Raw genomic sequence first — 72,089 nt, 5'->3', positions numbered from 1 at the left:
TGAGTGAACCTGACCCAAATTTACACTGTATCAATGCAAAATTATGTGATGCAAGTGCTTTAAAAATATCATATAGTTCCAATACATGGATAGGACCCAGAGAGAATGTTATTTTGGGATAGAATTTCTAAACCAAATGTCAAATGTGCACATTTCCTCTGCATCCTCCACATCCAGAAATAAGGAAACTGTTGCCACTTGCTAGTCTTGCTATCTAATGGTACATCCTTGGCCATAGCTTTTGCCTCAACTTAGGAGATACTATTAGTACTTTTGTTTGAAAAGAATGGAGAAATAAGGTAATTACTGCAGCCAGAACTAGCCAGGGATCCCTTAAAATCTAATTGAAAATATATTATCAAGGCTACCCACGTAAGAGAATAGTGTCTAAAAGCTCATTTTCTTGGTTGGCTACACATTTAAATACACAGACAATGCCCCAGATCTGCTGGACCTAGAGCCTATGTGTTCATTCATGCCTAGCAAGGACAAAACACACTTTCTACAGTTACTGAGGAGAGAACAGGGCATGCCAACTTCTGCTCCTGTATCTCGCAGCTGTTCTTCTCACCTGAGCTTATGCTCAGGGAAAACCCCAAGAATATAACCTTCTTCTGTTGTAAAAAACAACCTTATGTACCGTATATTGCGCAAAAAATGTTCAAATATCCATGACATTGACATGTATTATTTAGTGCATTTTTTCCCCTGATTAAATTTTCATCTCTAAGACCTTGATTTAATTTTGTTGGATTCATGTTTTTCAAAACCTGCCGTTGTTTTACACAAAGATACAGAAAGTTGTCTTTTTAAAAATCCAGTACATACATAATCTGAAGCAGCCCACTTTTATGTAAGTCAGGAGAAGAGGTGAAGTAGTTGTAAAAAAACCTTTATCATGAAAATGTTTATATGGCACCATCTAGTTTCATAGCAATTTATTTTTTCTTCTATATACAAGTGAAGTACCAATCTTTTTATTTTCTTTTTTCTTTCTATTTTTTTCTTTAAATTGAATAAAAAAATCTGTGGTTTTGCAGTATGAAGGGAATATCTGGCTGACTGAAAAGGCTTAAAATGATTCCTTAGGAAATTCTGTATGCCTCTTTTTTTTTTTGAGAAATGTCCCTTTTCTACAAAATGGTTCCCCCAGATTAAAGTAGTCTTGCTGAAGTGGTTTTGGACATTGATTTACAATAGAGCTGTATACTGCTTGAAAGAAGGAGGTTTAGAGAGCAGTACTCAGAGCAAAACTGCTACGGCTTTTATAAAGTCAATAACACGTTGCAAAAAGCCCTGTGCCACAGAACAGCTCAGGTTCCCTAATGGGAAACCCAGTGGCCTTCAATCCTGTGCCTTAATGTACCCGATATTTGAACTTCTGTCTCCAGATCGTAATCATGAAGGTGGTTTAAGCCAACACTTCTCACCTTGCAGCTGATTAGTGATGAGCACGTGGGGACAGCAGCGGCCTCAGCCAAGCCACAGGAAACCAATCACTCCGAATCATCAGTCCCCAGCCCGGGCAGTTGAGCCTGTGGAGGGAGGATGCCAGGGAGGTGACATTCTGCAGAGGATTTGCCACCCACAATCAACAATCCTTTCAACAAAGCCTCCCATTACCCTTGTAATCCCCACACCACCCTGTGGCTGCAAATAGTAAATCTAAACCTACAAGTAGACCTTAAACCAGTTCATTCCTCCTGCTCACAGAAACCTGAACAGAATGCACTAAGGAGGGAAGATGGTGGATCTGCAGCATGAACAACCTTTCCCTATCCATCTCTGCCTTCCTCTAGGTTTTTGCACATGGCAGCGTTGACTGCCACTTCAGCACACTTCAGTGTCCTCATCACATTAACAGAATATAAATGACTATGGAGAAGAATTTAGGTGGAAGAAAGGATTTCCACCAACATAATGAAGGGAATGGAGAGGGTAGAAGTTTTGCTTACTCTGTGTTTTCCTTCACACAAAACCTGGAGGCAGTCAGCAGCCAGAGAGAAGCAAGCCCAGGGTCTTTGTCCAGCAGCTACCTCTGTCTTTAACTTCCCATCTCTTTCTCTATGCTTCTGTTTATGAAATTGTAATGATAGTAGTAAAACAAATGCAAATAAATAATGGATGGATGAATACATCTTGGGATGAATAAATTATGGGAGTCATGCTGACTTTCAAGAGTAAGAGTTATTGCAGTTCATGCTTGAGAGGGGCTGTCAGGGTGGGTTGCTCCCGGATCCTCCAGCACTTGCACTGCGGTGCTGCAGGGAGCGGCCTGTGTGCATGGCCAGGGGCAGGGGCAGGGGGGTGCTGCTGGAGCACACTGCAGGCAGGGTGGTGTGAGAGACAGCCTCCTGCAGCCAGAGCCTCCATGGGAGCTAGAACTACAGACTAGAAGAAAATACATTTCAAAGGAAAAAAAAATCCCCAGTCGTCTAAATTAGTCCAAAGTATCCCCACACTTGCTGCTGGCATATGGAGAGAGTTGAGCAAGGCTTCTGAAATCAGTGACTACCCAGCCTCTCCATTAGCCCTTCTCCCAACCATATGACCAGCATCACAAATGGATGGCTTCACTTTCCCTTTTTTCCTATGGGGTTTTCTACCTCTTTCCTTTTAGCTGAAGGAGAAAAATGAAGATTCTCTGCTAATGTAAAATGTCATTGCTCCCTGGGTTTCAGTTTTTCCCAGCAGAGGATCAGATGTTGATAAAGCAATACCAAGTAATAGAATCAGATTTATTTCCCATTCACAGATGGCAGAAACTTTTAGAGAGTCTCTGATAAGGGAGTTGAATGAAGCCCAAGACTCAAAATGCTCTGGACCATCTCTTATTTTTGCTTGAAACTAGCAATGAATCTCAAACAGTTCCTCTTTGTTGGCCCTGACCCCTTTAAGCCAGAGACCCTTGCTGCATCCAGAGTTTTGGGAAATGAAATTTAAGCACCTGATACAAAGAAAAGAACTATTATAACTGTTATACTTTAGCTGTGTCCCTAATTTAGGTGCACTTGAGCGACTGGGATTTCTCAACGTGCATAATTTCTTGCAGTATGGATAAAGCTGAGGTTTGTATCAGAAGGTCCCACCACTTGTACCAGGTTTTGGCTGTATTCTGTGCAGACACACCACAGTGCATGAAATACAGACACTACTCTTTCTTGCTTCCTGTACCCAATCCACAGCCTGGAATTTGTCTTTTATTTATATATGGTTTATGTGGAAACTGGCCCTCAAGCTCGAGCTGCGTCTATGTACTTCCATGCTTATTTCCATTCCATTTCTTCAATACTGTTTTCATATTCTGGCCACTTTTAATCTAACATGAATAAGGAATCCCCAAAATTATTTGATTTCTGCCAAATTTTGTCAATATAGACAGTCAAGTAGAAAGGAAACCCTACCCAGAGCCTGAACTAAGTGAAATGCAACGTGTTCATACATTATTAGACACTGCAGAATCTATGTAGAGGATGGGGAACAGAGAGATAGAGACACTTTTGAAGAACATGACAATTAGGAAAATATCCCACCAAATTTACACCTTCTAAAATCTATGCTAAAATCAACCAATTATGATTGAAAACCAGTGTTAGTTTCTGTGCTTAGAGAAGACATTGTCTCACCTTGGATCCTACTTCATCTGCTCCCTCCATGCCTTTAAAACTAAATGACAAAGTATTATGGAAGAACTAATGGAATAGACACTGATCAGAGCTACAGTGGTCTCACTACCTTTTCCATTCCCCCTGTGATGTCCATGTGTGTCCACAACATTTAGTTTAAAGCCACTTCTACTATGTCATCATATTCAAAACACAAAAGGCAATCTTATTTTTTTCACTCCTTAACAAAAGTCTGTCTGTTCTCTGTAGTATCTTATGAGCTTTGACATTCAACTCCTACCTTCTTGTAAACTCTCCAGTGAAGTAAGGAAGTAATTTTGGCTTGAGAAAACCTGATGGATTTTAAACTACTCAGTGCATCTCAAGACACTTGCTTAGTTTTCCCTGGTAGCTTCATTGACAAAAAAATGCTGAATTTCAAGAAGGCAAAAAGTGATTCAAATTTGCTGGTCTTTTTGGTGACAATTAAGGATGCATCACCACGTTGTTATTTTATCTTTAAGTCTTCAAAACTCATGTCTCTAGTGTCATAGAATCCTCAAGTAAATTATTTTTTAAAAGTTATGTCTTTAGGATTTAAAATTCCCCCAATACAGAGTCACAGTGGATATGACTTCCTTGAGTCCTGTGTGTGCTAATAACAAAATAACAGGTATTTGTAAATATAATATAATAAAAAAATAATTAAAAAAAACCTTTTAGCAGATACCCTTTAGTAACTTCAATAGTTTAAAAATAACCAGAAAGGTTACATTTTTCTGCAGAAATATGTGACAGTGAAACTACCTCCAAGTTAATCTTCGATGCTTCCATTGAATGACATCATGGATAGCTGGGTTCACCATTTTCTGTAGTTTCTAGGTTCTTAAATCCAGAAGCACTGCATGAGGCTAAATACACAAAAACAAACAAGCCTGAGGAGTAGAATTTAGTTTCAAGAAGGGAACAATGTAAAATTATTTATGTTACTGCATATGTAACTTACTGGTCTGAGAAAGATGCTCCTTAAATTTCTTATTAAAAAACTGATATAATCTCATCTCTCCTAAAAAAAAGAATACAAAATATATTTCCAGTTAGGATGGCAGTTATCTTTGTGACCCAGCAGTGCCCAACCGGAACATTCCATTTTCTTGTGCTGTGCATCATTCATTACGTGCTGCCTTTAAGAGCAAACCTAGAATTTAGGACACAAATATGGGGGTTCACCCATCTTCATTGCAGTTTCTGGGGTATGAAAATGCTGAAGAGAAGCCCACCAGACTGTTTTCTTCAAACAAAAGCTGATTTGTGCTGGTAGGTCACACATGAGGATCGCTTAATGATGCATCAAAATCTTTTTAAGAGAGCAGCCAAGTGTGTGAGTGCTTTGGGGTTGGGGTACAGGCAGGTGACCAAAACTATTGACTGTCTGACACTTACCTTCTTCCTCATTTATATATTGATCTCTGCCTGAGCTATTTCTAGATGAAAGCAGCTGCAATGTGTGCATTTGCACCCCATGTCATGGAGGCTGACTTCCCTCATTGTCAGATTTTCTAGAGACCACTCAGCCTGAGTGTTCATTTTAGTTAAACCAGCCATTAATGCAGATGGAGAACGAACTTACAACTGTATCTGGCACAGCAGAAAGCAGACTCTGTGATAAATGCATCTAGCACTTTAGACACTTTAGATTCCTCGGGGACAGCTGCAACATCTTTGAGTGATCACTTCATCGTGGAGCTGTGGATCGTAGGTTAATTGGAAAGTTTGCTAAGGCAATAGTTGTACGGGGGCTATGAGGAACAGCACTGCTTCCTTGCACCATTTTATTTCAGATGCTCTAACCCTTACTTTTACAAAGTAAGAAAACCCACTGGTGTCCAAAATCTGAAACAAAGTATCATAGTTGTCTGTCTATTCTGAGATCTACATAGAATTGGTTTCCAAAAGTGGTTACAGATTTTAGGAGTCCTTTATTCTTTATTCAGATTGATTAAACAGATCAAAAGCCTGTCAAACTAAGTGAGAATTAAACATGAGTTTCTCCTCAACAAAGAAGGAAAAGACAATAGGCCTGAGCTCAATGGTAATTCAAATCACAGGTAAAAACTAAGATGTTTTCCTTAGGGGATTTTCTTTATGTATTAAGCAGCCAAATGGTTTAACAAGTTGTGACATGTATGTTAGTGCCAGATACCTGCACAGCTGGCACGCCTGCCAAACAAGCAGGTGCTTTTCTCATACTGAGCACAGTTTGTAAGAAATGAAAAAACATATACTTCCAAGGCTTGAGCTTTTGAGGTGCAAAGGGCCAACAGATGATGACGACCACCTTGCAGGGGGGTTCTGCACTTCCCTACAGCGAGTGGCTTTCCCCTCACTGGAGTTCAGTGACTGTAAGAGAGCACAGGTTCCTCCAGTCAGCACAGCACAGCAGTGCTGAATGCTGTTTTCTAGCAAGTCAGGAGCCACAGGGTTTGTTTTGCCTGTTCTGACAATGTCATCAGCAACTAAGTGTAAATGCAATCAAATTTGACCAGTGTGCAAGAAAAAGAGAGTGTAATTGTGTTTGATTCAGATATAAGCCTTTATTTAGATCCATCTCTACCATAAAAGTGATTACCTGAGCATGAAACAGCTAATTTTCTGGGCTCTGAATATTACAGAGACTGGAAAATGCACAGCATATTGAAAAAAATTAAATTATGAGATCACAAAATAGTAATCCTGTTTTCATTTTAATGTTAAAAAAGTGGTTTAAGGCAAGGGGCACACACCTTAATATCTACTAGACCCTTACTGTAGACCTGCAGGCTGTTACTTGAAGCTGTGAATTCTTTAATGTCTTCTGTGAAGGACAAAATACCCGAATGTCTGAAGGTACCAAACCCCTTCCTTTGTAGGAAAGATAGATTTATCTGAAGAAGAGTGTCATGTCAAATGGGACTGATCACATGTCAAATATGCACGGCACATTGGCCAAAAGAAGTGAAAATCAAAACCCCCTCCCTGACAGTGGTTTGCAACAGACTCCTCTCTGCTCTCATTCCTACAGAGTAAACCAGGATTCTGCTTAGTGAGAAGTTTTTGGATTCTGTAACAAATTTTTTGCACGATGTAATGGAATACCCCTCTTATAGTAATGCTTCTTACTTGCAGACCTTGTTCTACAACCTGAAAGTGCTTGCATCAAGGGTAGCTCAAAGGCTGATGGCCACAGAGATTGCAAGGGAAGGGGGGAAACAGATTACAGAGGCTCCATCTCCACAGCTGTGTCCACTAAAATGACAGCACTGGACATACCTGGACAGCCTACATATCCCACCCTTGATCTTTTTTCCCTTAGGTTTGGTGCATAAAACAATTGATCAGGAGAAAACCTTAGGTGGGAGGTCAGTATGGGGCTTTGTTTCTAACAGTGGTTGCAAAACCAGGCGGTTCCTCACGACTGTGTCGTCAGGGCAGGAGGTCAAAACCCGCCGCAAGCAGCAGAGAAGCCCTGGGAAGGTGCCTGCCTAACTGTGCACAAGGTTTCACTCATGGGGAAAGCTCATTCCTTGTCTCTGACTCCTGAAGTTGTGCATATGTAAAAGAACCAGGCTTTAATTGCAATCTATCACATCTGTCAAAACATCTGGCCAGTTAAATCTGGGATCCCTGCTGTGCACCATAGCTGGAACTTTATGTATCTCTTTCTTACTGAAGTGTCTAAAAATACACTGCAGACTCTGGCCTGCTCCATCCCCTTTGGGCTCCTGCACTGAAAAATGCAGGACTTCTCTTGAGAAGGGTCCCACCGCAGGCAGCCCTCAGCAGGCATAAAGGTGCCTTAGCTCACCTACAGCACAATATCTGTACCATAGGCAGGGAAAACGGGATGGGGTTGTGCTGCTCACCAGGAAAACCTCACTGGCATTGAATATGAGCAGAGCTATTTCTGTTTTATACCTGAAACCAGTCCTGAATCCTGTGGACAGAAAGCAGGATGGTCAGTCAGAAAAAATATTGCTGCCTAGTCTTCTAGATTAATTTTGTTATGTCACTGGTTTTGGTAATTATATCATCACATAATTAGTACAGTAATTATGGTAGTTATTGCTTTAAAATAATTATATTTTATTATAATTGTATTGGGGGGGTTGTTTTCATTGGAGAAAGAGTGTGTTTCTGTAAAAGTCCTTGATTGGTCACTTTGTGTTCAGTGTTTTTTAAAAAGTGATAAAGCCATTCAAATAGGGTTTCTATTTATAGTTTCAGCTGCCTTCTATCTAAGGTAATAAATTAATAATGATTTTGAGTGGGAAGATATATTATATATATTTATATATATACATATTCATATATAAATCATTTCCGCCACCATATAACTCTATTCTTGTTTTTCACTACTCTACTGGTAAAAATAAAGATGAATATTTATTACAAGAACCATATGAAGGCAATAAAATAAAGTAAAATGATCATAAAACCAATCACATATTTTATGGAAAATAGGAATATAAAATCATTTTGTGTGAGGCTTCTCTACTGCCAAACAATTTGTCATTTAAGAAAAGACAACTTTCTGCTGTGTTTAAGCATCTAATGTGTTCAACTTCTTGCAACCCATGCGGGAGTAGCAATAGGTTTTATTATTTTCAATTTAAAAAGCTTTACTCATCACTGGCCATGCTAGCACAATCTTTCAGTGCCAGTGGTAGAGTAATTTGTCTGTTCTGGTAAGTTTGCAAGAGTTATCTCTTTCCTTTTACATTCTGCAGTTTCAGGCTTTTTGCATACACCTTCCTTTAGCTGAAAAAATATCTCAGTTTCCTAATACCCTAGGACTACTTCGTTGGCCAAACTTTTGGGATGTTCTCAGACTTAACACATAAATCCCACAATTTAGGAAAGGAAAAACAAATTTAATGCTGCACTGCTTTGGAGAGACTTTCAATTAATTTGACTGAAATAATATTTCAAATGTTTCCCTTTAAGAAGAGACTTGGAGTTCACAGTCTTCAAAAACACTATGTGTGGCCTAGGCTCCTTTTTTTCACATTTTACAGTCCTCGATTTATAGCATTATTTGACTTACAATACAGGGAAGATCTATGAGCATCTCTGGGCAGTAAATTCAAATTAGATCTGCCATGTTATTCCTGTTTATTTCTCCTGTTTTATTACAGGACACTAAACAATGCAAACATTCTTACCTAGCACCCCTATGCCTTATTCAGTAATTCTAGTCCTAAAAATATATCTGTTAACCAAAGTGGAATTCTGTAGCCATGTGCATAAGCTCCATGAAATACAGTGTTGCATCTTCAGAGGACACTACACCCTTCTGAGTCATTTTTATGCAATATAGTTGAAGGGTATTTTTTCTGTCCAAGCTCTACTCTTGTAATGGCATGTGTTGTTATTTTAAAAATGCATATAACCATTCATCTTGGCAGGCTAATAAAGTGCAGACCTAAAACCCTCTGGAATTTTTTAATTTTACAGCATTTAGTAGACTAAATTCTGTTTATTACTAAGCTAATTGTACATTATTCTCTACAGTTAGAGAATAGCTTAGTGATAAACAGTACTGCAGACCACCCATTGTACATTTCCTTTTTAAGGTTGCAGCCTGTAACAAAATAGAAGGAAGAGCTCACCATTTTAACTTGAATTTAGTAGTCTTGGACTGTTGTAAAACAGTTACTGGGATGGAGAGAGGAGAAATGAGCACAGGAGGAAATAAAGCAAAAGGAACTAGAGGTGCAAAACCTTTTGCTTCTCATCAAAAAGAAGTAACTGTGTTCACATAAGAGCATACTGCTTTAAGGATATGAATATCAGTCCCAGGAAAATTGTAAAAATATCAGGCTAGAGCATACCTTCTCTGAAGCTCAACATTTACAGAATGTGTTTTCTCCCTTTGCTAATTTTCTTAGCTCTTGGCTGTCTTCCCAGGCAGTAGTTTCTCAAGGTAGTGTGTTGTGATCTAAATGCTGTGCTGGGTTGTAAGCTAACTTTAAATGCGAAGTAAAACCCAGTGCTTTAAAGTCAGTGTTCCCTACCTATTAAATCTATCGTTTCTCCTAAACAATTTGTGAATTTTTTCCCAGCAGTCACCCTGTTTCCCTGTGCAATTACTCTGTTAGTGCTCTAACAGACCTATGTACAGTACCGAGACCCTTCACTTGTCACCAAACTCCCTGTTGGCATCTCAGGAAGTTTTGCTCCGTTAATGGCTGTTGCTTCGAAACCTTCACAGTCAGTTTCTCTTCCTCCTAAACCATCATGTCTGATAACCTGAACAGAATTTCTTCCAGACTCACTCAGGAGAGTTTGAGCAAGTGCCTCCTCGTCTTTTTTATTTTATTATTTTTTTCATAGAAGTAGTCATAATAACGTTAGTGACCTGGTTACACCACAGTAAATCTGGACTTATTCCACTGCCTTTGAAGGAGCTAATCTGCATTTACCCCTGTATTACTGAGCTGAAATCCAGCTCAGTGGGACTACTCGTGTGGAAGATTTGGTCCTTGTAAAATCTCATAACATTGTTTAATAGCTACCGCATAAATAGGAATGTAAACATAATCCTGAGCTGAAATCTGAGCAATTGATGATATTTTTTAGCATCATGCCATAGAGAAGGAAAAGGATTTCATGATAGTAGCTGCATCAGCTGTCAAAATTATAGTTTAAGCTTTGGTTTCACACACTAATCAAATTGTATTAGTATTAATGAGTTCTAGTTTTTCCCCTTTCCTCTTTCCCCGAGGTCTAGTATATTGATGGAGCAAAAAGAGATAATGAATTGGACTGTCTGGTATAAACAAACCAAACAACAGATGCCTCTGCAAAGATTTGAAAGGGACATTGCTTCATCTTCCTCAGCAGAGAGAGCACAGCTCCAAAAACAGATCAAAGGATTTGGCGGAAGGTTCAAAGGGAAAAGACGATGATTTTGTCTATTTAGTTATTTACCTTTTAATCCTTTCTTCTTTCTTTATACTGCAGTCTCATTTTTCTCCCTATCCGTGAATTCATTCTGGAAAAATGCCCTTCTACTGAGGTCTTAACTGAAGGACAAAACCTGAGAAATCAGAGGTCAAAACTCAATCAGCTCTCATCTTATCAAGTCTTTTGTCTGGAACCAATAATATTATTTTCCTAGTATGTGAGAGTCTGACTGTTGTCTCTCCAAGCAGTTTTTGGGGCACTTGTATTTAAGGTGCTTGTCAAAACCTGCTTCTCTCTCCTCCAACTGAGAGCATGGCAGTTCCCAAGCCTCGCAGACAGGGACATAGCTTCAATTTTATCCACAAAACTTTAAGTAGGTAGGAGAGCTCCTAAATCACTGCTGTGGTGAGTTCACAGCAGCACCTTTTACAGGCACAGAGAACTAATGACAGCACAAACTGGGAATGGCAATTAGATACCTAAAAAAAGAAATATGAGGCGGGAGTAAATATAGGTAAAAAATGGATATAGGAGCCGAACCCCTTAGCCAGACAGACAGTTACACCTCTGCCTGTAAAAAACAAATCAGTTATTCAGAGCAGCCCTTGAGAGAACAGCTAAAAACTTAGAATGTACTGAGAAGGGCAGGGGATGATAAACTATTTCGGTTTTGGAAAGCAGACTCCTCTTTATTTCAATGCCCGTCAAATTTCTTTGCTCACAGAATACTGAAAACAAAACACAAGATTTCAACTCCTTGATCAGGAACTACTGGTGTTAGAATATGTAGGAGGAGATTAAATTGCCACAAAACAGTGAGAGAAAGCTTTTTTAATCTTTTTTCTCTTTTTTTTCTTGGTTTTTTTCCTTTTTCTTTTATTCTTTTTTAATCCATGTAATACTACAATGTAAATAAAAAAAAAAAAAAGGAAAAGGTTTATCTGGCTGAACACAGGAAGGTTAAGGACATCTAGGTGGGGAGCAAACTGCCTTACATCCCTCTTCCAGTAGGTGGTAAGCCTTATCATCAAGGCAAGTCTTGCAGGGATGCTGGAGGGACTTCAGGGAGAGCATGTGAGTGGGATGCCTGCCTGGTGATCAGAGCAAGAAACATGAAGGAAAAACTATGAGCAGCATAGGGACAATCTGAGATTTTAGGTCCTTTGTGGTGTTTGGGGTGGGATGAGGGACCATTTCCTTGATCCCTAAAAGAGCTCTCCATAAGAGAATAAGGAGGATTTGGTATAAGTATTCCCATGCATGTTTAGGCCAGTCTCAGACCAACTGCTCCTACTTCCAGCTGATGGGAGGCAGCCCAGTTCCATCCTGGAAGACACAGATCCACATGAACGTGGCAGGCCCAGGCTAGGTGGCTGGTCTGTGGGTCACCATCTTCCCACAACTGCTGCCTCAGTGCTCCCTGGTTTGCTGGTTTTCCTGAAGCAGTTGATTTCCCTCAAGTGAAAGGTGACTTCTATCTCATATGCACTGTGGCAACGTTTCCTTTTGGTTAGGCTGGCTTAGGGTTCAACACTGAATCAAATCTGTATTGAACTGTGGCTGTGAAAATTAAAGGAAAGCAATACCAAAGAGGAAGCAGACAAAATACCACAGTCTGTACTGCTTTCAGTAAAGAAGAAGTACATCAATTTGCACTAATGCTAAACAGGTGCAGAGCTAAATCTAAATGGTATCTTTTAAGATACCCTCTATGCACTATCAATAAAAAGAGTTGAGCAATGGCAACCTGGGTCTTTCTTCTCCACACACACTACAGTGAATGAAACTGTCTCCATTTACCTAAGCTCCCTCATAAGACTTTAGCTAATAAAAGTCCTCAACAGTCTGTGTTTATATTTACTTTTTCATGTTCCCTAAAATCCTAAAATTTGTGGAAGAGGAGCCTGCTGTTCGACAAACATGTCCCCCTACAATGTGCTCCGAACAAGGTTGTTTCAGTAATTAATATAAAGGAGAGAAGATCTTTCCTGCTTAATATCTGTTTGGCCCCAGATTAACTGCATAAAACATAAGCCCATCACAGAAAGTGAAATCTAGCCACAAACAGGCTGGGCCTCCCTGAATTCTGAGCAATTTTTCTCTACAGTCATTTTCTTAAGAGCAATAAGCTGTTCAAGTGAAAGTGTTGTTACTCAACAGGGGAAGAAAAGCATCTATCTACCTCTGCCAATTAATGAAGGTTTGAGAACAAAACTGAAGTATACAAAGATGATAAATATACAGATAATCTTGACACTACACTTTTATTCTCCTTCCTAAAATTAATTGCTAAGAATGTGATTATGTTCTAGGTACACGACCAGTTGCAGGAGGAGAAATATTGCCTGTGAGCTATATAAAAAGAGGATTTTTATGCTTCACAGAGGAAGCAAATACTTTTGACTTATGTACCAACTAAGAAGAGGGGAGTGAGTCAGCACATTGGAAAAATGGACCTCCACTCTCTGTCACTCTGTGCTTGAGGATGATGGGTGCAAAATTGGAGGTAAGCAAAAGCTCCTCATTTCTTGCCTCTGTGCAAAAAAGGCAGTCCCATGGCCCACTTAGGGGTTATTACTCATAAAAACACCACTGTAAAAGAAGCAGAATATTCAGTCATGACACTCTATACTTCAGCATAATATGGAAATTACCGTAGTAGAGAAAATTTCAAGTAAAATGAAAAACCTGATTATAAATCATAGTTAGAAATTTTGGAGGGCGAAAAGAAAAGGGTGCTCAAAAAACAGTCCTTACTGTTTACATCCCAAGAAGCCAGAATTAGTTTCCTTCCCTGTAGGCAATTTAAGTAGAAAGGGCAAGGATTCCATAAACATTGTGACTGAATTCCCTTTAACGTCTCAGAGATGGTGACTGAGCATAAAGGCACTTTGAAAGAAGTGTCTAGGGGAAGTGAACGTTGTCACTGCCTCTGCAGAATATCTTCCCTGAATAAAGGAATTCAGTCCCAAAGCCTGCCACCAGCATCTTTTATTAACTTTGGTAAATGATTGAATACAAAGTTTATCAATCTGAAATAGAAAAAAGCATGGAAATACATATATGCTGGTACTTTCACCTGCTGACACATTTGGGCACTACAGCCCCAATTTTCATCCAGTGCCTGAATGTAGTTTCCCACTGTTTTATTGTTTCTTCTCAGGCCAGCCATGTCACACATTCATGAGTCATCTTTTAGAGCAGTTTTCAGACTGTCCCAGCACCAAGCTGAAACCAAAATATCACCAGAAACAAGGGCAGGCATGCCCTGAAAACTCTTAGCTGTGCCATGCTGCACTCAGCTACACTCCTGGAGTCCTAGAAGTGGCAGGGAAGCTATGTTCCCTGACCTAAACCATGGAGAAGTCACTCCTATATAGTCAATAAGCTCTTGGAACTACTCGTGCCCATGATGTGGGATCTAGAATAATTTTACTGCTTAATTTCAATAAGTGACCCTAAACTGATTGCCTTTTCACTCCTGTCATCTCATTTAAACATTAGGCAGCACCACCCTCACAGTATTGACAGGATCAGCTGGGAAGGATGAGCTGTGAAGTAAAGGACATGGGCACAAGAGCTTGTGTGGCAATGCACCCATGGCAGGCTTGTGGTGGCAGGGGAACCCCTGTGCTGCACCCCGGTCCTGGCACCCAAGGGTGGGGGCACATACCAGTGGAGGAAAGAGGGACAAAGTGAACCTGGCAGCTGGGAAAGCTCAGTTGCTTTGGCACTCCCATAAGACATTACTAACACTTGAAATATTTTAGTTTGCTTTTGAGGGAAGGAGGGCACATCCCAGCAGCCAGAGTGCAGAGTACCAATTGCATTGGGAAATCAGTGTCTGACATAAGCCTGTGTTTTTCCAGCAAGACCTAAAAGCATGTTTGATTTTAGGAGCTCATTATCTGCTTATTCAAAAATATTATGATACCATTGTATGTTTTTCAAAGTTGTCAGATTATAAATGAATAAACTGCTACAAGGTGGGCAGTACAAGCCTGACCCAAGCTGACCTGAGCTGTATCACAGCCTGCTTGTAAACACCCTTTCTGAACTGCATTATCCAGTACCATATGTCAGAGGCCTCTTCTGCTGCAAGTGCCACGTCAAATTCTTACATGTTCTTCATCCACCTTGTTCATGGAAGGCCTTTACACCAGCTGGAGAGGCAGATCATGCCTACTTCTGCATTTAAAAAAGAAGTAAATGTGAGTAACCATTCAGCCAGTGCTCTCAGCCAGGCTGCTGCCCCCCAAAAGGGCATCCTGAGTTGTCATTTTAACCTGCACCTTTGCACAGTGAGAAAGAGCAGCAACAAGCAACAGTCATGGTGATGCTCTTTCTGGTATAATTAGAACAGGAAAGAGACCCTTAAGCTAGTAATCGGATTTAGGCTGATGACCAAGGCCAACTTTCCACCAGATTCTCTATCAATCAGATGAAAACAGCGGTGGCTCAAATCCTTACGCATTTAGCTCTCCAGACCAGAAGCTTTTTGATCCACCTACCAGATAAGAAACCAATAGATCCAAAATCAGAGCTTCCTTTGCCTTCTTATTTAGTGTTCAAACTCTAAAACCTTGACTACCAAAGAAGAAAATCAATATCATTCTGCATCAGACAAAGGGAGGGGGGGGAAGGAGAAGCACATTTTACAGATTCCTGTCTGTGTTTAAAGGGCTCTTTTTAAATTTACACTTCGCGATTACTGTGACCTCTATAACAACTTACATCCCAGTTCTTCAAATTTCGGCATGAATGAGACACCTCAAAGAAAACAGAGGTTTCAGGAAGTGATTCAGAAATTGGTATTATGACTTGTGTCTGTTGAGGCTTGTTCTTTCAGCTAATGTTTGTTTTTGCAATCTAGCACAAAAGCGTCTGCTAAGTACCATCTCACTTTACCAACATGGTCGGAAAACACAAGGGAGGGGAGAGGGGAAGGTTCGTAGTGCTGCATCTCTAAACAGTAACAGTAAAGTTCATTTTACACCTGACGCTTTCTGCAGTGTGTGTACTGCCCAGTTCAGAAGACATGGCCCATGTGCTTACATTCAAATAGCAAACTTACAGATTTCTAAAAAATGTTTTCAGAATATTACTTAGAATATTTAGAATATTTCCTTTCCCCCTTTGCTGTTTTAAATCCTTTGTTAAATCTCCTGGTTCTCTGGTTATGTTAGATGTCAGCCAGCCTCACTAGAATTCTTGACATGTTTCTCTGAAATGACCTTTATCTTACACTGAACAAAAAGCTTCAGAGAGTAAATATAAGGTCTTCCTTACCATTTCCATGTTTATCTTGCTGCAGGCTGCATCTGATCAAAAAACTGACACCATCCCCATTTCTCAGGACTTTTTCTTATTTAGAAAAAACGCAAATAAAACAGCACAGCAGAATCAAGTCACAACAGATACTGATTGCACAGTGTCTCCCTCAGTCAGTAATGAATCACTTCCTCGGTGCTGAGAGAAAGGGGCATCGAGTTGCTGAAGGTGCAAAAGAAACCAGCTAAGGGACATATTGAAATTGCTGTACTTTCTAGAGAGGACACAAAAAAACCCCAAAAGATACCGGAATTTTTATGGCTAATAGTTGCTTTTACTTTTTGCCCTACAGAATCTGGGCCATTTTGGACATTAAAAATTAAAGCTAGAATAACTGAGAGCAAATTATCAGCTACTACAACTTTCAGAAGATCATCTCATACAACCTGCAGACTGGTGACCTCGGAAACCCTGCAGAGCCGTGCACAAGGGCTTTCCTTTTACCCTAATTCACTTCCCAGTGACTCTCTCAGCGTGCAGGTGCTGATGGGAAAGCTCTTCCAGGTCACAAAGCTTGGGCTCACATCCCACAAATTGCTTTTGCAGCTGGCTTCTCTGGCCCTGTAGGGTCAGACAGTAATCAAAGGAAAACATCTGTCCCAATGTCTTGAACCAACTGCTATTCTTTATTTTGGAGCTATGCTATGCAGTATAAGGAGCCCAGCACAGGTGCCCTGCTGGGGCAGTAGCTGGAGGGCCTGTTCCCTCTGCCGGCTGAGGCGGCTGTGATGCTCCTCACCTCTGCCTTGCACAGTTACACAGTGAGGCTGTGAAGAGCTGGATCCTACAGTGTTTCAGACAGGGAGTGGCTACAGCAGAGTGGAAGATTAACTGTGCCACACGTGTCGCCTGCACACTAGTTCTGCGAGCGGCCTGCTCTTGCCTTCGCTGAAGTGGTGACTCCTCCAGCACAGAGAGCAGCAGGATGGAGATTAGGCCCTGCGTTTGCAACTTTTGGATTCCTCGTGCTCAAATAGGCCACATACAGACAGTGTTGTCATTTTTTATTAATCACAGGTAACATAATTCTGGTCACTGCTATGGGCTGTTTTGTCGCTATATATAATCTTGCAACTTTCACACAATTTTTGCAAAGCAAAATAAGAATGAGGAACTAATCCCCTTCAAAATGTCTTACGGCTTTGAGGAAGAGAGCTTTATCTGTGTGTCTAGAGGCTAATTGTTCAAGTCCCAGCTGTTCTGCCAACTGTGGTTAATATTTCTCTGCCCTTCACAACCCAAGACATTACATCCAATTGCACAGTAACTATTATTCCCCAGTTCTGCAGAAAAAGGAAGTCTAAAGTGATTAGGACAGCATTGAAACCACGACTCACAGGCCAGTATGGGCTCTCTCATAAATTGAGAAGTCAAATCAGATGCTTCTGGAATAATTTGCTTCCTGTATATCAAAAATATATGACTTCAAAATTTGTGTTGATACATCTTTTATTGCTGTACATCTTTTACTTTGACTAAAGGCATCCAGGCATCCAGCTCTTTAAGGATGAGCTGTGGCAGCCTCCATGCTTCACGGGACTGTGCCTCTCAGGCTGCAGTAGTGCACCACCTCTAACCAGTACACAAACTGGGGTGCTCACTGGTGCTGCTGACAAGGGTGACACCTGGCAATAATGAAGGAATGACATTAAGCACCCTTTGTCCTAGGCAGCTTCACTTGTATTCCCAGAAACAAGGTGATTGGGTCTGTGCAAAACCCAAAAAGATAAGGACTTAACGTAATAAGCCTCTTCCCAGAACACAAAGTGTGGCAAATGAATGATACAGCCTGTCACCTCTTGATACCAAATGAAATCCTGCCCAGCTCAAGCAGGGATTAAAATTTATTCCCAGCTAATTGATGTTTGGAGTCCCCGCACTAGATTAATTAGTCTCAGCTTCAGCTTCTGCTTCATGTATTTGCCTGCACAGCTTTGAGGTAGTTTTTTAGGTCAGACACAAACTCTCACTGTGGGTTTGTGCAGTGCCAAGCATGAGAGAATGCAGAGCCCCCCAGAAAACTCATGGTAGTAAACCCACCGTGGAGGCTGCAACCTCTAGAAAACCTTTAGAAAGACTGGCAAATTTATTATCATTTTATCCCACAGGGCCAGGCCTATGGGAGTGCACAGAGCAGCAGACAAAAAAATACAGGGATTATTATCATTTAATGCTGTGGGCTTTGGTCTAATTTTGTGACAGTCAATGTTTTGCTGCTGCTGCTGCTGGTGTAAAATAATGAGCTGCCATGATCAAGTATATTCTTTGTCCCAAAGCACAACAAAACCAAATGTAATCACAACTGATGGAAACTATAGAAAAGAAAAATAAATTTAAATTTAAATTTAAAGAGCCATCCCAGAGAATTTCAGTAACTGTTATGCCCACCCTTTTCCATATTTCTTTTTTCTAAAGTAGTGGTGACTGGAAAATCAAATGGTTCAATTCCAAGCAGGGAGAAAAAGGCAAATTATTGTAATTTTTCAATTAATCAAAACTTTTCTAACACAAGTTCAGAGTCAAAACATGTCAATAAATTATAAATGTTTCCATTCCATTAATTTATGCAGAGACATTTTAAATAAGAGCAAAACCCAAGGCATTGCATTCTGCAGCTGTTCAACAAGACATTTAGATGTTTTCCAAAATAATTCTCCTCACTTTAAAATAAAGTTTCTTCAAAGTAGAAGATATAATGGGGACAGAAGAAGAACTACCAGACAGAAATCTTTTCTTCACTAAAACTGTTTCAATAAAACACTTTTTATTAGCTTTGAGTACATGTGCTTCTTTAAAATTACCCGGAGAAAAAAGATGGAAGTCAGAAGGAGTGCATGATATTAGAATAGAAGTTAAAGAAGTTAAAGAAGTACAACAGGCAATTCTTTCTGATTTAGTTAGTACCATTTTTCCCTTTGGGGGACTGTTTATCCCCAACCAAAACAACCCTGTCTCAGTTTACAAGAAATTCAAGACAAGCTGCTGTAACAAACTGCCAATTGCAATTCAGTCGGGATTTCATTCTTCTCCAAAAACCAGCCATCATAAAATTTTTACATTAGAAAATACATCCTGTTACTGTACTTTAGGGTTTCATATTATTCCAGCTATTTCTTCCATTACCAGCCCTCAGTGCACCCATTCTGTCTCAGCAGCCTGCAGGTGAAGCCCCTCTTGGAACATCTCCACGTTGTACTTAAAGTGTTTCCAGAACAAAAATTATGTCGTTCTGGGTCCTGTATGGAATCTGTAAAGTGTTTCTCCCTGCACAATTCCACCTTATGGCCATTATGCATACCTGTTCCTGCCCTTCCTTTAACACAGTAGAAGGAGCCAGTTACACTGAAACTGGTACCACCTGAAGACACCTTTCCACATCCTTAGAAGGTCACTGTATTCAAGAAACACATCTGAGTTGTGTCTTCAGAGGCATTCTTGGTACTCAGAAGGATTATGTGCACTCAGTAACATTTCCTAAGTGAAGGCTGCCAACTTTATCTCATTGTACAACTCAAAAAGGTGGGGCTGTAGGCACACATCTGTACCATCTGTGTGGGAATCCTACAAGCATCACACAAAGGTGGTCATGGCAGCAGCATCTGGCTTTGTAAAGGAGGGTTGCCAGGGAAGTGCTCAGTAGGGTTTTAGTTTTCTGAATTAGAAGCAGGAAAATGTGGCTGTAGGCAGCTGCAGATAAGCTGAACTCTATGGGTCATGTACTAAGAATTACTGGGAGAGTCCAAAAATAAATTTGATCCAGTAACACTCAAAAGTTTACAAACTACCTCATAAATCTTTAATTTTTAGAGTCACTGTCTTCACTACACTCAAAAAGATAAGAAGGATAAGAAGAAAGAGTGAGGTTTTGCTGCAGTCTCTGGTCTCTTGAAATCTGTGGAGCAAAGTGCAAGTATTTCTTTCTCCCCTCTTCTGAGAAGGTCAGGCAAGGGAGGAAGGGCTATTTGTAGGGAGACTGCATTCTCACTCCAGCACCAGCTTTTCTAACAGCTAATGCATAATACAAAGTTTATCCTGACAAGTCATTTGAATATCGCTCTCTGAGAGCATGAAGTACTGCAGTTAAACCTACAGCACCGATAACACTGCTGTGTGCACTGGAGCCAATTCCCAACCGCCAGAAGCTCTTCCAGGAGGTGCTTCTTCAGAGTATTTGTAAACACCTACACACACTACTGAAGAGGATTACAGAGATTTATGAAAGGGGGGAAAATGCCTACAAAACCCAGCATTTTCTTATTAGATATGGTGGGGTTTTTTTCCTTCTGGGGTTTTCATTTCTGGATGGCAGAAATAGAAATATGGTAAACATATTTTCTTGATTAATTGACTCACACCTGCTGGCAGATAAACTCGGCTTATTTCATCCATCCACTCTATCACCTATGCTGATTAGTACAGCTATGTTCCATAGAATTTAAGGAAATTTCAATACATTTTGCTATTCTGAATTTTCATACTTCATGTTTTGCTGATAAAACAGCAACATGGGACGCCGATTAATAAGGATTGTGTAATTCTCAGACGTATTTATTAAATCACTCTTCTACTATAGTCTTTCAGCAGACGCACAAATAGAAAGAACAAGGGAAACTGCACGTAACATTTGTAATAAAATAATCCAAATTATTATTAATTAAAATGTTTGAGCATGAAAGACAAGAAAAAATAAGTTGGAACAAAATTTTTAAAACCCAAAAAGATCATAAAAATGAGCCTTCATATGCAAAAACATAACCACATCACGCAAAAATTTTTGTGGTGGTAAAAAAATTTGCATCACAGTCTATTTATTCCATCTGTATGTTATTTGCCACTAAGCACTCTATCAACATCAGGTGGTAATATCAAACTGCTGCAGGATTGTGACTTAGCTGCTTATATGTTTACATCTACATTTACAGAACAAAAAGTAGTCCCTGTCTCAGCCCACAGCCTTTCTGCTGGGCCAGTCTTGGAGGTTCCTGATGTAGGGTCAGGATTTTCCTGTTGGAGGAGAGGTTACTATGACCAAGGTATTTTCCACTTGTAATTAGGTTCACTGTATCTGGATTTGGTAAATAACAGGGCTTTGCTTACTATTCTTTACAGAGAAAAACTCCAAAAAATCTATATTAAAAAAAAATTCTGTGCAACTTTCCACTCCTACCTTGTGTTCTTCTACCTGGGAAATTCACTGTCTTAAAGCATCACCTCAGGGCCCAAGTTAGTAGGAAACATTTCAAATGATACACGGAAAGTTAAACACGTAAGCACTCAGCTACTCTGTTGCATAAAGGAGCCCCCAGGATATTTTTCCTTCTCTCCTGCCACCTGAATTACAGACCCTTTGGACGGGATTATGAAACTTTAGCTAGGTTATCTTCTTTTTATGGACCTTGACCAGTCCGTGGGTTTTGAAGGCCAAACTACCTTGCATGGAAAGTTGACAGAACTGGGAGAAAAGAGAAACTCTTCTCTACCAAGATTCAAATAATGTGTTGTTTGAAGTCTCAGAAACAAATGATGACACAAGCAGCAGTTGATTTGATTTAAATGGAAGATACGATACTATCCATGTATTTATAAAAATGCACACACTCCCTTTGATTTTATTCAGCACTCACTTGCAGAGATACACTAAAGGAAATTCGTTTTTTTATGTCAGATATACAAAAACAGCATTTTTGGTTTGTTATCACCAAGAACCATAGAAACATGACTATCCCACCATAAAAATGTCTACTTTGCCAATGTTAAATAATTTCTGGCTTGGTTCTCTGAGAATGTGATTACAAAACCAGCTCCTACTTCAGCAATAAATCCATCCTTGAAGTGTGATCAGTCACATCTGCTGAACTGTAGTGATAAAAGCAAGTTTTCTTCATGTCAGACTCCAGATCTGTAACAGGTAAGAGCACATGCTCTGGAATTCAAGGGCAGAAGTCTGATATATTGTTAAATGAAATACTTAAGAGCAGCACCTGTAGGGAGCCAAGATCCCTGTGTTCCTGGTCTGCATCAGTGGCACTGCAGGGGCTCAGCAGTGGAGGGTGTCACCCTCAGAAACTTTACATCTCTGGCTGTCCTTTGTTATCATGCAGAGGTATATGCACTTGAGACTTTGTTAATGAGGTATAAAGGCTACTTCTCCACACAGTCTCAGGACCAAAGTATGCTTATTTACCTCTGATTTTATGTGTTACTTTTCTGTGTGCCAGTCACAGCTGTTAATCAAACACAGCTGCTCCAGCACATGCAAAGAGGGGAACTAGGGCTCCAAGGTTATATATGCAAGCATTTTAGTAGCTTCTAAGAAAAGGATATAAGAACTTCACTTAACAAGCTAACAATTACAGTAGAGAACTGTAGGCCATCCTAAAATGATCCACAGAAGCGAGGGAGGAGGGAACCCTCTTTAACAAGAGGGAACTCTGAAGGGAGAGTAGCCATAGCAGCTCTTCCTTTAACAGCTTCTTAGCCTCTGAAATTCCCTTAATTAACAAACTGAAGAAGAATGAAAGAAGTTACAGAGCTACAGGCAATCCTCCCACCCCTAAACACTAATCCCTTTATTCTCTTGACAGTTAGATGGTCAGGTAAGACAAAATGTTTGCCAATACGTGTAAAGTCCACCTATACTCAGCAGAACTCTCACTGTCTTTGATGGGTTCTGGGTTAAGTTTTGACCACAAATCTCAGTATCTTGAATTAGGATGATCAGAAGCCAACCATACAACTTGGAAAACACAATAATCAGGACAGCTCTTGACTTGCTCTTGAGTTACCACAAGTTGGCCACCAATACCCTTACTCAAACAAAAAAGGAGCTTCAGTTCCTGTGCAAAATCATGGAAATAAATGTTTCTGCATGACACTCGAGGCCTTTCCTTCCACGCATATCCAGGCCAAACCAGCCCTGCTGTAAGTACTGGCAGGAGGGGATTGCCCTGGAGAATCCTTTATATCCTACAGGAAGGACAACAGCACAATGATATGGATGATCTTCCTTTCTGAAACCCTTCTTCTGGTAATGGAAATAGGGCATCACCCTGAGAAGGGAAAAAGACACCTCAGTTTCACTGCCTCTACAGAGATGGTGCTATTTGCTGGTTTAATCACTAAACCATAAACACAGACACAGAACCATAAACATAAATATCTCCTCGAAATACTACTCAGGAGTTTCATTTTAGTAACTGTTGTTTGGCTGTGTTCAATTAAGTAGATTAAAATTACTTCTCAGTAGTCATTTCCCATTGCTTTCAAGGCCATCATCCCTCATTCAGGATCAGGGAAGTAGTAACTGCATTGATGGCAATGCTTTCACAGTTTGTGTGGCATAGAGAGTTTTCATATAGGGAAGAAAGGAATTATACATTAATAAGATAGTGAAGGCACAAGGGAAAGGAAAGAGGAAAGTGATTTAGCAGAGCATTTCAAACGTTTTAATAAATCATAAATTTACACTGAAATGTCACTTCAGCGAGTTTCCCTTACGGTGATCACTGAATGACAATCTTTGTGTGATGTGTATGTGAAAAGCTGGAATGTGCTGCTATGTTTGCACAGGATTTCTAAGGAAAAAATACTGATTGGAGCACAAATAATTTTTACTGTTACAGCTCTTTTCACATTGTCTCTCTTACATCAGCATATTGTAGAAAGAAAAAATGAAATGGTACAAATGTGCAATATAAACCAGAGATCTCATTTAGAGTCCCTAAAAACAAGAAATCTAGAAAAATCTGGTTTGTTATTATTTTGAAAATGGAACAACTTTATGCTCTACTGATTTTTTAATGCAGCAGATCTTGGAGAGAAGATGTAAGTTGATGCCATGCAGAGATGCAAGAAAATATTTTTTGAAGTGGAAGAATCAGATAAATCATGAATCACCAGTGTCACTGCTAAGTCTGCGCATGTTCTCATTGCTATTTTTAGATCACTGACCACCATTCTACAATCCTTGCCCAAGGATTTTAAGCACTGTTTTCAAAGACTCATAAACAAATGAGACAATCAAACACGAGAAATCAGCATAATCACCACAGTACTTTCTGACTTTCTTTTCTGCTCTGAGCTGCAATTTTCCATTTAAAGCACTATTTCATCCCAAAATTTAGAGTTTTAAGCCAGAAACTATTTGTAGATTCAGTTACAAAACAAGAGATTGATGGATGGATGTAAAAATCAATAGGAATGGATATAAGTCATCAGGGATAAGCCAGCTATCAAAGGTACTGAGAACTCCATCTAGTTTTGCTCCCACAGAAAAGATCCAACCATGCCAAAGTCAGATATTGTAGTTAGTACATTTGATGTTGTTTGACAGATAATTATCTTTGGAAGGTAGATTCTAAACAGTCTATCTTTATACATATTCCAGCTACATTTCAAGATTGTATTCCTATAGATTTAGATCTTAACGGTGTTAAATTCAACAAGATTCAAGAAAATGCATGCTAAGAAGAGCAAATACTTCAAAAAACTCCTTCCTTTTTAAAATGTGCTGCCATCGTACTACTGTAAGCATTGTGGGTCTGAGTCATCTGGACATAGCATCACTTTCTTAAACTTTCTGTAATAACCCAAGACAGAATAAAAACCTAAGAAAACTGTTTGCAGTAGACAGCAAAACTAGCATTGTCTTTTCCCCTTCCTCCTCCCAATTTCTACTTTCTCACCCCAACTCATCAGATGTTTTATAACCACAGAATCATAATGATGCAGGTTAGAAGGGACCTCTGGAGGTCATTTGGTCCATTGCACTATCACCAACTTCTGAGTCAGATCCAGCTTCAAAACTAGACCAAATTACTGAGGGTCATGGCCACCCTGGTGCTGAATATCTTTAAGACATTCCACATAGACATAGACATTCCACAACCTTCCTGAGCAGCCTGATTCAATGATTGTTCAACCTCAGTTTTTTCCTAGAGTCTGTCTGGAATTTTTCTTGCTGTAAGTTATGCCTTCCTTGAGTCCAAACACTCTTTTAGTTCCCTTTAAGAGTGATTGAGGCAACATCTGGGTACAACACAACCACTTCTGTTGCTTGAGACAAACGTGGCATTGCAATAGTCCTTGCTCATTGCATTCACAATTTCTTCCAAAATATATTTTTCAAGTTTGTACTCTTTGGGGATTTAAGTCACCTGAGACTTTGCTGTCACATAGACTTCATGATTGCATTCTGGCATCTTCAAGCAGCCTATTGCAAGACAAATACCTGGTTGGCAGGGAAACAAGTTTTCATTGCTAATACTGAGATCTACATCATTTAGCCCGAATTTTTTAGCAAAGAGAAGATTAAGATATCTTAATCAGTCTGAAGTCCCTGGAAAGAAGTTCTTGAAAGAAGTTAATGCCTCCCTAAGAGAAAGAGGAGAAAAAACACTGGTTGAAAAACGCCAAGTTATTTTCTGCATAAAGCTCATATAGCCCAAGGGAGAATATGGAATGGCAGCAGAAGAGAATGACTGTTTTTAAAAGAAAACATTGCTGAAGCAGTATTTCATATAACTGAGATTATAGCTAAAAGTGGGTAAGTATAGATCTAAGATGTTGCTGTGGCAGAGACACTGAGATAACTGAAAGAGCCAAGGAAAATTTGTAGAGACGTGGTGTGTTGCTTCACTGACCTTTGTCACCTGGTTTACACAGCGGTAGGAATGACAGCTGAATGAGAGTTGTCCTTCACATTCTTCTTTTTTCCACTGAATGTTTGGTTGGGTGTTTCTGTAAGGGGGAGAAAAATGGATTCTAAATATTGACGGTTTGACATAACAGTTTAGACTAACCACTGCACCTTGTAAACTAATTAACCTGGAAGTGAAGAAACAAGCTCAAGAATGTGTTAAATGGAGCAATCATCCAGCAAAGTGAACAGGGAAAGAATTTTGCATTTACAGTAAAGGAATCATTAAAACATCCATCTGTCCAGTACATAAATGCAATAAAGGAGGCAAATTAAATACTATTTTTCTACATGTTTTGCTGTGTGATCAGAATAAAAACAAGAGAGCTTACAGGATGTACTGTATTAGTCCCACTGCTTGCTTTATGGGGCACCGTGCCTTTTGAGAGCTTCTAAAGCAATAAAAATAATACTGGGTCTCAATACCATAAGGCAATTTCTGTGGAGCTGGTGATACACTTCTATGAAAAAAAGAAGATTGCAGTGTGGCCTAACAGACTTGGAAATCGAGAAAAGTACTAGCAAAACTGATAGAAATAAAGTTTTAATGCTAGCAAGTCATTTACAAGCATGAAGAGATAGCTCCAGGTAGCCTACTCGTTGTTTGACTAATGAACTCAGATAGCTATTCCGCTCAAACACCAGCAGTCATACGAAATAAATCACCAAATAACCAAAACAAACATAAAATGAATTCAACAACAGCAAGTGATGGCTTGTTTACTTCGGTGAGAAGGTAGAAAACACACTTAATAAAAAAGTAATCTGCACATGCAGACCTCTGACTGCAGCCAATACATCCTGGGCCAGCACTGAAAATGCTCAATTTCATAGTTATGAAGTAGTCGACAAGCTGATTAGTAGGAGACAAAGGTGGTATTCAAAAAAATAATGGCTTATTGATTTCTGATCAACCTCTCATCAGTGTTACCTCAAGCACCCTCAGCAAACAGACTTTTATGCTAGGGGCTCCCTGATGTAAGGCTCTGTTCTGCTAATGGGAAGGTCCTGTCCCGGCAGGATCACGCAGGGGTGCTCTCCCCTCCGCTCCGCGCTGTGGACCAAAGCGCAGCGTGCAAGGACAGCTGACAGGAGGTTCTCTTCCAGTGCGCTCCCCTGACCCGCACTAAGGCAGTGCCTGTGCTGATGTGGGTCTAAATGAGCTCCTGTTGCGCGGTACAGCTCCATCTACTGATGCGAGAATTCCCCAGGTAGCAGAGAGACTCCGCTGCCGGGGTTTAAGCAAACATTTCTGGTTCAGTAGGAGCGCGGTATCTTTAGAAGGCATTCAAGGACAGGAGCACAAGGAGTAGGGGCATGCAAGGACATGATGCTAAGAAGCCTGAAAAACCGTGGCTCAGGCTTACACAAATGACAAAAGAGGTTGCTCAGAACTTCTTCAGAAGAAGCATGACACAAACTTCTGAATAGCCCTAACCAAAGGCAAAAATCCATCTGTTAGCACTCCTTCCAAGTCACACCAGGAATCAATTTGACCCCTAGTGGAAAGGGAGTATAATCAAATTACATTAAGGGAAAGGGCTTTAATTAAGTAACACTTAACTATAGTTATATTATTTTCATTTTGTTACTGTATTTTTTTTATGTATGACTTATTTTTCATTCAGTGTTATTATGGTAATATTCCCTAAATTGTGTAAGATTTTATTAGCACTTTGTCTTATTTGACGGCTTTATTCCTGCACCTACTCAAGAGATTTCATAATTGCATTGTAATATTAGTAATAATAGTAATTACTAATATATTCCTAGATGAACACTGGAGTAAGGCATTATAAAAATATAACTGAAGGAAAAGGAACCTAATTTATTTTTATACTTCAGAGGTGATTCTGCTTCCAGCAAATATCAAGAATATTATAGCTCAGGACCTCCTATGGAAACACGGAAAACTTTTTCAGTGGTCTGCCAAATCCCACATTTCAGATTAATCTCAAGAGAGGAGGAACAACTTTTAATGATTTTGATGATGATGCTAAGGTCCACCAGTACCCCTAGGGAATGACATCCAGCTTCCCTGGGGAGCTACCTCAAACACCCAAGTTTTCCTGTTAACTGAGGAAAAACTATTTGCACCCTCCTCTAACCCTCACTCTTGGACTAAGGCTCACATGCACTGTCTGATGTGGGGAACTGCTACTTTGGCTCCATATGTTCAAGCTGGCACATAATAACTTCACAGCAAAAACACCTGTATCTTCAAACCTTCTGTGCTGAAGGCATCAGAGGAGAGTGGACTACTGTTTTTAGAAGCAACTCACAAAAAAAAGCAGCCAGGTAGATGAACAAACCAAGATACTGCTGAAGGAACACAGCTGGCAAATGAAAGTTTGCAGTCAGGCTTTTCTTCCTCAGGTGCAACAACACTGACACCTATATGTAGACACAGGGTGGAAGGAGAAGACACGTGTGCCTTAGTTTTGACTATGCCAGTTCTTCCAACATCTTTCCTGAGCAGAGGTACAGCTAGACCCTGTGCTGAGAAACCCCAGATGAAAGAGTGGGAGTGAGAACATCCCTTACAGGTACTTGGAGACATGTCCACAGAGCAGAAACTTGTTTACTCCCACAAGGCACTCTAAGTGCTCAAGCCCAGGCTCTCAAAGCCTTGAATTCTGTTTTCCATCATTCTTTAGGATTTTCTTCTCTTCTTTGAGAAACAATCATTCCAGTCTTGCATAAAAGATTTTCCCCTTCTTTCTCCTATGTAGATATTTTACCTCTCTACAAGAAATTAACTCCTTTGTACAGTTTACTTTTCAACTTCTTCACCTCTTGTCTTTGCTGCTCACGCACTTGGGCTTGACTGGTTGGCATTTATTTTCCTACAGAGGTCTCCTGGTGATAATGCTGCCAAGCAGATGAGCCTCTTGGAAAACCCTTCCTAAGGTCATCTACAGCAGATTAAACCATTTGGAGTTTTTCCAGTTAAATCCTTGTCTCCTCTATGGCTTCTAGGTCACACTCTTTGCTTCTGATTTTGAACCACAATTCCACTTCGGGCTTATTTTACTTGGGGAAGTCAGACAGCTCCCAGCTAGAACTGGATTTCACAAACCAAACTTTTCAAGCCACACCTGTAAAAGGAAGACAAATTTTATTTTCTTTATGCAATCTTTCTCTGTAAGTTTAATTAGCAGCAAAGAGCAGTTACATTAATACCATCAAGCTGAATAAACAGGTTGTTATAAGTTTCTCCTGGGAGAAAAAAAAGACATAAGTATATCTTTCAGTAACAGAAATTTGTTTTTTAAATGTCACTGTGATTTCCAAGCCTTTATTCTCTGTGTGACTCTTTCTGAGCACCGCAAGAGCTGGTTGCTCTCTTAGGAATGGGAACTGGGGGCAGTGGGGGCTTCCCACAGGGGGTCTGGCAGGGCAGAGTCTGGCACAGCTGTGGGGGGCTGGAGAGCAGCCCAGCTGGGGTGTTGCTGGGGCAGAGGCTGCCCTTTCCATGAAACAGCCCATCTTGCTCAGTCATCCACTGCTCCTGTGCAGTCTGACAGTGCAGGCAGACAAGCTGACTGATGGATACAGACAGACAGACAGTGGAGACAGACTGCCCTCAGCCCACCCAGCCATGCTCAGCACAGCCGGGCCTCCTGTGCCAGCTCACGTTTTGTTACAGTGTCTGTGGACGGGCTGCGGAGGAGGGGAAGAGAGAGGGAAAGACAAACATCTATTTCCACAATGGGTGGAAACGAGTATGGAGAATCTGGACTCCAAACTCAAACCGAGTGGGAAAAGGCTCAGCTTGACAAATGGAATGTCATCAGTGCTTCAGATGAACACATCCATCAGCAGAGTTGCTTATACACCAGGCTTCGGGGGAAAGCAAGGGGAACTGAAGAGACAGGTATGAAAAACCGTGGTGTTTCCATGGCTTTGAAGTTTTGGCAGCACGCAGGCATCTGCCTGAAGGATTGGCCACACCACTGACCAGCTTAAAAACCGTGGAACCTCTCATTTGGCAACTTTAAAACGCGCGACCAGCCCACTGGTGATGTTTGGGACAACGTTATATTCCTACCAAACAGAGCTGCAGTGGAAAACCATGGCTCTCCTGACCTGCTCCACTGCTCCTCAGCCACACTGGGGAGGGGTTGCGTGTAAGCGCCGGTTCCCGCTGCAGCCACCATGTGCTGTGTGGGAATGAGAGAAGCGCAATGAACTGCAAAAGCTCACAGCTGCAGGGCTACCAGGAGGAGAGAGCGTGCCACTAACTAACAAGTGGATACACTCTACTGCCTAATGTCTAAATTTGTTCCTCCTCAGACAGACAAGTACCTGCATTAAGTAAAAAGCTTAGTGAATACATTAAATAGTGAAAATAACACACACATGATTTACAAGATTACTTACAACACATTGGGATGTGGCCTCATTATTTTAAGAAGCCAGTGGCTTTTCTGCTAAAAACTTTGAGGCTGTTACAATTTCTAATTCCCACACTACATCTGAGTTAAATTACCATGAGTCTCAAAAACTCACGAAATCAACTGGAGGAATTCACGCCATCAAAACTGTGTTTTACATGTCTAGACAAATCTGATTATCATCATGCCCTTCAGAAATATGTTGTATATTCCCAGCATATCAGATTTTACATAGCATTACCATTAAATGTGGTCTAACTTCAGTTGACAAATCAGAGAATAATGATCAGGATGGTAATTTATTTCAGTTTCAAGAAATTAATGATGTTAACATCAAGCAAGATGAGGTATTTGAGAATGGCATTAGATGGTTCTGAATAAAAAAAAAATCTTCATTTTATATTAAATGTATCTTTAAGAAGTATTTTCAGTATCATAAATAAGGTAAAATAAAAAATAAATTAAAGGAAAAGTTTTGATTGCATAGGGTTTGCTGCAGTGGAGTGTTTTGAGATTAAATGGAATTCCTACTAAGCTGAAAGCACTTAGGAGCACAAAATTCATAGTAAAGGTGCAGTCCCAGAATCTGCAAAATTACAAATTTGTCACATCAATAGAGAAGCCTGTAGACATTTTAGGAAAAAGTGGATCTAATCCTTCTTCCTGGAGATGGTATCAATTATGCCAGTGATTAGCATGAACAAGGCAGACCTTACTAAATAAAAGCAGATAGAAACTCAGGTTATCACTTGTTGCTTCTCTGTTTTGCATCTAAAGCCAGGCTGGTTGGATTCTTACTGTCTTCCCCAAAAGGTAAAGATGGTTTCATGGTTCTTGGTATAACCATCTGAGGTCTGTTGAGAAAGCAGGTTATTGCTATTGCTCCAGAGCCAGAAGTGGGATTGTAGAGCTCACAAGAAACAAATCCAGCTGAAACTGGGAAAGGCACAACAGCTGCTCAGAACGAAGGAAAGGTTGTAACTGGCGTTTTGAGACCTGGATCACGCTCAATCATCCCAGACCAGGATCCAGTTGTATTAGTTACCAAAAGCTCCTGCCAGTAGGACTGTCTCATCATCTAGAAAAATATGATGCAGAAACCCATGCCAGAAGCATCACGTTACCAGATTCTCAGTTCCATGCAAAAAACTAAGTTACAGAGGGCTTAAATATTATGCCAGTGGTTACACAAAATGAGACTAGAACGCCCAAGTCCTGTGGGCAGTGAGCTCCTGCCCCACGTTACCTAGCACACAGGGAGGACAATGCAAACCAACAGCTGGAATTGGAACATTTTACCCATACTCTTAGGGACAAGGCAACGTGATCTGCAACTAGTAGCTCTTCCAAACTCTCTGCAATACTACACTCACCTGTGTTGGTCAATGCCGTTCAGAGGATATTTTGTTAGCTGCAAGAACATGAAAAGAATTATGTTGCACATAAAAGGAGTTGTGCTATTATGCATGCCCTCAGCTTTGTCCTGTCTCAGTTTTAATTAATACTAGTCAATGCTTTGCAAGGACAGGAGCAAGGCTGCTCTTCTTTTGAGTCCCTTCTTTCTGTAAATCTTTCCTGTCCCAGTTAAGCTAATCAACATTCTTACAATACTTTTTCATATGGAACTGTCACTATTCTTTGAGTGTGTTACTATCTACCAATAATTACCATTTTCTACCACTTATAACACTTCTTTCTTTTTCATTAGCACTTCAAAATGTTCTCACGTTCTACAATATCTCATTAAACTGGAATCCTGATTATTTCTATTGTGCTAGCAAATGTGTCACTGGCACTATAATGGTTATCTTTTTTCTATTTAAACTATCCAAATGAAGCAAAAATCAGTCTCATTTCATTCTTTCCAGACAAATCCCAACTTCTTTTATTTAAGCATCTGTATTCATATTATACAATCCCTATTTATATTTCCAATGCTACACTATTCTACTTTAAAGAAACATCTTTTCATGGCATGTTGTCTACAATCTTGCTGTCAGGACATAAGCATGCATACTAAGGCCAAATTATGAAGAAGACTTTGGTAATTTCCATTCATTGTGAAGCTCTTCTTAGCACTGAAGTGGCAAACACTCCCTGGGTAGGTTGTCAGATGCACCTATGTTCATGTAATATTCACTTGCTTTTTCCCTGCTGTGCAAAGTCGGTGCGTTATTACTTTGTGATGGCTGGAAATGTTCACTGTGAAGCAAGCCATGCCCTAGGACACACTGGAAAAGCAAAAAATGGAAGGAGTAATCCAGTTCTTGAACACTGCCAATGTAAATATGAGCCAAGAGAGAAGAGATAACAAAGAGATTATTAAGGCCAGTAAAAAAAGGAATGATGACAGAAAGAAAACTGGATCTTTTCTGTGGGTATCACATCAAGAAGTAGCTTGACAAAGAGTCACAAAAAGAAAATCAGGTGGTTTTGCAGATATTTATAAGGGTATGTGAGAGGGAGCTTCATGAAGAAAAGTGTTAAGGTGTTTACAGATGTGGATTTTCAAAAGCATCTAAGTAATTTTAGAACATGCACCCTATTGGCTTTTAGTAAGGCTGATACCCACAAAGCACTTTGAAAGTGCAGGTATAATTTCTTTTCCTCCTGATCCACTTTTAAAGTACAGATAAGTTACAATCTAAACAAAAAATAAATTGCTCTACTAAATAATGTCAAGCATAATTGTCTGAGAGTCCCAGGTGCTGTAAAATCATTATCTGGCCTTTGGTTAATGATTTAGACTCTGCAGTGATGTCTACTTCATAAGCAAGTTGTGGACCACAATTAATCTTTTGCGAGGGTTCTGTGAGAGTAGGGGAAACCAACTTTAAATGACCAAGCACTGAAGGCCTTTTACTTTCCAAAGCATTAGTATTTGAGGAGTATTGGTAGAAAGCAGGACTTGAAAGTACCCAATAGAGCCCATTCAGGCAGGGATGTCTGGTTTGGGAACACTGCTTGAGCACAGGCGTGTCAGCTGCCTTAAGGATTCTCTTCTCATGGTGGGTTGCAGGACAAGATTTCCATTGGTCATGGTTTGGTTTTGAAGGCGGCCTGTCTAATACAGATAGGAAACAAGAATTTCAGTGCTCTGTGCAATCAGCCATTGCCCTCAGAGGGGGTTTGGCAATTTATTCCAACCTCTCTTGATCTACTCTGAGAGGCAGATACTCCTCCTGCACTAGGAGAAACACAGATGCACAGCAGGTAAATAGTAGCAGCAAACAGGAACTGAACATGAGTTAGGGAGCTGTTACTGTGACAGTGATAACAAGCTGTGCAAAGAACCACATGAGACAAAAATCCTATGTCAGAACTGAAGTTCTGGCTGGTGAGCACCTGGAGTGGAAGGTGACTGGCCTAAAGTGTGGCAAGTACCTTTTAGCCCTGCCCAGGGGACCAGCCTAACCCAGATCTTTGCTGAAGAACTGGAATGGCAATCCTTTTAATCACAAAGAACACTCCATATATTTGTTAGGTGTCTGATTTACATTAAGCTAAATGAGCATTAACAAACCAAGAGCAATTTATAGCCACTTAAATAAAAATTAATTTTCTTCTCTGTTATCCACATTTTCCTACTGTAGTTTATGACACTGTAAACCATCTGTGGTCCTCTCATTGCTTTAAATCTTTCTAGGAAAATAAGGACGCCCAAACATATGGAACAACTACACAAAAAAAGTGTCTGCTTTTTATTTGGGTAAGTTCCATATCAAGTATATATCAAGTTCTATGCCAGTATAAACCAGGTAATTTTTAAAAAGATGGGGCTGGATTTGCCTCATTTTTTTTAAATGTTTTGGGCCACCACTAGTGAGTTTTCATTTTTTCATATTGTAGATAATAGGTAGTAGAGAATTTTGTCTTCAATAAAGAAAAATAATTATTTTTCTAGATATATTTATGCTTTGCATGAAATTAACTTTTACTTCAAATAGGTCCTTTCCCAGAAGAATGAGATCATTGAAATCAGGAGAGAAAAGTCCATAGTATACCCTGACACATGATTCAACATAAATAAACTCCATAAGGTCAGTATATTTGTATAATCATGTTATTTATAACACTGAACATTTGCTTCTACGCTGCACTGCTCAAAGCATTTTCTTTCCAACCAATTTCAGTGCATAGAGAGCATCAGAAAAAGACTGTACTTCCCTCTGATTAAAAGAAATCTGATATTGAAACTGGAACTGATTGAGCCTGTGCCCAACTGTTCAGAGAAGCAATTATTTTACACATTAACCTAAGCTCCCCTCAGCAGCTACTGTAAGTGAAGAACATGTCAGATCGTGGTTTCAGACGAAGACAAAATACCACCACTATTGAATTATCACAGGCTCCATCTGTGCTGAAATTTAAAATGGAATCCAAATAGAAATATGTTTACACAATTTCACGTTTCAAAGTATACCTTTGACCGTGTGCTGCTCTCCTGTACCCCATAATACTTTTTGTCATGGATCTTTAGTAAGCTTTTGGTACAGAAAATTTTCTTAGTCATCCAAAAATATTCTTAGTGTCCAAACCAAAGAATTCAGCTATTCAAACCAAAAAATGGTTTTAATTGCATTTGTTCTTATGCATTTGAGTTGGTGCATGTAATACCACACAAAGGGTCAAAATATGGACAGGATGGCTTATTTTTGAAAATTATCGCAGATTCCAAACCAAAATATTCTGAATTAAGATATATTGCTTTGTTGCTAAGAATTCTTCAGGGGATTTGAATATTGGAGCTGAATTAAAAAAGCAAAAAAACCCACACTCTAATAGGTAAATGAAATTGCAGCTGTGCAAACTCTTCAAAACAACCACTAAACTGCATTGACATTTCTGGCAGAAGATAGAAACTAATTGTACATTCCGATTACCAGTGTGACTACCCTGTGTCTTAGGGCTAAATTAGTCCTTGTGATCTGCTCACTTAAGTGTGAAATCCTCATGGATGCCTGTACAAGACCAACATAATTCACTTCTTATGCCGCCCCTGATTTTGGAGGATATATGCTAGTGGGCCTGCATCTGACTTCTGTTTCATTAAACATGCTTGCATATTTCCTTAAATACTCTTTATTTTCCTTCCCTCGTTATTGTCCGGAGCTACAGTGTTCCTCATTCCACAGGACTTCATTGCTAGGTCAACTTACTCAGTTCACACAATGTGTATGATCTCTCTAGTGTTTCAGGATGTCTTGACCAGGAAGTCAGACACCTTTGCAGACATCCCTGCTCGGGCTGGAACTAAGCAGGATATCTCCATCAGGCAGTGTAGGTTAGATGTAGTCAGAAGGATGACTGAGGATGAAAGGAACTCCTGTCAGAAATTTTCAACACAGAGTGTTTACTGAATAAGTCAGAGTATCGTGAACATAACCAAGGAAATACTGGGTTGGGACTTCTCAGCTGGGACACTCTTTTAAAAATGAAACATGAATAAATGAAACAATTACTTGCTTCAGAACTACAAGCAAACAGCTGCTGGGAAAGAGTCAAGAGTCAGAAGGGAGCTAGTGGTGAAAATGCAGAGCTCTGAAGTTTGCCTTAAGGTCCAAGCAGCATATTTTTGAAGAGACCAAAAAGAAAAAAATATGTAAGAGAAACTTGTGAGTGATGTACAACTGACAAACCCGTTTGGAATTTTTTATGGTTTAAGTGGAAAAAGAAAAATCATGGATATGACCTGGAACAAAATGCTCAGACCCTGGGAAAACCAATGCTTAATCTTTGGTAAAATAATTAGAACAAATGAAGTCATATAGTCCATGAAATGGATGAAGCCCGACCAGTGGTAGTACCAGCACTATGGAAGTAAGAGAAAATCTAGACTCTGTATGCTACCAAAAAAAAAAACAACAAAAAACCCTCCCATACAACAAAGGTCCCCCCCAAAAACTAAGAGAAGCACCAAGACCTCAGAGTTTAAAAATGGATCTTGCATGGTGCATAGATCTTATCTGCTTCAGCAAACGCAAGGCAAAACAAGACAGAAGACAAGATTCAAGACACAGTAGATTATTTCACTCAGGATGAGGCTGCACACATCAGTAGAGCAGAAAAGTCCCAGGCAATGATGACCAGTTGAGCATTGCAAGCGTCCCACTGAAAATAATGAGATTTCTTTTGTTCCACATTGTCAGACATATACTGAAACATTTTTTAGCTCAGGGCAAGGGATTCCACACAAGCCAAAATGCTGGGTTAGTGAAAGAAGTGTTATAAATGTAAGGTAACCACTAAAAAAAGGTGCACAGAGGTGCTGGATTCCTCACAGGATACATACTCATTTTAATACTGGAAAATCCCCAGGCTCTAATAAGGTGAAGCACCTCTTTTAAGATACACACCAATCAAGCCATGGGCGTGTCTCTCAGGGATAAACTTTTTGTTCTGTGAAACTTTACTTTCTACTTTTTTTTTTGTTTCCCCTTATATTTTTGGACTTGTTTTTAATGATAATATGCATTTGGTCCTCAGTTATTCCTTCAAATGTCATCCATAAAACATATAACCAGAAGATCTGATAGCATCTTTGATATTTGATCTTGGACAAATGACATCCTTTTATGGTATCCTTTACAATACACATAGATAATATATGAAGAAGGAGACAGCAGAAATGGATAAGTTTGAAAGGTGATTTGCACTCCTCATACAAAGAAATGGCAATAAAAATAGGAGATTTATGATGCAATTTACTCCTTCATTAAGCAGCAGACATTGTATGTGTCAGCCAACGGCTGTGGATTTCAGTATGGGTTCTGCCTAGTGTCTCATTAAAAATTGATAAAAGAAACAGCAGTCTAACTTAAGCTAAATCTGCTGCTTTTCCAAACGAAGTATGCTGTCACATTTTTACAAATTAGAATATATATCCGTGTCTATTTGGATGCATGTGCAACTAACCAACATATCACTAAAATGTTAGAAATATCACATCGTGAAAAGTCTGTTAAGCCAGTTGTGCATATTATGCAGTGAAGTACAATGCTTGAGATTTTCTTCACCTTCTGAATCTCTTCTTTCTTGAGAAAGGTGTGATATTTGACACATCTTTTGGGGAGGATTCACTGAAGTATGCATTGTTCTCTGTCATAGCCTCACAGCTGACTTCCACAGTCCATATTCTGTCTAATTTCTGAGTCACAGATGACCTTGCAAGCAATCAACTTTTATTACTTTCTGTCAGATAGCTGAGTTGATGTATAACTCTATTTCTATAAACAGGCTATTTCCTCAGCAGGTATCTGAATTTTATCAAATGTATCACTTATCAAATGAACCTCTTCATATAGTCTCACTTTTCTTGGTTTAAGAGCAGTTTGTACTTGAAAGAGATGATCACCATTACAAGTTTTTTCCCAAAAATAGTATGTATCATTGCACATAAATTCCTACACAATGCCACATTTTCATATGAACACACTCAAGTTGCATTTGTATTGCAAATGTATGCATGCAAAATAAGCATTTGCACAAGTAAAATAAATAAGGGATTGCACAAATTTGAATTTGGCATAACTTAGTTTGATTTTCTACATTTAAACATCTAGCCTTACACATCCCAGACATAAAGCAGTTTATGTCAACTCTAAAATCTGGGACATTTACCATGAACATTTTGTGCAGTGCAAGATAAAAAGAAGAGATATGGAGCCACCAGAAGTTCACTTTTTAGACTGTCAGGGCTTTGAAAAGTTATGCACATCTCACTGGCGAAACATTAAGCTGTTGGCATATGCATTGCCTCTGGGTAGTTGCTGTGAATGTTTGGGTACCTTCCTGACCTCTGTGGGATTTCACTGATATAATTCTAAATTTCACAAAGGCATAAGTGAAGAACAACCAAAGAGAGTCTAATGCACAGTTAAGTTTCCAATTGCTCAAATATCAAACTAAGCATCATTGTTTTGCTATGGGTAGTACATTCACTTTCTTTAGGGTGTGCAGTGAGACAGGCACTAGTGAGAATAGTATATTTGGTAACAAGCAAATTGGTTCGTGCATGTAATGGAGATCTGAGAGAAAGATGGTGTGCAAAGACTTGCCAGTTACCCTCTTAATAACTGTTCAGTGGACAAGCTGAACCTCTTACTGAGACAGAGGACTTAGTGAAGAAGGCAGATATATTTGGCAAAGAAGCCTGAATCTAGACACAGTATTTCAGTCAAAATAAATCTGAGCCACAGAGATGCTGAACCACAGAGATGCTTCTTACTCCTGGAAATTTTCAGTGGCAGATCCGGTCTATCCATTTATCTCATGTGGACATGCTTGCCTTTTAAGGCATCACCTTTCTGGCCTTACAATCCCCACTGTAGGTCTTTTAAGGGCTGTTTCTCCTTAAACTTTTCGATGTCTCAGCCTAATGTTGTGGCAGATTATTGCCACAAAAATGCTGAGAAGCAACCTAGATCTCCCACCATGGCTGGACTGCAGCCTTTAATCACAGATGTTAATAGTCACTTACTTGTTTGAAGCTCCTCCCTTTCGAGGCAATTACTGCACAGGTGTTGAATACCAAATGCAATCTCTGTAACATCTTTCTGTTACAACTGAGAAAAACTAATACAGATTTAGTAATAAAGCCACGTTCAGTCAGAGGTTGCTCCTTGACATGGCAAATATATTTATATTATATATGCAAAACTGAATCATGGCAGATTGTATCTGCAGGAGGCAAAACAGCTCCGTCAAATCAAAGCTTCTCTCCTCAAAAAGAAATAATTGCATCATGATAAGAGGTTTCAGTGAGACACTGGGGCCACATGCTGCGCTGTCTTGATTTTTGGATAAATAAACCTGTGCCCTGTTGTTTATCAGATGAATAAACCTTTGGGACATGTGACAGCGTACAACTAGAACACGATGATTCAACATTCAGGCATCTTTAATCAACACTCCAAAAAGAAAACACTTAATTAATACCTAGCAAACATTATCTAATTGAACCTTACAGTGCTCTCAAATGCCTGGCTACTACTCTTTACACTCAACCTGCAGTTAAATAAGCTGTTTGCAGTCACCCATGGAGTTGATATCGAGGCCATGATCAGCGCTCAGGAGCTCCTGACTCACGGTGCAGTTTCATGTTACGGTGGAACTGTTCCAACAGCAACCTGTGACTGAGAAGGGAAGGCAGCTCCTCATCTCCCCCGGCCTCCTGGTGCCTGTCTTGCACCAGATTTAGCAGTGATGCAACCACACAGCCAAGCCACGTGTCACTCACCACCAGACACCCTGAACCTCCTGCAGGTGTGTGGGATCCTGCCACTGAGGGAGACTGAACTCACTGTACATCCAGTGTGGATACCTCTGCACCAGCAGGAAGTCCAGCACGTTAGACTGGTTCATGTGGGTGGCACAAGGAACGGGCAGATGTTGCACCCAGAGCCTCACCAGCCTTTAGGACAGCCCCCTTACCTACAAAATGTTCTGCTAGAAAGTATTCATCTCGTGCATAAGGACAAAAATGCCTGTAGGCTGACAGGATATCTTTAACCCAGAATTCTTAGTAAAAAGTTTCCTTTTTGCCTTACTGTCTTTAAGACTGTTGAGTTATTATGGAGATGCCACCATGATAAACCTTCTGCTGCTATTTGTGCTGTTTCATAGTAAGAGTAATTATTATTTAACAATAATTTTTGTTTCACAGTAAGAGCAATTATTATTTAACAATAACTTTTGCTTTTGATGAAACATGAGGGGTTTTTTTCTTACTTTTGCAGAGAAAATATTTGAAGATATATTTTATTCACTATAGAATTCATTTATTTTTCATTTTGTCACAATTTAGTGATATATTTAGATTTCACTGTAAACAGAGGAACAGTCAATGTTCCAAAATTTAGCTAGTAATTAGAGATTGGTAATTGCATATCGAATAGTAAGGTTGTGATTGGAATCATCCTCACAAGTCCAGGTTATTCTTAGCTCTGAGATCAGAGGCGCACTCAGTGACTCAATGAAACATCGTAACTCTCAACCACTTGTTTCTCAGTGCCAGTTCTATTACTTGACACCTCTTCATTAAGTAAGGAGTATGCACACTTGGACGTCTGGATGCAAACAAGATTACTATTCCCAAACTTCTATGCTAGAGTTACCCTCCCTGCAACTACACAGTTCTAGCTAACAATTTTAATTTTTATCAGGGCTGTAGATTTTCAGACCTTTCTGCGACTTTTTGGGAGAAATTGCCTCACCTACACAGTGATCTCTGTGACCAGGCTCAGGCAGAATGGTCCCGCACTGTTGGACCGTGGGAGACTGATCCCTTATCCCAAGCAGTGGGCACTGCCTGCCCTCCCACCCACAGCGCTGTGTAAACAAAGGGCAAAGTGTTGACCCCCTCCTGAGACCTTGGATCTCCCAGCTCGCAGGAGCCCCTGATCCTGCTAATCTGCAGCTGCTCGTGCTTTCAGCATTCCCCAAATCTTCATGTGCTTGCAAGCCATCTGTATGCCTCCAGCTTTTCAGATAACTCTTCCAGCTCTTCCACACTTGCTCCTCTGCTATTTTTGGCAACTCCTTGTCTCGTCATCCCTCTGTTTTTTCTACTCCATCATATGCCCTATGAACCTATGACACCAACTGACTTCCTTCACTTCTCCTCCCCTACTCTCTCTCTCATAAACCTCAGTGTATCTGAGCACCTTTGCAGCTTCTCATATCTCCAAACTTTCTTTCTCCTTCCACTGTTCACATGATTCTCTGCCCAGTTAAGGTCTCACTTTACCCCTTTTCATAAATGTGTCGCTGGCATCCTGCTTTCAGTTCTTCTTACTTTCAGAGTTCTGTTTGAGCTCCTGAGTGGACTCGTCTTCCCATCTGGCTCCAGAAGATACCTAGAAAAAAAAATAAAATAAAAAAAGGAGAAAGTTTTGTACTAGTGAACTTGAGAAAATTAAAACATTCCTAGCACGTATCACAAAAGGCAGAGCAATAAAGTCCACAGGTATACAAGCTACACAACCCAGCATCTTCTTCAAGGTTAATTTTTTTATGGATATTATTAACTACAAAGTCCTTTTGAAAAAAAAAAAATCATTCCAGTATAGTGTACTTTACAAACACAATTTAGATAATTAAGATGTTGGTGGTAACAGTCTCTGACCTTTGTTAAGTTCTCGTAAAAAAGCCCTTGATCGACACGATTTATACTGGACTGTAGTGACTCAGTAATTGCACAGGGATTTCTAGAACCAGACTTTACATCTGTTCGGAGCAAACAGAAAACTGGAGGACAAAGGAGAAAAGTTCAAGTTATCTGAGCAGTTTAATTGGGCAATTTAAATATTTTATAAACGGTGGATTCAATTTTCAAGTTAACTCTGAACTTCTTGGTTTCGTGTTTTGTTTTTTTTTGACGGCTGTAGTATCTTACAGCTGTCCCTGTAGCGTTTGTGGGTCTTTTTTCTTACCCTTAAGTTAACAGTATCTGTTGTCGAGCTAAGCTCCAGCTCAGATTCTGCACCTGTTCTACTTCAAATACTACCAGGGATTAATTGGGCTCATTTTCCCTACTCTCCTGATGCTGAATAACAGGTATTACTCAACCTCGTAGCACGCAGATATTTGGATTGAGCAAAAGAGAAACAAGGAGAAGGCTTTGCCAACACACCCAGCTTATGTCACCAGTGAATTGGCCTAAAGGATTTTATTTGAGTAAGGAAGTGGAGTTTGGTTTCCAGCTTGTTTACAGGTGATTATGGTTTTAGCACAACTTTGTGACTTTTCACCTGTCCTGGTTCTCAAGAGGTAACATGGCCAAGTTGGGTGGAGCCCTGAGCAGCCTGATCCAGTGGGTGACATCCCTGCCCATGGCAGGGGGGATTGGAACTAGACGACTTTTCGGGACCCTTCCAAGCCAAACCATTCTGTGATTCTGTGATTGTATGATAACACTTAGTCCTTGAAAATTGCGGAACTTTGGGGTTTGGGGTTTTTTTTCCCCTCGTGCTGGAAACGAGGAATGAAAACGCAAGACACATTAACAAGATTTGAGCGTTGAAAACTGGCGCTAAACTGGGTCAAAAATAAGGATAAGCAGGCTCAGGTAAGGATGGGAACACCCTCGAATGCGCGTCGGGCATTAATCGCCGCCCTGCCGGAGCGCTGCCGAACAGCAGAGGCTTCTCTGAGGGAGCGCTGCCGGCCGCAAGCACGCCAGCACCCCAAACCCAGCAACAGCTGAAGGAACCACGAGTGGCAGCTAAAGCAATAAACACACAGGAGGACGCCGACGGGCTGCGCATGCCAAGGCTGAGCGCGGCACCGCCGCCTCACACACCGGGGGGCGTCCCGGCGAGATCTTATGTGCGCTGGGGGGGAGCGGGTGACAGTGGAGGAGCCACACTGGCTTTGAAGTGGGAGGCTCCCTGGAGCCTTTCCCTTCTCCCCCCTATCCCTCCCGTGCGGCGGGAAGGGAAAGGCTGCCTGGATCCCCCCTCACAGATCCCCCTCACGGGAGGGGCGGGCCGTTACCACCGCCCGCCGGCGCGTGCGCGGCGCCCGCCGGGTGAAGAGGGCGGGGGGGGGCGGGCCGGCTTCCCGCTCGCGCCCGCTCCGCTTCCGGGTCGGGGGCAGCGCTCGGCCGGGCCGGGAGCGGCGCCGGGGCCGCCCGGAGCGAGGGGCCGGGCGGCGGCGAGGGCCGTAGAGGGAGAGCGGGGGAGCAGCAGCAGCAGGAGGAGGGGCGGCGGACATTGCGCGGCGGGGCGGCGGGAGGGCCGCGGTGGGGAGGCGGCGGCGGCGGCGTTCCCCGCCGAGGCCTGGTGCGGCCGCCGCTCGCCGCTGCCGCCGCCGCCGCCGCCGCTGCTGCCGTCCGGCCGATGCTCCCGGAGCCATGGACAAGATCCTGGAGGGGCTGGTGAGCTCGTCGCACCCGCTGCCGCTGAAGCGGGTGATCGTGCGGCGCGTGGTGGAGTCGGCGGAGACGCCGCTGAGCCAGGCGCAGTGCCGCGCCATGTTCGCGCTCGGCACCCGGCTGGTGCTGCAGGGCCCCGACCCCTTCCAGCGCCAGGTGGGGCGGCAGGTGCTGGACGCCTACGGCCGCTTCCACCGCGACGAGTTCGAGGCGTTCTTCAACCGCGGGCTCGTCCTGGGCCTCCTGCAGCGCGGCTACGGCGAGCTGAGCAACCGCGACCCCGCCATCCTCGACTACATCCAAGCGGGGCTGCGCCTCATCATGAGCTGCCCCTCGGTGCTGGAGCTCTTCGAGCTGCTGCAGGTGGAGGCGCTGCGCCTGGTGTGCGAGCGCCCGGCGCCGCCGCTCTGCGCCCGCCTCTGCCAGCTCCTGGGAGACTTCCCGCAGTGCCTGCCCCGCGGCAGGAAGCTCTCGCTCGCTTTCTGCCAGCAGCTGGTGCGCAGCATCGCGCACTTCCAGAGCCAGGGCACCCGGGAGGCTGAGCTGCGCCTCTACGTGTCGCAGGTGACGCAGGTCAGCGCGCTGCTGCGGAGCGTCTGGAAGGCAGAGCCCGACACGCTGCTGCCCTCCCTGCAGGAGCTCTTCGCCGTCATCTCCGCCGCCGGTGAGCGGGAGGGGCTGGGGGTACGGGGAGGCGGGAGCCGTGCGGGGTAACGTGGGGCGGAGGTTATCCAGCGGGAAGGAGAAGCCCTGGTGCTCGCGAGTGGTCGTTTTGCAGGCGTCTCGTTGGAACCGTTGTTTCCTTGCCCAGACGCTGAAGTGCAACTTTCTGGCCAGCGAGAAAGCAAAGCCTTTGTTACTTCCCTCGTAAAAGCTAGAGGGGAAATAGTGATTTATTTAGCTGCAGAGCAGCATGGTGCTTGGAAAAACTCCTGGGTCCAAGCCATGAGCTGCCCAGGTGTTTTATTTATATATAAGATTCTCAAGAGTTCCCAGCAAACTTTTGCAGTGCCTTTGGTTCTTAATACCTTGAAGTTGTGTAAAGAGAAAAAGCCACAGACTTTTTCCCAAGAGATTTCTTTTAACTTAGTGAGGAAATAGGCATTTTGGCATGCAGGCCCTGATCATAGGGACTCCAAGCTGACCCCAGTGACATACGAATCCAATCTCTTGTAGCAATGCTTTGAATGATGTACCAAAACGGAGTTTTGGGTGTCCTCTTAGAATTAAAACTATTAGTAGCAAAATGCATATAAATATCTCGAGGTTGGGTGCCAAAATGATGGTGCCAGACGTTTTTGGTGGTGCTCAGTGACAGGATGAGGAGCAATGGCCATAAACTGAAACACAAGAAGTCTCACCTCAGCATGAGGAGGGACTTCTTTACATTGAGGGTGGCAGAGCACTGGAACAGCTGCCCAGGGAGGCCGTGGAGTCTCCCTCTCTGGAGACATTCGAAACCCACCTGGATGTGTTCCTGTGTAACCTGCTGTGGGTGACCCTGCCTTGACAGAGGGATTGGGCTGGATGACCAACCTCTTCCAACCCTAACAATTCTGTGAAAAGCTACTCTTTTTCCTTACTTCCTCGAGAGGGATACCTTAAGTCTTGGGACTGTTCACCAAATTGGGGGCTTTGAAAGAAGTGTATAAAACCTGGCTATTTTAGGAAGCATTCGGTGCCTGAGTAATGGAGATGTGATTGCAAATAGGTCCTTTCTGACATCAGAAATCTCTGAAGTACTGTATTAGTTCCCATGGGAAAGTGCCTTTACCACTGGGGTACCTGGTAAACTTAACATCATATTTTGCCATAACTGGTATGGTTAGCAGACAGTTGCTGAGACAGGACATGGGAAATGTCAGCTGCATTAAATCCCTAGGCTTAACATCAAGTATAACTGTCTGGTAATTTTTTTTTACAAAAATATAAACCCCACTTCTCAGTTCCATTTAGGGCTGAGGAAAAAGGTGGCAGATTGTCACTTCCTTGCATGTGTATTAAAAGAACAGAAGGACTTTGTAATTCAGTGCTGTTCATTGTCCTTAATTGAAATGTTTAAATTTTGGTTTGGTTTGTGATGATAGATGTAGGATAGATTCATTCCCACTTTTTAACTGTAGTGAAGTTGTTGGATAGAAGATAAATCTTTTTTTTTTCCTGTGGGGTTTTCTTTTTAATTTCTTACATTATGTCATGTTCGACTGTTACAGATACTTCCTTCGAACCTTCTGTTGCACTGGCAAGTCTTGTGCAGCACATACCACTACAGATGATTACAGTACTCATCAGGAGCCTTACTACAGATCCAAATGTGAAAGATGCAAGTATGACTCAAGCTCTGTGCAGGTAATGTATCTCATTGTAAAGGGACAGAAGAGTCTCTTTCTTAATCTTTCCTTTTTTTGAAGTTATTTGTCACTTAGGTTCCATGAAAAAAACCCAGCTAAACAAAAAAAAAGTAAAAAAGACAAACTTTTAAAATGGTATTCCAGTTCATGCTGTTTGATGTGTAATATATTTATGATGCCGTGGATGTTACTGGCATGGTTTCAGTTTAAGATTGCTGCCTTCACTGCTATTGTAGCTTCATTCTCATGCTTTACTAGGGTGGATGAAGAAGAGTGTTAAATAGAAGCTAGGAAGAAGCCACCTGTGTTCCTTTTAGATGATGTGTAGATCTCCCACTTTATGGAAAATGGCATAGATAGGAAACTCCATGTGGTTTACAGTCAAGCAGAGAAACAAGCCCATATTTTCAGAACATGAACCTTTCTGCTTTTCCATGAAGTAGAGTGGTCTCACGTGGTTGTCTTATCCATCATCTCCTTACCCATCCTCTTCTCTAAAGAGAGGAGACAGTTAGAAATGAGTTTTACTGCTTAATTTTGAGGTTTTTTCTGCTTAGATATCTTCCCCATTTTTTAGTAGGATTCACAGAGAACGTTACCATCTTCACTCAAGCCCTCAGAGGTTTTTTGGATGTTGTGGGGATTCAGATTGCAGTCTTGATATCTTAGTATCTTCGGATATGTGAATAATAGTGATGCAAAAAGGTGGCAGTGGGAGAAAGATGAAGACCTTGAAGTTCTTTGAATTATTTTTTAAAGCGTATTGAAATTATTGAGTACTAAGGGGTAGAAGAATGAGTAAAGCAGTTAAACAGGAGGCTGTTAGAATTTTTTATTTATGAAAGCAACTTTTAAGAAGTTACTTTCAACTAAGAATTTAATGTCTGCAGTATTTTTAAGTACATCTACTTGTGTGGTGTAGTAGCTAGACATTCATGTAATGTAGCAGTTGTATATCTTGGTGAAATAGTGAGGGTTTTTTCACACTGAAAACATTCCTGGCATTTACATTAAGTTGACAAGCTGTATTTCAGTTGAAAACATAATGAAAAGAAGCAGCATTGGTAGTATAATTTGGGGTAAGACATGTTGTTTAGGGATTTTAAAAAAATTTACTTGACTAAACAAATTTTACCGAAGCTATGTGCCCAGTCTAAAAGTCAGAGCTGGGAAATTCAAAAAGATTTGTTCATAGTAAAAATTTGAGAGTAATATGCTGGGGATTAATTTTCATGTTAGTGTATTTTAGTGTTTATGTTGTATTACTGTATCAACACAGTGTGGTCATATAATTTTAGCTTTAGAATGGCTCCCGTGTGCCTCTGCTTAGGAAAGTAATGCAGTGCTGAGCTTTGGTTACAGTAGGAGGTGTTATTATCAAATAGGTGCTCTTTTTTTTAGTACTGGCCATGTGGTGGGGGTTTTCTGTCTTGTTTTTGGAGGTGCAGTGTTGTGTTAATTGCCTTGTTCATTCTTTGAAGTAATGCTCTATGTTAAGAAATTCTAGTTTTGTTCCATGAACTTTAGGTACTCCTTGTTACTTTTGTTTGTGGATACTCATGTCAACACTGTATCCAGTTTCTTTTTCTACTTCTGGCAACCTTTTGCAATGTTTACTCTCCTCTGGCTTAGTGGAGCAGTTGTGAAGAGGTTAATGCAGCTGGAATGTCTGGAGCACCAAATGACCGTGCTGTCATCAGGCACGCAGCATTCCCAGGAGATGCAGAACACCAGGCACAACAGGGTCTCCTGATGAGAGTCAGAAGAGCTTTGGTGACTGCAAAGTAGAGACCTTGTTGCTCACTTATTAAGTAGAACTTCTGTGACACTGCAGAGTCTGTCTAAAGTTGAACACAAAGTAGTAAATAATTTTCAATTAAAAGATTAATAGATTTGTTCGGGGAGTGGTTTATAGATATCAAAAATGCTGTCCTTGTTAGGCACATAAATGGGTAACAGATCTGCTCATTTTAGGGTGGTATGGGGCAGAAGGTACTCTTGAGGCCTTTAAAGTTCTCTTTATCTGGTAAAACACAAAAAAATCTGTCTATATTCACGATTATCTACTTTTGTAGTAAAAAGGCAGTCATTGATTGCAACAGAGCAGGAGCCAAGTAAATGCAATGCAGAGAGAATTTAGTAACCAAAATACTTAATCTTTGCCTACCAGATCTAAGATTTGATGCTTTTTGGGACAGTCTCAAGCGTGTCTACAAGTTACTTCTGTTTCCTCTTCTGGCTTTTGTATCTGCTCTTAGCAGCATTAACTCTTGCTTTAAGAGCAAACACAGATTTTAAGGATGGGAATTCTGTCTGTATCAATTACAGAGAGAATGAGGCTTCTTTTTACAAGGTTAATCATACTCAAACAACAGCAGTTGTCCTATTAGTAACAATGGTGAATAGTTAAGTAGTTACTTGTACTGACTAGAGATGACACAGCATGGCCCATCCTGTAGCCAGAGCAATGGAATGGAATAAGAGGAGCCCCAGCTCCCACCCAAAAGCAGTGTTATTCACTTGGAGTTTGTGAGTCAGTGTGGTTGAAAGTACGCATAGTAGTCAGATACTCTTTACTTGTGTAAAAAGCTAATTAAGAAAACCAAATATGTTGTCATTAGGCTTAAATTAGCTGTGCAGGTGTTTGTGCTGCTGCTGAAAAATATCAATCCTACAAATTGGGGAGGGAAAGATTTGAAGACTATAGGGCTGTGAGTTTGGGAGCCTGTTTTTAGGTTAAGATTCTCTCTTTGCAGGCAAAAGCAGTTTTGGCCTGCGTTTTTGTTTCTCCTTTTTAGAAATTATATGGAAAGGGTGCTTGGAATAAATGCCTGAATTTAACATCTTGAGGAAATGAGAGCTTTGTGTAAATTCAGAGCAGTGATTATGATGTTGCCACGTTTTTTCACAAATATATTTTTTTTGTAGTGACGTGGAAGAAACTTGGTGAGATCTGTGCTTCTTTGTTAAAAAGGCATTCCTAAAGATGCCTTATTTTAGAGAAACCTTTGAATGTTATATGTGCAGATAGTACTATACATTTTTCAGATCCTAATTATGAACTCAGTGTAAATTTAGGGTGTTTCTGGTAATACAACATGTCCAGAATACGTCTGGTGTTGCTAAAGACCACGATTGTCTTTTTAGTTTGGCATCTGAGGACTGAAACCCTGATTTCAGTCTGTTTGGAACTCTTAATCTCCAGGGAGAGCATAGGGGCTGATAGTTTTGCTTCAGGTTGATAATGACTAACTATGCCCTCTTGCAGTGGTTGTGACTGTTTATTAGACTGGTTACTTGCATCACGTTCAGTTCCATGCTGGAATTTAGCCTCTTAAAATAATCAATCTTTATGAGGAACTTTTTCAGAAAAGTAGTGAAGTACTACTGTTCAAACTCCTTGTTTTCACTTGTTTTGGAGAAGGGGAGCTTGTGGTCAGTTAAAAGAAAATCCAAAGTATTGTCAAGTAAATCTCAGAAGAACAAAGCCTGAATTTCATGTTTTAGCTGGCATTGCCTTACAGTATTGTCTGTGTCTTAGAATTGCTTCAACTAATCTACTCAAGGATGAGTATAATTTGTCTATTACTTTAGAAGGATACAATACTTCCGTTTTCTGTTGCTGATATTTCACTGTGTTTTCTAGGAACAGGAAGTCCCTTCACTTTTGCTTTTTTGTAGCTTGAGTGAAATTCTTACTTCCGAGACTCATGTAGACCCCAGGCTGCTGATAGCTATTATAAGATCCTTATAACACCTTCTGCAATGTATTTAAAATTACTAGATTTTACCAATTTAATTGAGAGTATTTGAATTGGCTTCCAGGAATGTAGTTCTAAGTTGAAGAAGCTTCCTTAATAGTTGGGTTTGGTCTGCATTGGGGTAAAAGGTGTCAGAGAGGATGTTCTCAGGTACAGGCACTTTTTTACCTTCAGCAGTAAGTTTTTGCCAGATGTTAGCTTAATGTCTATGCAGTCATGGTTCATATTCTTGAATAACAAGTAACAATACATAATAATTAATTTTCTATGCTTATGTACTTTGAGGGGATGTGTATTTACTTCTGATGTCTTAAATAGATCATTATTAATTTCAGAGTTAAATGGCTTGAGGTAGAATCAAAATTATTTTACCACTTGCCTAACTTGTGAATCTCTGTGTAAGTGTGTCATATAGACAATCTTTTTTGTGGAGATTAAAGTTAGTGACAGAGTGGTATTTCTATTTTTTTTTTTTTGTTCTTGATTTGTCTTTCAGAATGATTGACTGGTTATCCTGGCCTCTGGCTCAGCATGTGGAAACATGGGTGATTGCACTGCTGAAAGGATTGGCTGCAGTCCAGAAATTTACCATCCTCATTGATGTCACTCTGCTTAAGATCGAATTGGTATGTTGGAAAAGAGCATTCAAAACTGAAGGAGAGGGAAAGGAATTTGTAACAGATCTGCAATTGCTTCACATCTTGTGTATTGCAACAGATAGTATCTTCTTATTCTGCAAATATCATGTAAATGTATCTGTAGCTGTCACTTGCATGTAATGATTGTCTCTTTCAAATGGTTATGTGTTTGGAGATCTGCTTACGTGTTTACTGAAATTTTACTTTCCAGATATACTGAAATAAATGTGTGTTTTTTTAGGTCTTTAATCGACTTTGGTTTCCTCTAGTGAGGCCTGGTGCCCTTGCTGTCCTTTCGCACATGTTACTTAGTTTTCAGCATTCTCCAGAAGCTTTTCATTTGGTAAGTTACTAAATAAATGGGTTTCAATCCTTTGAAATGTCACTCGTGCAGTTTCTAAAGTGTAACAAAAAGAGTAATAGAATTGATGCACGTGGATTTTGTCTTTGTTGAAGTTGCTAGAATCAGATTCCAGTGGTCACAGACCACTAGGCTTTTTAACTTCCAGATTCACCCCCTTGATAACTGGAAGCAAGCATTGTTCTTCCTCGTACGTGCATATTTCTGGCAGTAGTATCTGAGCACCACAGTTTGATTGTGTGCTGCTGGTAATCCATTTTATGTGGTGTGAAATTGGCTGATAAAGTTGGGCTGTCTGGGGAAAACAGATAACCAGTTATCTTTTCGAAGTAGCCTAGTCACTCTCAAAAGGTTCATGAGACCAGGAAATACTTCACCTCAAGAAAGCTGTGCTATCTGTGTTTCAGTGTACACACAGACAAACTGAAGGAGACTATTTTTAATGGCCCCTCTTCAAAATGCAGTTCACTAGTTAAGGCCAGAGATAAGAGGGTACCACAGTGACTGTTGGTATTAATACAGCAAGATGTTCCCATACTCAATTTTCAGCTTAAAGTTTAAGTGAAATATGTCTGAGATTTAATAGTAACAGCCTGGCACACTGCTGTCCCCAAGGCTCTGAAGGGATATCAAACCCTTTGTTTAATGTCACAGTAATTGCCTTATGCCTGTTACACTGTTTTTTAATGGTATATGTCGACAGTTGCTCTCTCCTCCCTCCACCACCCTAATTTTGGCCTAGAATAGAAATCCAAGTCACAAATGAAAGAGCCAAGTAGCCTTGAGTATGCTCAAAACATAAATGTTTCATGTTTTGGCTGTGTTACTTTTCTTCTGTGTTCCTGAGAGAGACAAAACACAAAGTAAAATGTAAAATATGAGAGCTTATTCTAGAAATAGGAATTTGATTTAACAAAGAAAATTTTTACTGTAGGCTACATGCAGTACTGCATAAACATCTCTCTTCAGGATTTCATGACAGTTTTTGCTGCATTTTAAACAGTCTTCACTATAATTTTTGAGCTACTGCTATCATTTAGTATTCTGTAATATTTTCCTGCACCTAAACTACTTGTTTACTTTTTATAACAAATGGTTTGACTGTAAAATGGTTGAATACACATTTGATAAATATAAATTAATTTACTTGGCAGTTCATCTGAGATAACATTCCCCCTCCTTATACTTGAGCATCATTAGCATAAATTAGTTGGATTTTATAAACTGAAAGAGGGAATGTTTGCATTGCAACTTTCACTACTGAATCTGTAGTACATTGAACACTTCCTCTTGCTGTTTTTCTTTTCAAACAGTGGAATATTTTGCTTACCTGAAGAGAGTAGGGTTTGTTTCTCAGAGATGTAAAAATATATTTTATACTCAGAGAAAAAAACAGTATTGGAAAAAGTGGCAAATTAGTATTTTGCACCTGTCCCCTTTTACTTTGGTGTTTTGAAGTATGTTAATTCTTGTAATTGGTACAATTACAATATTCTTATTTCTGTTCTGTATGTCATGTCTTTACCTTACAAATTGTTCAGTAGTAATTAGTGACGAGTAATTATTCCATCAACTTCTTTCAAAGTTAATCAATTTTGATCACTTGGAAACTGGCAAAGGTGTCTGAAATATTTTGGTTCACAGTGAGGAGTCCCTACTCTTTGGGAATTGCTTTGAAATAAATTAGGACTAATTCAATAAAGACTATGTAAAATAAGTCTCATGCACTTAAGAATAGAGAGCTATGCTGAAGAAGAGGAAGGACATGGAGTAAACATTTCTGATTTATACCCAATTTAAAATGGTAATGAATCAGAACTAATCCCCAAGTAGATGACCATAGATTTGATAAACTTTTTGAGTTCTTACTAAATTACGTGGTTTGTGGAGCTGAGCTCCCTCACTAGGTGGAGCTGTGAGCCAGTGTCCTTCTTGTAAGCTGGAATAGCAGGAATGTATTCATTGGCTTGTGATCCCAAGCATTAGATTCTGTTTAAGGAAAATTGAGAGGTTTGTTTTAAAAACCGTATCCATGAAATTAGAACAGGATACTAAACTGCTAGTGGTGGCACACAAGCAAAATGTTGGCAGTTAATATCCTTAAAAAGATCAATACTTTCAACATTTGACCTCTTAAAATCTTAGCATGCACCTTCTAAGTTCATAAAGTTCCAAAACTTGCTATCTGAGCTAAAGAGAGCATTGAATAATTAATTGTGCTGCTTGAAAATCGCCATGAGTGAAGAATAACGCACGTTTTTCAAGTCATTGTTTCTCAACCGCTTCTTATTTAATAACAAAAGGTCCCCTGTCATTTGGCATATATAAAACAATGAAGTTCAATGAACTTGTTTGTAGAAGGAAAGAAAAATAGGAGAATGCAATTAACACCTTTCTGTTTGTTTCTCTGTTTCCCTGTTCAGATTGTCCCACACGTGGTCAGTTTGGTTCACTCCTTCAAAAGGGATGGCTTGCCTTCCAGTACAGCCTTTCTGATGCAGTTATCTGAGTTGATACACTGTATGATGTATCATTATTCAGGATTTCCAGAGCTCTATGAGCCCATTCTGGAAGCTATTAAGGTACGTTAGGAATGTTGAGAGGGTGGAATGTTTTTGTTTTGTGTTTCCAGATATGAGGCTATAATTTCACTTATCTAAATTCTTTAGCACTTCCACTAGGAGAAAAGAGTTAACCACATAATCTCATGTCAATTCTTATTGTGCTTGGAATATGGTAGAAAAATTTGCCTGAGTGTCTATGATATGATTGTAGCAGGCTTTAAGAAAAGCCTGAAATGAGATCCTTTATTAAAAGTACAAACTAATTTCTTAAGCCTTATATAACAACTAATATACTCTCGTGAAGTTTATTCTAGACATTTCATTTCAACCCAAGCTAGAATCTGTAGCTGCAAATATAAGTTAAGAGTTCTGATGGTATTGAAAAGAAGTACTTGGGGTGGTGGTAACCTTTGGCTAGCTTCCAAGCACCATGGATATTGCAGTGGGTATTGCAGGGCTCTGTGGGTAATGGATGCTGGCCTATGCTGTTTCAAAAAAAAAAAAAAGCCCAAACCCAACACTCCTAAACAAATAAAATTGAAAAGAAATAAAAAATAAAAAACCAAAACCAAACCTAACAAACAAAAACCACAAAGAACACTTGAGTATTACTGCCTTATTTTATATCACTGGTATTGCAGTTAAATGTTTTGACTCTTAAAAGCCCCTATCAGTTTAACTCCAAGTGCCCCTTATTCCTGCAATTTGAGAGCTGAATAAAGAAAGCTTGGAAGAAGAAGGCTTGGGGCAGGGAGGGGGGTGGGTGGCTATCAGGGACAGCAAGGCCTTGAAGGAGAATTGGGGAGCAAGGGAAGATACAATACTTCTGAATGGCAGGACCTATTATAAAATCAAATACAGAAACCTAAGAAGTGTGTTAAATGTTTCTCTTGTAGGATATGCCCAAACCCACTGAAGAGAAGATTAAGATGATTCTCAGTCAGAGTGCTTGGACTTCTCAATCCAGTTCTTTGCCATCTTGTTTATCTAGACTTTCTGGAAAATCTGAAACTGGGAAGACAGGTCTAATAAATTTAGGAAATACTTGCTACATGAACAGTGTTATTCAGGCACTTTTTATGGCTACAGAGTAAGTTGTTCTTAACAGCTCTTCATTGCAATTTAAGTCTTGCAGTTATTGCATTCTTAATTTTCACAGAATAGTAACATGTCCTGGGATCTCTCAGCTTGCTAGAGCTGAGTGGGTTTCTTTGCACTCAGCTTTGTAGAAGTCCAGCTCTGTGAAATTGCAATTTTAGCCATTAAAAGCCTGATCCTTCTGACCAGTGTCAAAGGCACTTTCCTCACTGTCCTTGCTCACTTAGTATTGTAAAAGTTTTTGATGATGCTTTTATGATAATCTGGAAGATATTGAAAAAATTTTGCCTGTCTGTAGTCCATTCTTACACATTAACATGTTTAAAGGAACAGGTGTTCTGCAGGGTTAGTTCTTACTGCACAGTAGTTTTGCATCTGCACTAGAGCAGAGTCCAGGTATTAAAGGGAAGTGTTACATACTTTGTGGTCCTTCAATTTGAAGTAATTATCTGAGCTGGAATGATAACTGCATTGTTAGAAATCTGGCAAAGAAACTAATGTCTCTCTCTTTCATTTCAGTTTCAGAAGACATGTTTTATCTCTGAATCTAAATGGCTGTAATTCACTAATGAGAAAATTACAGCATCTTTTTGCATTTTTGGCCCATACACAGGTATGTGTATTTCATCTGCTCTTTTTTAAGCCTCCATTTATATACCAAAATGGTAACAAACATGATGCCATGGGAGTCCTCTTGAGTATATTAAATATAAATATTATATATTTATATGGGAATGAGTCTGTCTCCAAATGTTCAGATGGTGTGGATAGACTTAGAGAGATGTATTTCATAAGTGGAAGATGTTGGCATTTTGTTGTTTTTATAAGTGGGCAGTAACAGGTTTTCTTTGAGAAGCCAAAATGAGAAAATCCAAATAAGAGCTGACTTGATATACAAGCTGACTTTCTGTAACTTTCTAGGACAAACTGTGACCTCCTGCAGTGATTTTTACACCAAATTTTGTTGTAGTTTGAATTCTAAAGTGAACTTTATGAAATGCTCAGAACATTCTGTTAATGCTAGAAAGACATAAGACGCTTCTTTCTCTTTGAATAATAACAACGAACTTGTGAAGGGGGTGAGGCTGGATCAGTTTAAAAATAACTTGTACTTTTGAAATACTGGTGTTCTGAAGAAAGAAAACAGGTTTTTTAACTCATCAGCAAGAACAGTAGCTGCTATTATGCATAATATCTGGTTTACATTCACTACACGTTTAATATTTGCCTGCAGAATCAACTGTTTTTATCTTTGTACTGGAGTTGATTGCTACAAAATTAATGGCTCTCCCTTTGTATGATTAAGTTGCTTAAATGTTTGTGTACCATGTGTTTCATTCAGTTACTCTAGGATAATGTAGTCCAAAGTTCAGTGATCAATATTAAAGTAATATAACCAATTTTTGAAGTTCTTATGTGACCTTGCCTGTGTTTCTCTTACATGAACAGAGGGAGGCATATGCTCCTAGAATTTTCTTTGAAGCTTCCAGGCCACCATGGTTCACCCCTCGATCCCAGCAGGATTGCTCAGAATATCTCAGATTCCTGCTAGACAGGTATGGGTATTGTGCCATTAATGGGAATGAATGTACAGTCTTAGCACACAGTGTTGAACTCTTAGGAGCAGTTGTGTAACAGTTCCACTGCTTGAGTGAGGATCAGGAATTGTCAGCCTCATTCCTGTCTTTCTCTGGTTTTCTGTATGGCCTGTGAACTGCTTTTCTTCATGGACTTAATCTGTGGTAAAGTCTGGATGCCATCTAGTATCCACATAATTGAAAACAGGTTATAGTGGTAACAATGTGCCACTTTTACAAATGCAAACATGGGTATTATGTTTAGAGTCGTGGTCCTGTTGTAAAATTAGTGTGGCTGCTGAAAGCAGTTTGTGCTCCTGGAATTTCGTGTTGATGGAGACAGCTATGTTTCATACAGGTCCCATAAGTCACAGAAATGCACATGCATTTATAACCAGTTTAATAAGCAAGCAAATTAACTGTGGCAGAAATAAAACAAACATACCAAAATTTATTAGTAGCCCTCTTTATTTTTGGCTTACTGAGATGCGGCTTAAGCGTTGCTGCTTTATGACAGATTACACTTCTTCAGAAGTTTATCTCAATAGTGAAATAGTGTTCTCTTTTTTTTTTTCCCCCGTTTTGGGTTTCTTTTTTGGTTCGTTTTTTTCTTGCTGTAGTTTCTTAACTTTCCTGGCTACAGAATCTTGACCTTTTCTTTGGAAATAGTCTGGCAGTAGATAAATAGCTGCTTATTCTCTTATAAAATCTGACATACAGAACCAGTCAACTGGAGAGCAGATTTATTAAGATAATGTAATGGTAAATAATAAAAACATTGTTAGTTTTTTTAATACTTGCCAGTTCTTTCAATATATCCATTGTGTTCTGTTATATATAATAAAACCCACACTAAATGCATTTGTGCCTCTCATACTCTTGGATAGCACAGACCTCTGTGGTTCAGCTTGCTTGTATAAAAAATAACCAACAGCTTTTTTTAGTGTAAGACACTTCTAGCCACTTAACCATCTATAATTTTTAGCAAAGCTGAGAAAAAAAGTCTGAAATAGTGCAGCAATATTTGATTGGAAAGTAGCCCAGTTACTTGGATTTATTTTTCTTTGTGTTCAGGCTGCATGAAGAAGAGAGAACTTTGAAAGCATTGTCTTCAGCAAAGAGTTCTGAAAGTATAATGAATGAAGAGTCACAGGCACAAGAAGCTGTCCATAAAACACAAGTATTTGCTGAAGCACCTTGTATGGAAAGTGAAGAAAGAACTCTGATAGAGAAGATGTTTGGAGGAAAATTGAAGACTACCATATGCTGTTTGAACTGCAAGAGTATGTCTCAAAAGGAAGAGGCTTTCACAGATCTCTCTCTGGCTTTCTGTCCTCCAACTTCCTTGGAGAATGGCCCAAAATGTATGGAACGTTCTGAAGTGAAGGATGACTATGTGGTGCAAACTAACACTTTAGCAACTAGTCCTGCTGCAGAAACACCTCTCAATAATTTGGATGTAAATCGTGGATGTGACACGATAATGAATGAAGGAACCATAGAAGATTTTTCTGCTGAGCCAAACTCTGAGAACACCACAATTTCTGAACTCAAGCAAGTTCAGAGTAATAGGGATATGTCTCAGACTCTAGTAGGTAAAAGTACCCTGTCAGTTACAGACTTACTCAATTATTTTCTGGCACCTGAGATCCTTAGTGGAGACAATAAGTATTATTGTGAAAAGTGTGCCTCTCTACAGAATGCTGAGAAAACTATGCAAATCATTGAGGAACCTGAATACCTCATTCTCACTCTTTTGAGATTTTCATATGATCCAAAGTGTCATATAAGGCGCAAAATCTTGGACAATGTGTCTCTACCACTTGTTTTGGAACTGCCAGTCAAAAGCATAGCATCCCCTCTAGCAGTAGTTTCGGGAAGTTGGTCTGTTGGTGTTGAGATTTCTGATACTGGAGAAAATCTTGCTAAAAAACTGAAGCCCTCGGGTGCTGATGAAGTGACCTGCCCACAACTGGTGCCCTACGTGCTAAGTTCTGTGGTGGTGCATTCTGGTGTATCCTCTGAAAGTGGACATTACTATTCCTATGCTAGAAATGTTACTGGGTCAGGGCCTTCAGGGCTCTGCCACCAGTCTACAGCTCTTTCTTTAGTTTCTCCTCAGGATAAGTTGTTGACGGAGGAGAGTCCTTGTACTGTCGTAGAAAATGAGCTGGACACTGAGATGCCAAGAGAATGGTTTCTGTTCAATGACAGCAGAGTGACATTTACCTCATTTCAGTCAGTCCAGAAAATTACCAGTAGATTTCCAAAGGACACTGCTTATGTTCTATTTTACAAAAAGCAAAATAGCACCTGTGGCTTCAACACCAATCCGGCAAATGGACTCTGGGTAAACGGAGACCCTCCTTTACAAAAGGACCTCATGGATGCAATTACAAAAGATAACAAACTGTACTTGCAGGTAAGACGAAAGTTTTGTGTGAAGGGTGATGGTCTTATGCCTCACAAGAGGCAATCTAAAGGAACAAACAAGTTAGCTTTTAAGTATTCTGGTATATTAACCTTATAAATCACCAGCCTGGCTTCATGATTTTGCTGGACAGGTTTGATGGTAAGGTTGTCACTATTAGATGGGAAACGTCCAGGAAAATGGCATAAACTCATTTCAGTTTAAATTTTTAGTGGAGATGCTTGTATGGAATTACAAGTGGTTAAACGACCTCGACAGGAGAGGCTTCAAAGGGCTGAAACTTCCATTAGAAACTTCTAAGTGATGCCCTTAATAGTGCATTTTCATTTGTAGTGAAGTTTTACTTACACAGCTGTGCTTACCCAAATTCTAGAACAACTGAATGAATGCTGGTGACTAGATTCCATTTTCCCTTTGCTGCCTATTCGGTATCCCTGTGTGGGACCAGCACTGCCAGCTGCGCACTGCCTGTTGATGCCAGAACTTCCCCTAGCTGTAGTCTCCTTTCTGTTTGCTGGTATTTTACAAACATGAACAAGAGGACTAAGAGTTTAAATTTTAACTCTGCTGCCATTTGCAAACTGTGTGGTTAAAGCATTTGTGCCCTGACTGTCTTTGCTTATGTGCCACATCTCCTCTTGACTTTCTCTTGGCCTCTGTAGCAGCAATCTTTGACTGTGGAATCACAGAGTAGTTTGGGTTGGAAGGGACCTTTTAAAGGTCATCTAGTCCAACCCCCCTGCCATGAGTAAGGCTATCTTCAACTAGACCAGGTTACTCAAAGCCCCATCGTGCTTTGGCCTTGAATGTTTCCAGGGATGAGTCATCTACCAGCTCTCTGAACAACCTGTTCTAGTGCTTTATCACCCTCATTGTAAGAAATTTATTCCTAACTTGTAGTCTAACTACTCTCTTTTAGTTTAAAACCATTACTCCTTGTCCTATTTGTATTTTTTTCCTTTTTTAATCTCAAAATGAGAAATAATTTTCCAACTATATTGTTTTTGTTTGGGTTTTAGAGGGGTTCGTTTGTTTGTTTCTAATTTATTATATTTTACCCACCTTTCAGTTCTGTATTCTTCAGTATTGGCTTGCTTTGTAGTGCTTTAGTAATCTCAGGGTTGCTGAGCTCCTGTCCTTTTCTCATTTTAATTGAGGCACATTAGAAGTGCTCAGTTACTGTTTTTCTCAAGTTAATGCTAATAGTGTGATTCACTGAATTAGATTATGGTAATTCTGAGACCTCACATTTTTCTTTTGGTTCAGAGTTCCAAATTAGTAATTTACTACTAAGTTAAGAATCTGCTTTTCTCTCCTTGAGAAAGCCTTAAGTTTTTTTAGAAAAAAGGTTAGAAAAATTCTCTAGCTTACTGCTTTTGTTTTGCTGTTACATATGAGTTTACCGCATGGTAAACTAAGATGTTTTCACTTTAAGTAACTAAACATGCAATGGGGGTAGCCCCCACTCCATTTAAAACAAATTAAAAAATCCATTCTGGGAACAAGTGGAAAGCAGGGGGGATACTCTTCTTTATTCTCAGTCCGGAGAACTGTATTGACTATCAAGTTTTATTTACCTGATTTAGTATTTGTTGACATAAATATAATCATCTGGAAGCCATGCAACATTTGGGTTTTTTTAGAAACAAGGTTATTGTTTGTAAAAATGTCAGTGCTGTGTGCTATATTAGAACAATTTATTGTGGGTTAATATTCATTAAGTCAATATGTGTCGAGAGATGAAAGAAAAATGCTCGTTTATCACAAACTGCTGAGCAGGAATAAAGCATGGAAGATGTTGAACTACTAAATAATTCACTTTTAGCATTGAATACACAAATAGTGCATGGTTTTTAAATACTAATACTTGCCAAGAAACTTTAATAGTTTGATTTGATCACTGCTCCATGTTTCTCTTGCGTGTGTTTGCATATAAAGAGAGACCTTCCATCCATTATGGAAAACTCTTCATGCACTTAGCAGTGAAGCTGAGATCATAACTGAGGTTTATTCTGTTCTCAGTGCATTATGGTTGCTTCTGAAGAGCATTTCCAAGTGGTTGTCACAAGCTGTGCTTGCAGCTCAGTCAAACTCTGTACCGAACATCATGGGTTTCACCAGAGCTGTGCGAGTCAACCCTTGCACATAAGTCAGTAACTGCACTAAGGCAATAAAAATAAATTGTGTTTCTGCCTAAACCTGGCAAAAAAAAAAAATCTTATCTGTAATACTGTAGTGTTCTTTTAATCTATAATTTTAAGATTTTTTTTTAATGTAGCTTCAAACCTATTGTTAATGCTTATGTTCTTTTATGGTTCGGTTTGTTAGGGAAAATTCAACTACTGGGGTTTAAGAGGGATAAAGTTGCCAGAAAACAGTTCTCTGGAGGGATGAAAGTGAAGGAGAGAGGATGGAAAGCTACTTCTTTTTTTTTGTTTGTTTGGTGCTGTGCTGCATTAAAACTAACATTTTTCTGAAATATTTTAACAAAAAAAATAAAAACCAGCCCAGATACAGTGTAGTGAGTTTCTCACTGGTTTTGAGAAGAAATTTTGTTCTAAGCTAAACAGCTTGGCATTGGGTTTTTTTTTCAACTTAACAGGCTATTTGTACAAGGTCTGCTCTTTTAATCAAAATGTTTGGTTGATTTCTAATACTAGAAGTGAGTTCTTCATATTCCCTTGTTATTCCCAGTAAATTTACTTAGTTTGCAATATGTCATATAGTTAGCCAGATGTTGCCTACGAATCCCCACCTATGGCTGGAGATATCATAGTACTGTTTTTGAGGAATATTGCCAGTGTAGACAGTGTCCTCCAAATACCTTACATAATTTTAGAAATGAGTATGCATTTCAGTCTGTAGTAGTGTAAAACAGTTTCAAACTTAGGCTGTATTTTTTGAAGAGGGCCAAGTAATTTAAAGTAATAGTCGACAAGGACCATTTTTAGCACCTGTACATGGACAAGATAGAGACCCCTGGTGGCCTAGTGGTTAGCGTGCAGGACTTTCACTGCTGCGACCACGGGTTCAAATCCCGGTCTCCTGGCCTGATGGAGGTCGTTAGCCCTGTGTGGCCATCCATCTATGAGAAGGACACTCTAAACAAACCTACGTCCTGAGGACCTCACTGCCATTGTCCAAGCTTGCTTGGCCCCGGCAGATGAACCTTAGGATTAAAGGGTGGGCTCAGTTCAGCGCAGGCTGTGTCTCACCTAAAAAATCCATTGCGCAGGCTGGAAAGGTAAAAGACCTTTCCCCAAATCTTCGTTCGCGAAGATGGGCCATTACCTTACATGGACAAGATGTAAGTTTAGTGCTTTTGTGGTGGTACAATACAGTCAAACTTCCAGGTTCTTGGCTCTGTTCCTTTCTTTCACCAGGAGGTGGAGAAGAAAAGGAACAATTCAAGGTGACCTGTATAATTACTAAAACCCTGTTTAAAGTTTGCTCCCATAGCCTTGGAGAGGTGTGTAGTGATGAAGTGTCACGCGAAGGAGGGTGTTCTTGTGAGCCTTAGTGCCTGAATACTTTCAGTTTGTTTCCTAAAGGAGTAAAGCTTGTACAGGTCCACTGTCTTTTTCCTGTTAGTCTTCCAGAGCCCGACATCTGCCTTCTCTCCCTCTATTTTTGAAGCTGTTGGCCAGTTTGAGAATGGGATACTAAAACCAAAAAATTGCTGCGAGGTTTATTAAGCCAGAGACAAAGTAGAGTGTAGTATCTCTAATGAGGGAGAAGCCTGTGCTTATCCCCTTCTTAGATGTCTTAAGAATCCTCAGGAGCTTTCAGCTGAAAAAGCATCTGGCAGGAGGCAGAGCTTTCTTGTTCCTTCCAGTTGTGCAGGTAGGTTTTCCAGCAGCTGACTGATTTTTCTGAAGTGCTTGAGATTTGCAGAGACCTAGTAACAGTTAGTGTAGCAATAATACTTGAAAGCTAAAAGGCTGCAACAAATAGAAACTAGATAGCTTGTCCATCTCCTTGCATTTTATCTGAGTAGTTGTTAGTCTGTGCAGTTGATTGAGTGAAATAAAGTATCTTTTAAATAATTAACATTGATTTAGTGGTTTTACCTTTCAGTTTTGCAGCCAAGAGCAAGGACATTTTAAAATTCCTAGGATGAAAATTCATGTGAGATGTATCAAAAACTCATGTTTTGTTAGCTTTGATCAGTCTCATTTTTTACTAACATCCTATGTTGCTATAAAACATGGTTTTAGCATAAACTTAAATGGGTTTCAGTACGTTTCACTTGTAATTACTGATGTTTAATGAAATTGTTCATCTTGGATTGGCTGTGAACGTTCAACTTGAAGTTCAGCAAAGCTGTTTACACTTAGGAGTCCAGGAGTTAATGACGTTACTTTAAAAGCTGTTTCAAAATTTACTAGAAATAAGCTGCTTCAAGGACTTGAGGTTGGGGGGGAGGGGTGTTTCTGTTTTTTGAATTGCCTTTATTCTTCCATTTCAGGAGCAAGAGCTTAGTGCTCGAACACAAGCACTTCAAGCTGCCTCAGCCTCGTGCTCTTTCCGACCCAACGGATTTGATGACAACGACCCCCCTGGAAGTTGTGGGCCCACAGGTGGAGGAGGAGGGGGAGGGTTCAGTACCGTTGGTAGATTAGTCTTTTGACTATGAAGACAACCTGGAATACACTGGTTCCGAAGCAACCCAATACTGCTGAGGGCAAATAAAATATTGAACTTTGTCAGATATTGTACCAATTTTTGAGACTTGATCCTCGTTGAAAAGCAGATGTTGGTGTTTTTTTGGTTATGTTTATTTGAAATAAATAAGCGCATAATGGAGAAAAACTACCTCTTAAAAATTCAGTTGCTTTCATAGTCAGATATGCTTGCCCAAAAGAGAGAAAATTACGATTTTTAAATAGTTGCTAGTGACATTGCATTAAACTGAACAAACGCACTTACATCAGTTTCTCTTGTCCTCATCCACTGAATGAAGAAAGTTCATTTCTTACTCTGGTGGTATTGCTTTATGTGGAAACCCATTTTCACATGGGCTAGACTGTGTCATGTAGTCTCTCACTCCCAGCTTATTTCCAAATCCAGTACCTCTGTGGATTTTCAGAGATGATGCAATTTATAATGAAGGCAATAACTTAAATGTGACATGATACAGTACTTTCCAGGTTAAAAATTATTCAGTCTATTTCCACTGTAAATGAAAAGAAGAAAAAATAATTTATACATATTTGCTAAATTGTTATCCAAAAAAGTGCATGTTGTGTAGGAACAATGTTTTTAAATAGAAATTGTTAACTTTGTAGCATTTTTAATTGTTTTGAGGATTTTAAAATTATTTCAGGGAATATATCTGCTGTGTGTTGGAAAGGAAGAGATTCTGTATGTGCCTTGCAGTACTGTAACTTAAAACAAACTTTGAGGCTGCAGAAAATGAGAAAAGTGTGTTAGTAGTCAATTATTTTTTGTCAGTATTAGAAATCAAGACATATATAGAAAGCTTTTAACTTTTCAGAAGTAAAAATCTGGTAGTTTGAAATGCATTAAGTGTTGCCCTTTATTTTTTTGATTAAAAAAAGATTGCATACCTAGTGATCTCTAACTTTCATGGCCTGCACTGCTAAGAAAAAACTGGTCATAAATACAAAGCAATGTTTGTGAAGTTGCAGAAAGGCTGCCTGTATTGATCTTTGCTGAGGAGCTGTGCTTCTAAGAGCCCTTTGAAGTCTTGCCTTCAGGTTTTGCTTGTAGTGAGAAGTTTCTGGTGAGTTCAGGATTTTTTTTTTCTATCTGCAGAAGCCCCAAAATGATTCTGCCTATGGAGCAGTGTTTGCTTGCTCATTAGACCAGCAGAGATGGAGGATCCACTCTTGAGTCTTGGCAGAAATAACAACTTTGTTTTTTGATGTGCAATGAGGATAACAGAAGCAAAGGAGTTACACTGTCAAACCTGGTGATTAATTCTTAACTTGAATAATCTTAGAGTGAAGTGTAAATTTCTTTAAAGTATTTTTACAAAATTCTGCACTGTTTTTGCTGTGGTTTTTATATTCTACTAGGTGACAAGGTATATCCTTAAAAAGCATGCAGACCTGGCAGGTTTTAGCTTAACTGTATAAAAATAAATTTCTTAGGAAATGCTTTAAAAAGCATAAAATAAGTTGGGGAAAATGAAATCTTGTTCGTATGATTTTAAAAATATGGAGTTTAGTCTGAAAGGTAACTTAGCTTGCAAGCTATTTTTATATTATCACTAAAACTATGCTATTTACTCTACTATAGATTCGTATGTTACTGCTCAACAAAGCCAGAGCAGCTCACTTTGATTTTTTTAATACTTTCCAAGCTTTGTTGTGACGGTTTGTGATACCTTGGCTTTGACCTACGCTTATCGTTGCTGTCTCAGTTGTAGGTCTCTGAACCAGGGGTTCAGCTGTGGAAATGTGGAATGTTTTGAGACCAGCATGAGGAACGTTCTCATTTTGTTGTACTTGGACGAAGTTTTCTTGAAAGCTCCCTTTGCTTTGAAATCCTTTCAGTCCGAGAGGGTTTTTTTATTGCCTTTTAGGCTTCTCTGCCAGTTAACTCTGGTTTTAAAATGTTTTATGTGACAGGTTAATTTGGCTTTCCTCTCCCAGATTATGAGGACACACTAAAAAGCTGTCTACTGTTTGCATTACAATGGGAGTATTTTGTCTCTCTGTTTCAATTTACTGTTCATTTTAAAACACTGGGAAGTAGAAGCAGAGGCAAGTGGTTTTACTCTATATGAAATCATAATTTTGTAAAGGTCAGTTTTGTTTTTATGTTCTCACAGTAAAAATATAAATTATGTAGCCTACCTAAAAATAACATGCAGAATGAGTTTGTATACCTGTTGTACTATATTTATTTCATGAGCTCTTTAGAAGGCTTTCTACGCCCTTGTTTGCCTGTTCTAAATTAGATGTTAAATATGGAAAATTTATATGAGAGTAATGCCAATCAGGTTGGATCTGTTTAGGTGCAAAATGATGGATGTCTTAAACTGAAAATAACTTCTTTCTTTCCCCTTGTTGACTTTTGCTGATGGAGTTACTTGGGGTTTTACAAGTAGATTCTAAAATTCAGAATACCTACTTGCAAGTCTGTTTGCTGACCTGACAGCCGTCGTATCGGCCGATTGGTCAGACCTAACTTGGAAGGTTTCAATAAACTTGGTGGAAGTGGAGAAGTATTTCATGCTCTGAAATGTACACCTTTTTTCCTTGTTGACAGTAATGGTGTTGCATGCCTCTATCTTCTGGACATAATATGAGAGAACTATGTACATATGGTACTTTGATTTCTGTTGCCTGTGAATGAATGCTGGATGGTTTGTTTATTGACCTTTTTGGCTCCATTCTTAATTTGTTTTCTAAATTGAATTCATAGAAAGATATAAAGTACATAAGACCGTTTCTGAAGCTTAGGTTTTTTTGTTGTTTCCTTTCATGAAAGATACATTGTTGGACCAAACTCAAGGGTGCTATGTCTTTTAAAATCATATTTCCTTTTAACAAGACAGATTGTGATTTGGTCTTTGTTTTAATGGTCACTGGAGTTGTATTGACTTTCTTCTGTGCAGTTCATTTTGTACAGTTTTTTCATGTGGAACGTTACAGTGGATTGCTGTGCATGTCACCTCTGTAGCAACTGATGATAATAACTACAAACCCATTTTTCCTGGATGAAGAGAGAAGGCTTTTTTGGATAACTAAACAAATCATACCTTCTGACTAGCTTTTTTTCCTCCTTTTTTTTTTTCCTTGTTCCCTTCTCTGAAAGTTAAATATTTTATCTTCTGCATGCTCTGGAAGTTTAATTTCATGGGTAAGCCCTAATTTATTTTTTTTTAATCTGTAGCAGTGTGGTTGTTTATGGGGTCAGAATACTACTTTTTTGTATGAGTGACAGGCAAAGGACAGAAGCTGTGAGCTAAAAGAGTGCTAGAACAAAAGCAAGTGGGTATAAACTTTCTGCAAATAAGATTTAGATTAGAAACAAAGTTCCTAATTACTAGAACTAATTCTGGAACAGGCTTCTGGGCAGGGACCTCCTTTGAAGGAAGAGCCAAGTGTAACTACGAAAGAAATGAAATGCAAAGTGGTGTCTGAGTAGAAGGCAACTAGACCTGATAAACCAGAGGTCCCTTCTAGTCCCTTCCTAGAGTTTTGCTCTTCTGTTGTGCTTCCCATCTTGACACATTGCCAGTTTTCTTTTTAAAGCTCAAAGATTAAAGTGTAAATGAAGGGAATACCAAACTGTGACATAACAACAACAAAGGTTGACTGCTCAGTTCTGAGTGGTATTGGTCTCTGATTTAGGGGAATGAGGCATAAAAGTTATCAAGTCATGGAAGGTGGAATCTAGGAATGTTTGTGATCCAAAGAAATGTGCTCAGTTTCTAACACAAGACTGATTCCCTGGTTAACAATCTACAATGAGATGTAATGGGTTGTAGCCCTTGGTATCCTCAGTAGGCTGTAATCAAATGTAAATTATTGGACTTTTTTGAAGGGTGAGCAAATGATCTGTGGTGTAAACAAGAGATCAAAATAGACAGTCTTCAAGGCTTTCGTGTTCAAGTCATCATAGGCTTACCTAAATCTGAATTCCTAGCTATGAGTAGTATTCTCTTAAATCATGGAGGTGTTGGATCAAATTGAACAGCTGAGAACTGAAACTTGTGGGATGCTGTTTGGGTTGTGTCCAACACTGTGTTCTGTGTGGACTTTGGAGCAAGTGTTTTACCAAGTGGGTTTTGGAGACTTGGCCTGCGAGTTGAGGTCCAGCTGTGATGTGTAGTGTGGCACTGGCTTACCACACACGCTTTTCATGCATTTTAAGTGCACACATATCCCCCCTTCACTGTGAGTCTTGCTTTTGCTTGAATGAAAGCATCCAGATCAAAGAGAGAACAAACAAAACTAGCCAGAGTGAAGCAGAGATTAATGTTTTTAAATATAATATGCTGCTTTCTTATTAAATAGAAGGGGTTTTTTTTATAAGCATGCTGGGTTCTAGACAGGAATGTGGCTCAGGATACACGTTTCTTGTTCCTTTTTTTGCAGGTAATATTTTTAGGAATCAGTTGTAAAAGTGCTGGAATAGACATGTCAAAATGCACAACTTTGTATGTTAATAAAACACCACCTTGGTGAACAGCATGCTGCCACATGCACTGAAATGCTGGGATACTTGCTGGCTGGCTTCCCCGGGCACCAACTGGGAAGAACAGCTGCTGCCTGTGAACTGTGCCCTGCTGGGTGGCCATGGGGGACCTTCACCATCATCTGCATCTGTGGGTGGCCAGAGGTCCTGGGGTGCTGCCTCAGCATCTGTGTGCAGCGAGGGCCTTGTGGGGGGGGAACCTGAACAGCCACTGCTCAGGTGCCAGCTCAAGAGGGGCACAGTCCCCAAGCTCCTCAGTGGCACCTCCTGGCCCAGGGTGGGTGATCTGGGGACCCCAAGCTGCGCTGACAGACCAGCACCTCTGTGGGGGTGGGTGTGTGGGTGCTCATGGAGTCAGTGTGTGGGAAGGGGGTGCAGGGGTGAAGAAGAGCTGGTATTGAACTGAAATGCGACTCTCAAACTGCAAAAGTGACAGGGTGCCTCCAATCTGATGTAGAAGTTGCATATGTTTTAATGATAACTTCACTGCTATGAAATCGTAACTTCATGGTAATTCCACCAAAGGATACTTTTTTGACAACGCTTTGTGTTCTCCAAACCTGATCTTTCTAAAATTTCCATCGTGTCCTTATGTCCATCATCTTTTGAAGGAAAAACATCTCCATAGGCATATTGAAAGTATGCTCCTGAGGAGAGTATTTCAGACTGATACTAAAAAATGAACTCAGCAACAGGATATGTGATTGTGCAAGCAGCTGCATCCTTGAGGCCAGTGGTCTCCAAAATTTTTCTGATTGCACACCCCATCAATAAAAACTTCTAAGTGTGCACCCAGTATATGTATATTTATTAATAATTTATGTATGTACCACTGTTCTAATATTATGCACATACGCAAGAGTAGAAATGGAAAAAGTCTGAGAGGAAAACGAAATAAAGGCTATTTTTAAGTTATTTAACATTTTGTTTGTTAATTGTACAAAAAATACTTCTTACACCCAAATGGATTGTCTTGGGGTGCGTGCACCTGACTTCGGAGACCACTTCACTAGGGTATAATCTTGAAAAGAGTTTTAACTTGATGGGGACAGGTATCAAAACTGACCTGTTTATTATTATGGTTTCTTTTACTCCATTAATACAGACTGTTGTCATTAACTTTATGCTGCGTGACCGTGTTTTGAATCCCTGTTTATTCAGTTCACAGCACCTTATAAAATTAGGTGCTGTGAACTGTTTCCTACTGTGTGCATTAAATGACTAGAAAAGAGGTGTCAGCCTTAGGTGGTTTGCAGAGATGCAAAGCCATTCCAATTCTGAGGGGGGGCATATCCCTTGCCAAACACAGGGGTGTGTTAGTACTTGGCTCTGAAGGTTAGTACTGTTTTTCAACTGACTTGCCCTTTCTCAGATGTTCTCTAAAGAATTGCAATATTTAGTGCTCAGTTTCCTAAAGGTATTTAATTTTCTTGCTGTATCTTTCATGCTGTTTGTTTTACTGAACTACAGTTGAAATAATTTTTGCAGTATGCCTGTTATTAAGTCTTACAAAGTGGCTTAAATTTTTTATAGCATTTCATACTAGTTTGAAAAATCAATAGGGCAAATGAGTTTTACTGTACATGTGTTGGGCTGCATAAAGAAGTCAAAATATATATTTTTAATTGCCTTGGAAGGTTTCCGAAAATACCTGAGTTTTCGTGTGTTTGACTTCAGATGAAAGGTGGATGTTCTAGTAAAATAGTGGGGAGGGGCTTTTTGAAATTGTATATCTGTAAATCTCAGCTTGAAGGATCTCACGCGAAACATGGAAAATAAGTCAGAGCAGAGAATTCTTAATGGGCCAACTAGATCCAGAGAATAAAGTAGCTGAATTTCCTGTGTATTTAAGTTGTAGAGATATGACAATGTTTCATTTGAGTTGTCTTCTCAATTGGTGATACTTAAATCTTCAAAGAAGATGAAATGACCTTCAGCTTGTTCAAATAGTAAAGACCATCATTGTTAGTTAAAAGGCAGCTGTTCTCAGTGAACACAGAACTTATTGCACAGAAACATTCAGGCTGCCTGTAAGTAAAGACAAGGTTCTCGAAGTCTGGTTTCAACTTTTCTGTATTTTTCCACAACTTTCCCCAGACTAGAAGTTGGAAGAAGGCTTTTGGGTTATGTTGTTTTTCTTGACTACAAGAATACCTAGGAAACTCAACCAATTAACAAGCCAGTTAATAATCTGTGAATTACTGCTGGGTGGTGATTGTGTGAGAGGGAAGGGAAAGGTTTGGGTTGCCCTTAGAATATGTAGTTTGAAGTTGAGTCTCCTCTGGTTGGCTGCCCACACCTCCCTCTGGCATTAGAAACGGCTGCCTTTATGTGGTCTCAGGATTAAGTTTGGTACTGCCTGTGAGGATAAAAATCGTGGGAACCTCCCTTTCATCCACGTCCTCTCCAGGCTAGTTGAAGAATTATTCTTGACCTGAGCTGTTTCAATTTTGCTTTGATTAAGTAACTTGAATCTGCTAACTGCCAAGGGAAAGGACAGATCAAGCTTTAACGTTATAAAGGGCGTAATCATATTTTATTTTTTTTAAATAAATGCTTTGGTTTCAGTAGGAGCTGCTAGTTGTGTGCTGTGCTTCAAAATCCCAGGGCTGCAAGAGGTGTTTTCTACTGCTAAGACCATGAAAACAGCAGCTATGCAGAATTCCTTGGGGAAGGGAATTGGCTGCAATATAAACAAGCAACTAGGTGGATGATTCCGTCATTTGAATTTCTCTGCTGTGTTTTCCATTTGGGGACTGATGTGAATGAAGACGTATAAGGATAATAAGCAATATGAGCCTGAGGATGTGGAATAGGAAGCAGACAGGCTTCAGTAGTTAATCTCTTTTTAAAAGCAGTTTAAAAAGTTTCCATGGAAAAGGGATCAGTTCCTGGAATGGGATCCTGGGCAGTGTCAGTGTCATCTCGCACGGCAGCCTACAAGGATAGTGCTGCTCCCACAGGGTGTGTTCCAGTGGAAGGTGTGTATGGAAACACTAAAATGCTGTCAGTACACCAGGTCTGAAGTACACCCTCTGTTCCCAGACCACTGGCCTAAGTGTAGTCACAGATGAAGGCCGTTTCCTTTCATTGTGGGTGCGGAGGAGCAGAGTATTTCTGCAACTTCTCATTTTCCTGGGAGCAAATCTGATACGGAGTTTTGTAGCTTGTGGTCAGTATTTCTCCAGTTGTGAATGTATAGTGTAAGACACAAGCTGGGAGACACTTTGAGTGAGCAAGGCTGTAGCTGCTTATTTGACTTTTGACCTCAAGTCAGGTTATCTGCATCTCACTTGGTCCCCTTTGGTGATCAGGATTTGCTGAGTGGTAGAGCCCAGGATGAACTGTGGGGAGGGCAGCAGCTCACTCACATTCCACGTTCTGAGAACGGGCACAAATGCTCAGATTCAGAGAGCATTTGATGAAAGGAAGACAACCAGAGGGTTTTAAAAAAGAAGAGGGAGAAGCTGGAAAGAAATATGAGCAAGAACTTCAGAGCGTGTGGGTATGCAAAGCTGTGGATTTCCTACTCTTTTAGGGACCAAAGAGAAGATGTTTAAACAAAATCGTTCAAACTTCACGTCACGTATACACGAGGAAAAACTATGTGGGAAAAAGTATAGCAATCATTTGGTCAAGGTAATTGGGGCCTATTTGTGTTTTCATTATTATTGGAGCTAAACCAGTGCCCAGTCTCCTATCTCTCTGCATTGTAATTAAGCAAATTTTTGGACCAAAGTAAATATTTTGGGGTTTGTCTTTTTAACTTAATCTCCTTTGGAAATTTAATTTTCTCCAAATAATTTTCTGCCTTGCATATTCTCCCTACTTTTTTAAAGGATCATGCACAATTTCTCATATAAAGAGATGTGGGTGTGTATAATAACATTTAGTCTAATTTGATGTAATAGGTATCTTATTTTAGGTAGTAGATAGCCCTGTCCCTGAAACCTCCTTAACCCCAGATTTTTTTTTAGGATGTTATCCTTCAGGATATCACTAGGACCCAGAACAATTATTCTCTTTACCTTTAAGTGCCTCACGGAAAACTAAGGGGATTCAGCCAGAGGCTCACTGGGTAAGAGAAACTGCAGTATCACTAAGCAGGGAAAACTGTATTTTGAACAGTTTCCTCAACAGCTCTGTCTTCAGTAGTGGTTTTCACCAGTTCTGCCCTGTCCATCTGGCAAATGTCTTTTATCTTATTCTCCCCAAAGAAATCTGGTGGAAATCATGATACTTAAGAAATGTTTCCTGCTATGGCTTCAGCAGTGTTGTGGTATTCTCCCTCTTCACATCCACTCTGATTTATGTCCTTTGTAGTACCCAGCTGTACATAATACTGTTTCTTTCTTGGATTCCTTTTAAATGTTACTGTAATAAATATAATTCCTAAACGTATCAAACCTGGGATAACAGAAATGCAATTAAGAAACTTAAAATTAACTATTACATCTACATAACCTGAGGTGACTTTCTGTAAAGTCTCAGTTTTGCATTTAAAAATTCAGGCAAGTAGCTCTTACAGTGAAGAGTTGTCTGTGCCTTCAACACTTGCAAGAACTCCTGCTAAGAAATCTGTATGCCCACCAGTAGAAGGAAGTATAGTGGTAAGGTCTGCTCCAGGTATTTGTAGGGAATTGCATTATTAAGAGGTTCTCACAAAGGCCAATCACTGCTCATTTTTATGCAAAGGCTTGTGGTTGCAGGTGCTTGAACCATCAACGATTAAGTGCCAAATTAGGTATTTTATGTTTGGCTCTGAATAATGTTGAACTACAGGGCAGCACAACTGTTCTGCTGGTGGTGGGGCTTGGCAGTTCAGTGTTGGCTGGAGGGAATGGCAAATTATGGCTGTATTCCTTCAGATGGAGCCATGGACACTGGTGGTGATGGTGAGGGGTAACAGAAATGTTGACTTGGTTTTGTTCATCTGGAAATCTGAACTAAGTGACACCACTTAGTGTCTGATTACCAAGTAGAAGCTTGCCCTGTATGAGCAGGGTATGAAAAGTGATGAAGCAAATTGTTTTGTGACTTCCATTACTGCTTATGAGGGCAGAGGAATTTCTGAAATTGAATTTCACAGTTGTCAGCTGTAAATTAATCTGTGCATATGGATATAGTATGTGAAGAATGGGAAGGAATATTTCTGATTAAAACTACCCTGACTCAAGTATTCTTGTACAGTCTTGCCTGCTTTTTTTCTCTAATTGACCTACTTCAGATATCAGAGTTGCAACTGTAGCTGTGTTTTGTTTTCAAGGACTTCTGTATGTCTTTTC

The 72,089-nt window shown here is 40.0% G+C and overlaps 1 protein-coding gene across 2 annotated transcripts; it reads left to right on the top strand.

Annotated features, from left to right (window-relative positions):
* The first annotated feature begins 19,068 nt into the window (after nt 1-19,068).
* On the top strand, nt 19,069-65,057 carry USP38 (ubiquitin specific peptidase 38). Of its 2 annotated transcripts, XM_027698889.1 has the most exons (13): nt 19,069-19,073; nt 29,401-29,407; nt 35,088-35,094; nt 42,827-43,513; nt 45,063-45,198; nt 49,458-49,587; nt 49,841-49,942; nt 52,384-52,542; nt 53,421-53,614; nt 54,142-54,235; nt 55,072-55,178; nt 56,274-57,621; nt 62,099-65,057. In XM_027698889.1, the coding sequence occupies exons 4-13, from the start codon at nt 42,829-42,831 to the stop codon at nt 62,258-62,260; spliced, it is 3,117 nt and encodes a 1,038-aa protein (XP_027554690.1). In that variant the 5' UTR covers nt 19,069-19,073; nt 29,401-29,407; nt 35,088-35,094; nt 42,827-42,828; the 3' UTR covers nt 62,261-65,057. The 2 variants fall into 2 exon arrangements, with proteins under 2 accessions (XP_027554690.1, XP_027554689.1); XM_027698888.1 differs by lacking the exons at nt 19,069-19,073; nt 29,401-29,407; nt 35,088-35,094 and having other exon boundaries at nt 42,765-43,513.
* Nucleotides 65,058-72,089: the final 7,032 nt, after the last annotated feature.

The sequence above is a fragment of the Neopelma chrysocephalum genome, unplaced genomic scaffold (genome assembly GCF_003984885.1).
Source record: "Neopelma chrysocephalum unplaced genomic scaffold, ASM398488v2 Primary Assembly neopelma1_133, whole genome shotgun sequence".
Classification (NCBI taxonomy): Eukaryota; Metazoa; Chordata; class Aves; order Passeriformes; family Pipridae; genus Neopelma; species Neopelma chrysocephalum.
This window is presented reverse-complemented; position numbering and strand designations above follow the sequence as displayed.

Coding starts and splice junctions, on each gene's coding strand:
- USP38 (XM_027698889.1), top strand. CDS start 42,829: ATGGACAAGATCCTGGAGGGGCTGGTGAGCTCGTCGCACCCGCTGCCG. Junction 54,236..55,071: donor CATTTTTGGCCCATACACAG/GTATGTGTATTT, acceptor TTACATGAACAG/AGGGAGGCATATGCTCCTAG. Junction 55,179..56,273: donor CTCAGATTCCTGCTAGACAG/GTATGGGTATTG, acceptor CTTTGTGTTCAG/GCTGCATGAAGAAGAGAGAA.